The sequence below is a fragment of the Orcinus orca genome, chromosome X (genome assembly GCF_937001465.1).
Source record: "Orcinus orca chromosome X, mOrcOrc1.1, whole genome shotgun sequence".
Classification (NCBI taxonomy): Eukaryota; Metazoa; Chordata; class Mammalia; order Artiodactyla; family Delphinidae; genus Orcinus; species Orcinus orca.
The window spans coordinates 126,460,120-126,521,067 of record NC_064580.1 but is presented as its reverse complement, the minus strand read 5'-3'; the positions used below and the strand labels follow the sequence as shown (position 1 = coordinate 126,521,067).

General features: G+C 39.0%; 1 protein-coding gene across 13 annotated transcripts; it reads right to left on the bottom strand.

Annotated features, from left to right (window-relative positions):
• Positions 1 to 666: 666 nt before the first annotated feature.
• Positions 667 to 37,199, bottom strand: FMR1 (fragile X messenger ribonucleoprotein 1). 13 transcript variants are annotated; one of them, XM_033418044.2, is made up of 17 exons: positions 36,883 to 37,197; positions 28,397 to 28,449; positions 24,812 to 24,905; positions 22,149 to 22,220; positions 21,727 to 21,875; positions 20,556 to 20,649; positions 20,353 to 20,469; positions 17,887 to 18,057; positions 17,711 to 17,789; positions 14,219 to 14,328; positions 13,380 to 13,514; positions 12,811 to 12,873; positions 10,173 to 10,259; positions 7,462 to 7,657; positions 5,737 to 5,919; positions 5,158 to 5,240; positions 667 to 3,235 (listed from the first exon to the last, which is right to left on the bottom strand). In XM_033418044.2, the coding sequence occupies exons 1-17, from the start codon at positions 36,931 to 36,933 to the stop codon at positions 3,125 to 3,127; spliced, it is 1,848 nt and encodes a 615-aa protein (XP_033273935.1). In that variant the 5' UTR covers positions 36,934 to 37,197; the 3' UTR covers positions 667 to 3,124. The 13 variants fall into 13 exon arrangements, with proteins under 13 accessions (XP_033273935.1, XP_033273938.1, XP_033273940.1 ...); XM_033418047.2 differs by having other exon boundaries at positions 5,737 to 5,883; XM_033418049.2 differs by having other exon boundaries at positions 5,737 to 5,844.
• Positions 37,200 to 60,948: the final 23,749 nt, after the last annotated feature.

Here is a 60,948-nt window from a genome sequence, read left to right as displayed (position 1 = left end):
GACTAGCATCTGGTAATGGCTATTTCAGAATAACTGCTTATCAGAGGCATCAGAGGGTCATGAGGGAAAGATGCTATTTATGGCCATGAACCAAACTGGCTCAAAAGTGATCAAATCGGTATATTGACTCTAAAAGGCACTATATTCCTAACCACCAGGAACGGGAAGATCATGGTCAGATGGGAGAAATGCCTCCGAGTGAGCCAAGTTGAGTCTCAAGCCTGCCGCCACCAATAGGTTGTTCACGTGTAGCGAGCACTGAAATGCGAGACCAGGAAAACCCAACAAAGTTACTTGAGGATGGCTGCTATTTTTCAACATAGACATATTTAATATTTTCCAAATGGCAAGGTAAGTTTATGTGTGCTCAGACAAGAGTATGTGTTTAACACGGTTTAGTAGCATCCTATGTAATTAATGTGTTCAAATTCTCTAACTGGGGATATGCAGAATTAGTTTCAAATATCTACTTTTCTGCTTTTTAAGGGCACATAAAAGATTATTTGCAAGGCATAATGTATGCTTTGCATGATTAATACCTCCCCCCATCGTTAATTTTTGTTATATTTAGAAATTTAAGACCAGGAGCAAACATCTGTCAGACTAATTTTTTGCTTTTTCATAAGTGCAACTTTTTAATAAAAATTTACATCTAGATAAACAATCTTCAGATTTTTGAAACTTTAATAAGATTTTAAAAACATGACTTTGAACTGAAAAACATACACGTTTAGCACACAAATATTGTAATATGAATAAACTCCAACTCCGTTTGAAAACATGTGACTCAAATTACAGTTTTAGAAGTTAGTAATTCACATTTAAGCAAGTTAGCGCCTTGCTGAATTCAGCCTTTGTAAAAAAGAGACTTAGTGCATATTGTAATGGCACAATGTGCTTTTGTACCATTTTGTTGACTTTTTTCACCTTATTAAACAAGATCAAGTTCTTGAAAGTTGGTAGATAACGGCTAACTTCCTATGACATGTGAAATTTCCAATGGTAATACAGTTACATTTTGTAACAGAACGTTTTATAGATTTCTTTTCCTATCTTAAAATTTTAAAAGCAATCATTTGTAAGGATTGCATCAACGTCAATTTAGCAGAGGAAGATCAAACTTTATTGAAACTGCTTGCATACAAAATATATTGCACTATAACCAAACAAATGTCAACATAAAATCCAATCTGTTGTTGCTAATATGTACAGAGAATATTGCCCAAGAGCAGTTACATTACAAGGTCATTCTACCTTGGTTAATTATCTACAGTATTTTAAACCAAACAGCTTACAGATGATGTGTGCAAGGTACCAATTTCTGTTTTCAAATACTATACATTCCCAGAATAAATAACTAGAAATCAACATTAATGTTTGGCAATACTTTTAAAAGACTTTTTAATATTCTTGAAATCATGTGCAGTTTGTTGCCATTTTTATATGCTTATTTGTATGCAAGGAAAAGTAACCGTCAAATGAAAATTCAAAGAAACAAACCCACAAAATACATCAGAGGCAGAACTTCGGTTTGTACGGCTCTGTACAGATTCAGTGGTACCCCTACTTGGAGTTATTTTTTAAGAAAAATATAACATCTTAGAGTGAAGGTCCTTCACATATTTTTCCTCTGTAAATCTTGTTCATAAGAAAAAAAAAAAAAAAGAGAGACTCAAACCCAAAATCCAACACATCAAAAAACTAAAGAAAAAAAGTATCATTTGTTAACCAATCCTAGTCTGCTTTCCAATTCTGCTTATACATTTGGACCTAATATTTCAAAGTCTACAAAACATTTAACCTGCTTCCATTGTTTCTTAGACAAAGTACCTGTACTTCACAGGATTATTATGCACACGTGGAAATGACCTTCCTATCTCCCCCAAATAAGCTTGAAATTAAAGTATGAAAAACTTCACAAAACATGGGGAGGACAAAATAAAAACAGCTCTAATTTAAAACTGGTCATCAGGCCAAAGAGAAGGCATATCCTACTAACTTTTGACCAGGAAGATTTGCTCCTAGCTGAAAATGTTTTAGCCTCTCTCAAATGAAAAGACAGTTATTTCTTCTCCTGTCTATATAGAAAAATTACACATCCCTCTCAATAACACTATTTGTCAAACTTCAGTGCAACAAAACAAAAACAAAAACAAGTCTTATTCTTTATACTGCCTAACCTGATGTTTATGTAAGAAAAAAAAATATGGAAAGCATGCATTCTTCTATAAAGTACTAATGTTTGACAGGGTTTGCTACATCTTTTAACATTTAGTGTTTCCAACTTATCTTCCCTGAACTCTGCATCCAAATATAATATTCCTACCTGCCAAGATATAAAAAAGGCACAGATCATACAACTTTTTTTTTGCTAATGAAAATGACAAACGTCACATCACACACATCTCAGGGTCCACTAAAATACTGGAAAAGTGGACCAAAACATAAACTGACACAGGACATGAAATGTCATTGGCCTTCCGTATGAGACTGAAAACAGAAGTGTAATATGATTACCATAAATGCTATTTATTCAGAAAAACTGAAATGTACCAGTGAGTTATCACCCAACGCAGGGTAACGGTCCAAATTAAGAAAGAATACCACTGCTTGGTATTTAAAAAATAAACCAAACGAAAATCCTGTCCTGAAGTGCTAAGTATACTTAATTACTTAAAAGTAATGTTTCAGGGGCTTCTCTGGTGGCGCAGTGGTTGAGAGTCCGCCTGCCGATGCAGGGGACGTGGGTTCGTGCCCCGGTCCGGGAAGATCTCACTATGCCAGGGAGCGGCTGGGCCCGTGAGCCATGGCCGCTGAGCCTGCGCATCCGGAGCCTGTGCTCCGCAACTGGAAAGGCCACAACAGTGAGAGGCCCGCGTACCGCCAAAAAAAAAAAAAAAAAAAAAAGTAATGTTTCAAAATTTTAAGATCTGTTTCTTTGTGCAAATCTGAAAACTGTTGCTTATGGCCAATATGACAAAAAATAAAATTCTTAACAGAACTGGTGTTCATTTCATGCCCTGTGCCACCTTGCCTACTATTTGTCTTTGGCCTAACAAAGTTTCTAATATGGAATAAGAATTATGGAAATGGTATAGGGAATATAACTCCAGAATTATGCCGTTTAGGGTACTCCATTCACAAGTGGTTGCTGACCATCCGCGCTGTCTGGCTTTTCCTTCTTCTGGTTACGATCTTTACCCGTACGCAGCCGGTTACCTTCACCGGAGGTATTCTGTAATGTTTTAGTGTGGACACTCCTTTCATTATTGCAGTCAACTCTGATCTAAAACAAGTTACAGTTGTTATATACACAGACCATATCCTACTGTAATCTGTAATTGGCCTGATGAGAAATTTAAGCCCGAAGGGTAAATTCCACATCTTAAAAGGGGGATATGGGGGTGAGAATAGAAGAAGTGCAAGAAATTATGGTCAGGTAGGATCTTTATTTGGTTTCTGATTTTAAAACACTCTTCTTTAACTGGAACACACTGGTCATCTCACTGTGTCCAAAGTTAGATAAAAACTCACAATCCTGCCATGTCTTCTTCTAAGCTTTAGTTGACATCTTTCTGTCTATCATGAGTATAATTAAGTTTCCTTACACTGAGGGCTCTCACTGTCTTACAATAAAAAAAAATACGAGCGTTGGTTTCTAGTAGCTTCAGTAAGGCTACTTACTTGCCTTCAGTAAGGCAAGTCAGATGATCATACAACTTGAACTCTGAAGAATAAGAATGGTACAGGGAAATTTGAAGACACTAATGTGTGGAAGAACTGGAATCCCAGGAAGAGTGTAGAGATGAATACAATTTAAAAAATAATATTCTGAGATTTATGCAATATTTTAAGTGCCAACACTGAACACTTAAACACTGCTAAATAGACTTCTAAATGCTGTACAAAAGGAAGATAATATTGACAAATGGGCCTAAAACAATTACAAATATTGATCTGCTTCAAGTACAAATGTGACATATAATCCCAAAATGGTTTGCTGTAATTTCAAAGTGTGTTTAAGTGTTGGTCCTGGGTGACTGTTTTAACTGTTGGGTTGTGAAGAGCGGAATTATAAAACTGGTACATAAATGCCTTACATCTCTGTAAGGCACATGTGTGTGCATTATTTCATCGATCTCTATCTACGTCTAAGGTCTTTTCTATGCTGGTCCTTAAGAACCAGCCAATGGTTAACACCTACTTACAACCGCTATGAATTCTAAGAAATACTCCATCATGGAGTTTCTGCCCTTAAAAATCATCTCTCACTAATCTTGGGTATTGGTCCCAAACCAATCCATAGGCATGAAGGAACCCTAACTACTTGGATTAAGTCTTCAGAATTAAAGAAGCAGCAGAAGAGAACATGGGTTCTGGGAATCGGATACCAGTATTCAAATATCACTCTACCGTATGCCATCTATGTGATTCAATCTTTCTAAACATCAGTTTACTCACCTATAAAACAGAATAATAAAACTTTTTACACTTCAGGGGGGTGCTGAAAGATTAAGTAAGATAAAACACACACAGAGCACTCAGCAAAGGTGTCTGTCTGGACACGCTCAGGGGTAATTTTCAAATTACTTAACAATGGGTTCGGCACAGGTGATTACCACTTGAGATGGGGTTCTCAGAATAGAGGCTGGCTGTATATAAGCAGCTGACTGATTCAGCAAGTACCAGCTGAGTGTCAACAGCCCTGTGTATCATGATTATTACCCTTGAGCCAGACACCTTTTTTCCCTTACTTTCCACTCAAAGAGGACACTCTATCCATGTAACTCAGGGGAGGAGGGACCCACAGGGCTGACGCAAGTCTCTCTTGGTTCATTCCTGGATGTTTCTTTTCTTGGGCAGTTGGTGGGGGGGGGGGGTGGGGGGGGCGGTTGGACCACCAATGTGGTATTGAAGTCACACTGAGGCTGCAAAGTCTTCAGAAATACTGAGACTGCATATTCTCTCGAGAAATCTTCTTTGTATACTTGTCGCAAAGGACTAAGACTGCCCACAAATGTAGTGTTGAAAGGAAAATATTTCAATGTACCAAATTCACAACCTTTGAACATGCTTAAAAATCAAGTAAAATAAACTCATACATCTCAAAGTACTGTAACTCAAACAATTGAGATGGAAAGAGGCACACAGGTTTACCTGGAGGGATCCATCTGCGGCTCTTCCTTTAGCCTCTCTTGGATTACGTGGACGATTATCTGTTCGGGAGTGATCATCGTTTCCTATAGGGACGTTTTTAAAAGGTTCGATGGTCACTGATTCTGACATGCTTATTGGAAGTTCTTTGTTCCCCCATCCTCAATTTATTTAGATCCACCACAGAATCTAACATAGGATCAACAACCTAGTGATTCCAGTTACACACTGGCTAATAACCTAGCATGCTACCAAGGAACAGAAAATATTTCTAAGGCATCACAATTCTGCATCAGCTGTTACAGGTCAACCTGAGCTAATGATCAGACTGTGATGTTTAGAATACCAGAAGAGGTGAAACTAGTTATCAGTGTTAATTCATGTATTTATTCTATGTGAACCAGAGGGAAAGGAAGGCTGTCTAATATTGCCAATTGCATGAGCCTTTCCCATGGTGACCAGTACAAAACCAGAGAAATGGGGGTCTTGGTAATACATCACTGAATCAGCAAGGTTCTTCACAGAACTTCAGACAGCTGTTACAACTGACCTTCATTTCTCGACTAATGAAAACCTCTGTACCTTTGAAGCCACCTCCGCGTCCTCTTCCTCCCTGTCCTCTTCCTCCACCTCCACGCCGTCGCCCGTCTCCTCTGCGCAGGAAGTTCTCCCTCTCTTCCTCTGTTGGAGCTAATGACCAATCACTGAGTTCATCTCTGTGGTCAGATTCTGTTTCAGAAGCATTTGATGCTTCAGAATTAGTTCCTATCGAGAGTTAAAAGTTATATACCGTTGTCCGACTTAAAAAAAAAGTTAGGTTAACAGAAGCTTCCAGAGACGTTTCAGGGGTAATCCATTACTCTTCCCAATTTATAAGCCCACCAAAGAGTATTATCACCTTCCATTTTGTAAAACAAATTATCTTAAATTCAAAATGAAGGTCTCCACAATATTTGAGGTAATTTTTGTTTTAAACATTTTTGGTTCTCATTAAAAAAAATAAAAGATTTTATTAGCCATCTAAGTTCAAACCTGAGTATGCCACATCATTAAACAGCTGTGCTCCTTTAAACATCTGTGCTCTCTGGAGGAAAAGTTGTCTACAACAGTTAAATGCAATACCTTGATCAACAAAACCTCTATAAAGAGGGTTCCTTTTAACAAGGTTTGGCCCAGGCACAGAGGGGAATGCATACATTTTGGTCACCTCAGAGAGGGTAGCAAAGGTGGCCACCATGGCTACTATCTCAGGGAAGGGTCTCTTGTGCGATAAGGGATTGGACCTAGCTGAATGGGGATATGCTTGCCTGATGCTTGGTCCACAACCTTCCCTCCCACTCCCACTGGGATAATTGATCATTATAAAGGATTTATTGTAATAAACTTGTTATGCCTGAGGGTCTGGGTTAATGACATAAGGGATGGGAGTGGGGAAAAGAGCTCCACGGTGACGGGGGACTTCAACAGCATAAAGAACAGACTGCTGGGAGAGGGATTAGGGGTTAGGTTCAAGGTTGGCCTTAGGAGTAGGTGTCTCTCTCCCCGACTCCAGAATATCAGCTCTACTACCTCTCTCTCTTCCTCTGTTGGAGCTAATGACCAATTATAGCTTCACCATTATAGCTTCATTCCTGTGGATCTTGAAGGCTTTTCCATCTTAAAGAGTTCCTTTTTGAAATGCAAATATTTGTGAGATGGATTATACCTTATACCATCATAAGCAAGTTACATAGTAGATACACAGTTGAGCAAGAAAGACAGTAGGCACTGGCAGTGGGACAGCGTTCAATGAAAGGTACTGGGAGAGAAGAAAGAAGCACTGAAAGAAGAGCTGAGAAGGCAAAGAGAAGCTTCGCCTACTTCTTGACTGTGCCTAGGGCTGACTTTGGCCATGCCACTCAAAATCACCTGACGAGCCACAGGATGCAGACCCCTGATTTACACAGTCCATCCAGCAAGTATGACCAGCACATGCCTGACAAAAAATGAGCCACAGTACACAAATGAAAAAAGTTTTGGCTATACAGTAATAAAATCAGGAAAGGCCTTAGGAAAGTCATCAACGTACAAGGGCTTAAGCAGATTTATCCCCAGTCAGAATGTGGACAGACTCACACCTGCCCTGTGAACTCTATGTGTTATTATCAGGTTTTTACTCTATGTCTCTTGCAACACAATTTGACGCACTGTGAATTGGAAACCATGTAGTGAGAAACTGTTATAATGGGGTTCTAATGAGTATTAGAGATTAGCAGCTATTAAGTCTAGGAACAGATAAAGTTACTGAGTAAAATGCTTAGTTTGTACCTGAAGTATATCCAGGACCGCGTCTGCCGTGCCCCCTATTTCTGTAAGGTCTACTACCTCGACCCATTCCTTGACCATCATCAGTCACATAGCCTTTTTCCTTATCTGTACGATTTGGTGGTGGTCTAGAACTAGCTCCAATCTGTCGCAACTGCTCATCAATTTGTAATCTCTCCAAACGCAACTGGTCTACTTCCTATTTAAAATATACAAGATAACAGTAAAAATAGTTTGACATTTTACTTAAAAATACCTTTCTCCTTTTCATCAGATAAAAAGTATACTGGAAATATTTCAATTTCAGTTCTAAATTTATAGTAAACACTGTTACACAGAATTATCAGGAAATTGAATGGTCTCCTTAAAAATAAATTTACTATAGATAACATATTATTGATGTCCAGAATTAGAGATATAACAAAAATACTAAGCATTAAAATTATACTGATAGAATTTAAAGTTATTTAATTTGGCACTATTATCCGATAGATCTGCTAAGGCACAAATATGCTAGTTTTTGGACCTCTTGATAATAGGATATTGAATAAAACAACTCTAAAACGTATGAATACAGATAAATGACATTTAAGGTTTAACCAGCTAACCTTAAAAATCACACATTGTAAATAATCTTAATTGAAATAGATTTGCCACTTAATATCTTAATTAACAAAACATTGAGTCTGGGCCATCTTCTGCTTTCAAAGAACATATACTATGGCAGGTCTTTGGACGTGACTATACAATTAAGAAACAATTATCTTCGATGAACTGAAAATGTTTATATTCCTTATATAGGGGAACTATTTAATAGTTGACAAAAACAAGTTGGATATCTTATATCATGCCTTTAAAACCTCTTAAAGACTACAACTCTGCTAGAACAAGTATGACGAACAGTATAGTCAGTTGATCAAAATATACACCTGGGGTCCATTAACAGACCCTCACACACAATGCTTCCAATATGTTGGGTTCTGTCAAATCCAGATGAAGTCTCAATTCTAACCCTTCTTCCAATCTACCCATAAGCATCTATTTACTAGCTATAGGGAACTGGATCCACAACTAGAGTAGCACTGGGTGTCTCAGTCAAGCAGACGCCGTCATAGGGACCGTCCACATGAACAGTCACTGGGGAAGCCTCTGTAAAGCTAGGTTCCTAAAATCTTGGTTATGGCAGCCTCAGGAAAAGGGCAGGTAAGAATCTAGATGAGCTTCATCTGTGCTCTGAACCAGAATTTGTTTTACAGAGGACTTGAACAAAGAAGAGACTGCAGCTGAGTGAGTGGCTTACTCCAAAAGTACAGTTAGAGCTCATGGAATGGGTGTATCTTGCAAAACAGAATGGTAGTCCAGGTTATCCCACTGGGGCAAAGCAGTCACCTTTTGGTGAGAGATGCCAAGCCCACTCGAGGGAAGATCTGGTGATGGAAAGAATGGCAACAACAGGACAGCTGCTGATAACCAAAAAAGATACTCAATTGTGAAGAATAAATCAAAAGATCTAAGGAAGAACATTAGTCAAAAGAACAAGGGACTGATACAATGCAACCCTAACTCTCCAGGTCTTCAAAATTATTTAAGCTAAGAATATGAAGAAAAACACATACAACAGATTACACATAAAACACACTTTAAAACAAAAGTGAATAAGCAAATCAATGGGGTATCCTATCCATGCAAACCTTGCTGGATGAAACCTCCCCACTTGCAATTATTAACTGACCACCATAAGAATGATAAGAAGTGCCTAGCTATTGTATTTTCCTTCCTTGTTTACATATAACTATAAATTATTTAATTTTATTTCTTTAAGAAATCAGCAAAAAAATTCTTATTAAGATAGCATCATAAATAAAATAGAAACTTGGATTGCTTTAAAAATACTATTTAGTACCAGTTACAATGTATTTTTGATACATATGGATACAAAGAAGAAATTATAAAAGTGACATGGGTGAAATTCTATTTTATCGAATTACAGAACATTTGGCCAAAAGAAATTTTAAAAAGCACCTAGTCTAGGGAGGTGATTTGCCTATAGACACAGAGCTAGTTCATGGAAGAAGAGAGACCCCAAGCAAATCACTGGATTGCCAATCCAGTGCTCTTTCTGCTATGCCTTGCAGCCTCCTCGTTCCTGCTTTCCAGTTTGTAAGCTAGAGGAGGCATAACTGTACAAATACTAACTAAAATGTGCATTTATAAAACAACACAAATTGTTTCTATTTTGTAATAACAGAGTATAGAGAAAATTACGAAGGGTAAACATTTAAACAGAGGACTTCATGAAACCCTGGGATTTCCTTGATAAATGACATAAAAGGGACAACAAAGGCAAGTGTTACAGACACGAAATTTGTCCTGGAAAAAACTCACAAGGGCTAGAAAGGATCAATGGGATGAAATGTATTTTTGACAGGATTGTCTAAAGTGAGTATAAGGGTTTAACAGAAGAATAATGGGAAATAGGGGAGTTTCTTGAGAACTGGGATACTGGTCCTTAAATTTATAATGATGGAAAACTGACGTGTTTTCAGAAGGAATATAATAAGCTAAACGAAATGAACATTTTTTTCTATTATCTTTTACAGGTCTTTGATTATCATGTACAGGCTAGTATGAAACTTAATTGCTTTAAGACTTACTATGGAGTTTTTATATTTTAGTGCAAAAGGTTTCAACGTTAAAGTTCTTCCTGTCCTCACCTTTAAATAGTTCAGGTGATAATCCAGAAGAACAGTGGCATTAGCGATGCTGTCTTTTGTTCCCACAAAAACAAATGGTACCATACCCTGAAAAAGAGATGGCAACAATAATCCTATAAAATTAATGGTGAATTAATCTGAAAAATGCAAATAATGACTAAATCCCTAGCACAGGGTCTGACAAACAGTAAGTACATGAAAGTTTGTTGAAAATATAAACCAATACCTAAAAACAAAAGTAGTTGGTATATTTTACCCACCTACTGTGTATAAGGACAGATCAGTATAGCAACCCTTAAATCCATCAGGTTACTATGATATAAACACTACTAATAAATGTTGGTAAACTCATAAATTATGTAACTCAAAATTATATAAGCTTTAACATGAGAAGCATAAACAAAACGAATACTTTAAAATACTCTAAATCATTTACTACAGATTTTATCTAGATCAAATTCTTTAAAAAATAATTCAAAATTAGATACCAGGGTACAAAAGTAGAAACTAAATCAACTTTGCTAGCCGAGTCAACAGAGTACAAACAAAACACAAACAAGAAGAATAAGAAATTAAAATGCACTTAGTAATTATTCTGTGGGGGGAAAAAAAACTAGGCACATCCATGAGCATAAAATTTAGCATTTCAATATACTTCCATAATGCGCTCTGAACATAGTAAAGGACTGAATCATCAGGAAAGTTTGATCTCTCTATGGTACTACTTTAATATAAGGATAGATTTTAAAAAAGGAGTAGACTAAAAATGTATATTTCTAGCCCATCAGTACAAATGAGAAAAAAACTATTTCTTGTCACAGTTATAGGGAAGCCTAGGCCAGTTGTGCAAACTAATAGCTGGCAATTATGACATTCAAAGTTAAGAATAATTCAATATTCGGCTACTGATGAAATTCACATGGTTACTGATATTCACAAGTGACTAAAGAAAAGCACACAGGAGCTTTGATGTAGATACATTAGAATTCTCTAGGTGAAGTTTCTAGGTGTGAGAAGCCAAGAAGCTTACAAGTATCACCCTTTTAAAAAGAGCATTCAGGGCTTCCCTGGTGGCCCGGTGGTTGAGAGTCCGCCTGCCGATGCAGGGGACGCGGGTTCGTGCCCCGGTCCGGGAGGGTCCCGCATGCCACGGAGCGGCTGGGCCCGTGAGCCGTGGCTGCTGCGCCTGAGCTTCCAGAGCCTGGGTTCCGCGACGGGAGAGGTCGCGGCGGTGAGAGGCCCGCGTACCGCATTTAAAAAAAAAAAAAAAAAAAAAAAAAAAAGAGCATTCATTTGATAGGTGTGGGTACCGCTGGGCTGCTTTTGTTTGCTTGCGCTCAGTACAGAGTCTTACATGCATGTGGGGTTGAAATAGGTTTTTTCTTTTTCCTTCCACATGAACATGGCTGTTGATAGGGTACAAAACTAAACAATTAGGAAATACTGCTTGCAGACTGACATCCATCTGGTAAGCAAGGCACTGCTTCCTAGTAACAACAACCACCTAATGAATCAGGTGCCATTGAAAACCCATGAGCTTCACATGGATTTTTTTTTGATTGAATAATATATGAACTATGGAAACAATCAGGCCTATGACTCAGATCTTTTTTTCTCAAAAACATTTCTGACGGTTGAGTTTTTTCCCCAGCTTTGTTACAAAGCAGTTAACCATATTATTTTCCAAAATGCCCTATGATGAAATGCTACGCCCTTCCCCCTGGATCACATATGACCAAAATAAGCTTGAAAATCCTATGTCACAGATTTAGTTGATCAACTGTGGAGCAAATAATGAAAAAAAATTCTCTTTCAACATTTCCAAACTGCTGATGTACCCAAGTGCCACTCTAATTTAAGCACATTACTAGTGGACCAGAATGGTTAAATTACGACAAAGAAAGGCAAGAGCAGACACCAGGAAAAAGTGATTTCCTGTTCTGGGATGAGAACTGGCCTGCCCAGCAGAGAGGAATATCCAATCTACTTGCGGTTATATTTCTTTTTACAAAATGGCATTTTTGCTTTTAATCTCTTGTGAGTCATAATATTCTCCCCATAAACAGTTCTCACAGGCCAGGTTGAGGGCGGGTGTTTGCCCTCAAGGAACTAACAATGTGACGAGATAACTAGTAAATATCTATGTAGTAAGCGCTACGATAGGGGCGAACACATCGGAGCATGAAAGGGGGAAAGGCTCTTGAGCCCGTCAGGGGGAGGGGACCTATGGAAAGTATACAAGGAAAGCTGCACAAGGAGTACGGTCAAAGCAAGGTGGCAGGTTGGAGGAAAAAGAGTGCGCCAGGCAGAGGAAACATGTGCATACGTCTAGAAGCAACAGAGAGCAGAGAGTAGTGTTTCAAGAACTCTAGGTACTTCAGGTATGGCTCAAGCCTCTCTCAAGTACAAGGGAGAGGAGTGGTAAGAGATGATATTGGTCAGGGGACTGTGAAAGAAAGGCCCTTATTATAAGCAACAGGAAGGAATATGAGCTTTTTCCCAGGGCAATGGGTCCACGAACCCACAGACACTCCTCCACATCCCCCAACTCTGACGATCATTTGTAGTCTTTCTTAACCAGGGGAATAAACATTAAAATATAAAATTAAAATGTATTTTTCAAGGAATGTTTTCCTACCTGCCAAGCCTTGAGTTCAGGTTTCTGGGATTCCCCTGCTACAATTGATGAAACCACTAACACCTAAAGCAGTATAAGGAATGCAAGTGATGTCATTAACTATAACAAACGATACACAGAAGCCTGAACGCAGGACTTTCACTGCAGGACTTCTAAATCCATTTCTAAACAATTAGGTTAGTTCAAATATTGAAAGTCAGTTTTAAAAATATGGTTTTAAGTAGTAACTTATGCATCTAACAGAGGGTACATTTTGAGCTACTACAACCTGTAAAATTTCAAGAGCTACAGCATGAAAAAATAAAAGTCCACCCTCAAAAGAAAAATGTGACCACTGAATGCAACCCTGTATTTTATGTTTACAGCGTAAGATTTGTCACTGTGAATAAACTGAAGAGTAGTTATCACTTTGGTTTGTAATATCTCATAAGCTGGCAATCAGATTTGAAACAAATATAGCATGAGTAGCCTTATGAGCCTAACCACAGAAAATACCCAAAACACCAACTGTAACATTTGGGCTGAAGAAATGACTTTTAGTATAATTCAAAGTGACCATTATTTCTTACCCTCTGGACTTTTGTGCTGTTAGGCTGAGAAAAATGAGTGCTGTTTTCCTTTACATCTATATGCTTTTTTTCTTCTGAAGGAGTAGGTCCAACCCTTGAGTTACTGGAAGGTAGGGAATTTGGTGGCATAATTTCCTTGGTGAAAAACACAAAACACAAAAGAGAAAAAAAAAGGACCAATTTCTAAGACTTTATTTAGCTCCATTATTGTACCAATGATCATATTTTTAAGAACAGAAGCTATTATAAACAGTCTTGGTAAACAAACTTACAGAATGCAAACATTATGCAGTAAAAGCGCACAAAGATTTAACTTCAGCTAAAAGAACCTTGACAAAAGACTATGAAATACATGAAAATTATGGCAATTTGAAAGGATTTTATTTTAAACAGTACCATTGTACAGAAGAGCACGCCCTTACCCCCCCACCCCAAATACTTTAAAAAATGTAAAGCACACAAAATAAGCAGACACACAAAGTAAAAAAGCCAAAGGATGAAAGCCAGAAGACCTAACTAGTGTCCCAATTTTGCCTCTGTCAGGAACATTAAGTAATATGTGAAGAGTGCTTCAGACTTTTTTTTTTACATTTGTGATTACTCATGTTGAAGATCAAGAAATAAGGCTTAAAGGGGTTAAAATTACTAATCCACAATCACAGCATTAGAGAATAAACAGAGGCCGTTATCTACAACTGCAATTAACTGGAATGCCTGATAGACTTTTTACATTCACATTATGTGCATATTGGAGGCCTCTAAGTTCCTATCTCAAATAAGACAATAAAAGACTTTTACTTTTATTAGAGAAACCAGAAACATACGCACTAGAAACATACCTCTTCTTGTGGAACATTTTTCTCATTTTCAGCTTCAATTCTCACCCTCACAACTCCTGACTTGTCCACAATCTCCTGAATCAGTTTTCCATTTTTTCCTATTACTTTGCCTAAGGTAAGAAATGAATAATTCATGTTTGGTTTTAAAAACACATACCTCAAACCAGTAAGCACACCCCACCATAAACGATCACATTTTATATATACGTATAAAATTTCATATAATTTCAGTTCTTTCTTTCTTTCTTCCTCCGTATCTGTCTGTCTGTCTATCTATCTCAAAACCAAAACAGAGACTCTTTTCAAAAAGACAGAGTCAAACTGGCTTTCCATTTTATGAGGTCATCATTGTTCAAACTCCTCTGGTCAGGTATTAGAGTTGATTAATACTTGTGAACTGATAATACTTGTGAACTGATACGGGCAATTTTGAATTTTTAAGGCAGTTCAAAGATAGGCTCTTATTTGGCATAAAAGGGCATATTTTAAATGTTCAGGTATAGTGGCGTGTATCATTCTTTCTGCAAAGTTCTATAAAAGGAATTAAGGAAAAGGACAGATAGTAGAAAATACATTGGCTTCGTTCTTTGACAATTTCAATTCTATCTGTACCTGATTGAAATCTGCTTCTTTGCCCATGGCAAAGATTTTTAGAATTTTATATGGCATATTTATAAAAGGTACTCTAAGTTTAAAAGTGGCTTAAGCAGCTATAAGTACATCTAAAAGTACACATTCTTCAGGCCAATGTGTTAGTGGACTACTACTCTTGTGCATTACTCACAAATTATATTAGTATGTTAGAAGGTAAAGGGATTAGTCAGAGTAAAAGATTAAGAAATCACACTTTTAACTTAAAACCACAATGGAAAAGCTTAAAACCAATTCAAGATTAAGTTTTATCAGTATCATCTGTTCAAACTCCAAAGACTTCAAATACCAGTAATGAATGGGCACTCGATTCTCTCTCATTTTATAAAATTTAATCATATACTTAACTGGGAAATGACTGCTTTCACAGCCATCATCATGCATTAGTGTAAAGCAAGACATTACAAATATTAAGAACAAGGGATTCTAGAAATCTACATGTGAATTACATCTGATTCCAAGGGCTCTCCCAAGGTTCTTAAAGCACCCAGCACTGGCCACGCCCATCATGTGCTTGCCCCACCATTTCACCTGAGGTAGGGATGGGGAAAAAACTGGAATCGAAAATTTGCTGAGCCAATCCTAAATAAGAATGCAGGGAAAGCCCTGTCAAAGCACAACCTTGTGGTTCTTCTAATCAGCATAGCCTTGGCACTCTTGCTTTGCGTGCCAGCCTCACTCACCCCCATAACCTCTTCTGACTGGTCATAACCTGCATGACTGGTCAGTGGTCAGGGAAAAGAACTGACACCACTAAATCAGGACTCCTGATTTAGGTCTTTCTGTCAATTATTTCAGCTCTTCTTCCCTTCAAATGAAAAGGGGTGGAGGAAGGAGAGAGTCTTCCCATGGTTTTTTTCTTTATGTCTATAACACTTATTAGACCAATTCACTGTCAAAGTGGGTGAAAAACAAGCAAATTTTTAGAAAAGAAAGATAAATCAGTGTACGTATCAAAGAGAGTTTGTGGGAAATAAGAGAGATCATAAGTCATATTGTGGGACTTGAAAACTCATACAATACTTATTAGACATCTCCCTATAGATCTGCCTTGCCAAATTTTATACAAAAACGCTTTCTGAAAACTCCCAACATTCCCAGTGCTGGAAGAGACAGCCTCTAAAACAGAACTGTCTTATTTTTCTAGGTAGGAACAAAATGAAAATCAGGCTTTCTGGTGAAAGGTCACTGCTGGGATCCTCTTCTGTTTAGGTAAGACCACAGGTAGAATCTACTTTTAATAGCAAATAATCCAATTCTACGTTACATAGTTATTTCCAATTCCCAACTGACAGCTTACTATAATTCTGCTCTACCGAACTGGAATTGTTTTGAATAGGGGAAGGAAAGAGAACTACATTTACAGAGTGCCCTACTATATCCAGAGCTTATGTAATTATATCTTTATCTATAACTATCTATCTATATCTTCCTATTTAATTATCACAATCCTATACGGTAGACACTATGATCACATTTGTTTTAGAGGTGAGGAAAGTAGACTCAAGGAGGCTAAGTCAGTTGCCCAAGGCCAAATAGCGACCAAAAAGTGAAGTAGAGCTGAAATCTGGATCCAGTGCCTACACCCAAGACCTTTCCCTACCATCAAGCCATCTCCAAAATGAACTTTCGTGAATCTGACACATAAGTTTTTATTCAGTAATTTTTGAAAAAACTGTCTAATGGTTATATTTTCTAAGAATTTCTAAATTTAAAATAACTTTTCTAACTATAAAATGTAGGCAATTGCTTGACAAACTGCAAATAAGAGGAAAATAAATATCATTCACAACCCCACTTATCCTGAGGTAACCAGGATGGTGCTAATCACACATTTCCCATACACACAACTGGTGTGTAAGTTACCTCAGTAACATTACATAGTCATGCTCTTCGGTTGTCTGTAGTATATAGTTGAGAAAATAATTCTGCATTATTTCACTAGTATTTTATACTTCATCTTCAAACTAATTGTCTTTGGGAGAAAAATACTATTCCAAGTGTTTTTTAATGGCATAGGAAGATGTTTATAATTCTATGCTGATAAAAAGAGCAGGCTAAGTAGAACTGAAAGTAGGTGAAAAAAATGCATAGAAAGTCCTTATCTTCTCCTTTAAACATTCCAAAGGGCATGCATTACTTTTTATAATCAGTCATGATATCAAGTTAAAAATTTTTTTAAATGTATAGGCAGTGTGTCCCAATTTTATTTATAAATTTAAAACATATGTAGTATTCTTGATAAAACTGCACTTTGTTGATATGTTCTACTAAAGATAAAGAGTTCCCATGTGTTTGCTGGTACTCGTGATTGGTGATGATCATGAAACAAGTCAAAATGAAGAATTACAGTTGACGTTGCAGAAAGCCCTAGAGACATTCGGAATTACTTCTAGCTTTGGAACTTATTAGATTTAAGTAACCTATATTCAGATCTTCAACTCTGAGATAATGAAGAGTGCTATCATTTTATAGCCCCATTAGAGAGATCAAATACCAGTCTATTCCAAATTATAAAAAGCCCCCAAATGTCATTAATTTTGAAAAAAACATATTTAAGATATAAATACATATAGTGAAGAGGCTGTGCAAAATTTATCCTTCCAGGAACCAGTAGGTTTGAACTAGCAAAGCAGTATCTTTTGCACACCTTCTGAAAATGTAATCTTTGACTGTATTTACCAAATATTTTTTGTACACTGTAGCAACAGACTATTTCAAAGACTAAGCTTCAGCTAAGTGACTCCCCAAGTGAGTGAAAATGGAATTCTATCGGTATAAATAAACTGTTTACCTAACTTTTGCTTTTGTAGTGTGTGTCAAAAGCAATTGACGACTCACCTACTAAGTTCCTTGGAACTTGTATGACATCTTCAGCAAATTCCAGAAAGCTTCGAGCCTTTTTCACTGCATCCTGATCCTAATACAAATGGGGAAAAGATTTAAATCAACAAAAGATGAGCCAGCTAAAATACTATATTTTATTTTAGAAAAACACTATTTAGTAAAATATTTACCTCCCCATAAATATGAAATGTGCAGGTATCTTCATCTAGATCGATAGCTGTGACCCCAGGTACCTTTCTAGCTTGCTGAATATTAGCACCATGAGTACCAATAGCTAGACCCATCAGATCTTCTCGTACGATAAACTGTTCGTGAAACCTTGAGGCAAGTTGCCTTGAACTCTGAAGAGAAACACACATCTGATTAGTATGCTTTATCAACTATTAAGACAACTGTATTTAGGTCAGCCATGTAAATTATCTTGACCCTGTATATCAGGGACCTATAAATCAGTTTCACTTGGAAACTAACAGGTTTAAGAAAATATTTCGCACAGCGTAAGTACTTTTTAGGTCACTAAAGGTCTATGCCATTTGATATATTTTTGTTAACAGGAAAGGGCTTGTTGACAATTTTCCAAGGTAACTTTTGCAAACCTATTTGCAAGGCTGCCTTAGTTAACCAATGACATCAATGTAATACTTAAGAAGCAGATCAAATGTTCCCAAATAAAAACCAGCTCACTGGGTCTGACAGACTCAATATTAATTAAATAAAAAAAAAATTTAAATACCATCTTTACAGAAAATTGTATTCATTTCATTTTTTTAATTCATTTTCATTGGAGTATGGTTGCTTTACAATGTTGTGTTTCATTTCATTTTATTAAAGGATATTGGTGTGTGTGTGTGTGCATATATTTTTTTTTCTAGAAACAGTGCCATTTACATAACTTATCACTAGATACTGTGGGCCTAGATAGTCCTCTGATGAAGTGATGACATTAGAAAGACACCCTCCCACCCCCATCCCCAACCTGAGTAAAGGAATCATAAAAATTTTGGTATAGTAATTAAATTGAATGATCACAGAGTATCAAAGATTTACAGCTTATCTTACATATGTGCCTGCAACCTAAAATGAGATCAGAGTCTGTAAGACCTTGTGATCTGGATCCACAAGTAAGATGAATTCTTTCAAATATTCAGTGATGACTGAACTAGGTTATACTGACACCTCAAACTTGTGGATAATCACTCTCTTTAGATAGTATTATCAAAATTTAATGTTTAGTTCTAGCATGCCATTAATGAAAACCAAACATATTAGTGGCTCATGTTGAAAAATGGAAATTTCGTATCTGAATATGTGGATCTCTTTAATATTAGTAGTGAGAAAAGATAGGCATGCACGCTAGTTTCTCATTATTCAACATACCTGATAATTTGAATGAATGAGTGTAACTACTATAAACAATTTAAAAAGTATAAAATCCTTTTTTGTAGATTAGAGCAACAAAATGTATCAAATATTCCTAGGACTTTTCAAGAGGTCATGTTTTTTGAGTCCTGGTTCATTCACCTGGTTCATTCTTTTCAATTGATAATTCACTGATAAATGATAAGCCAAAGGTATGATAACAGACCATTTAAGAAGAATTAGATATTTAAGAAGAGGTAAATGAGTATATTTCCACAATACTCACAATGAAAGTAAGGAGGCTGTTCTGGCCTAAAAGCTATGAGAGAATCACTAAAGAAACCACAAACTTGTGAACACAGGGACATCAAGAAAGAATGAGAGTAAAAAACCAATTAAATAGACCTCCATATGGCCGTAAGGAAAACAAAGTAGCAAAAGGAGATATGAATGTCTCCTCTCCTGCTGAGAGTTCAGCGATCACATAGTAAGTTGGAAGGTGGCACGTTTCACAGGGTTTTACAAGAATACAGCCTTTAGTAGTAGTCACCTTCTCTCTTAAAATGCAGTTTGGAACTCCTTTTTTTCTTTACTATTTCAACTGCATGGTGTTTTCCCTCTAACGAAATGAATAATGATGAGGAACTCTGGAATCTGACAATAATATACTTCAGTTGGCACATTAAACTAAGATCCATTTAGTTTCTATGGTAATGGATGGAAGTACTAAATAGTTATCAATGAAAATAAATGTATGGTGATGGAAATTATTGGAGGATTAATAAAAGTAGATAAAATGCACCTTAAGAGACGAAATAGTAAGTTAGGGAAATAGCCTCTGGCAGGAATCTGAAGACAGGAGTTTTAAAGAGTGACAACCAATTAGAATGAAGAAGTTCTATACCCTTTTAAACAGAGATAAACATACATAATGAAAGGAATATGATTAGATATTTAAATACTCTCTAGTACTTTAATGATAACATGTTATATGGAAGAAGCATTGCTTCATTTTATTAGCAGCTTTGATGAACTTCTAGTAAAAAGTGAGTTGGCCAGAAGTTCCTTAGCATACATAAACTGCTGCTTAATTCTGAAACCTCAGGCATAAAAATTTTAGTACGATTATGCACTGTACAATTTAATTTTTCAAAATATAGAATATAAGGAATTGCTAAGAAACAATAAATAAAGGACAAGCTGCCCATATTCAAGTTTTGTAAACACACAGTTATTTCTAGATAATCTTACAACCATCCCTAGGGAAAGCCACATACCTCTAGCTGCTTACTGGCTTCCTCATTTCTCAGTATCAGAGACAGCTTAGTGCGCAGACTCCGAAAGTGCATGTCAATCAGCATGTGTGCACGCTTTGAGGTGACTTCATTGATAGACTAAAGGATATAAATCGACATCATTATTATCAAAGCAAATGCCCTAAATGAAATACACCAAAAATAGACAACTCAAACACACTCACCAAAATGACAAGCTGATAGTTTTCTGCATCATAAGTTACAGAAAAGGCACCAACTGCCTTTTTAAAGTCCTTATGTGCCGATTCTTTGGCACACCTAGAAATAAAAACAATATCCACTGTGAAGTTCAGATGACTGATTACCAACTACTGGTACAAATATATACAGAGACATTTGCACTTAGTAGAACTGCAGATTCATCTTAAACTTGATTTATGCAAAATATGCTGTATCCATTTAACAGTTTAGTTCCTTTGCTGTACATTTCTGATATACTCAGGCCAATCAAGCATATGAGATTACAGAGAAAGGAAAAAACCAGTTATGTTCTTAGGGGATTACTGGTGGTCTTAGATGACCAGAGGTGACATCTTTAGGGGAACTACTCTCCCCTGCAGGCTTCCTGATTTCAGTTACATATGGTAGGTCACTAATTTTCTTGAGTCAACTGTTGAACACTTTTGGGGATAGCTACAGGATACCCAATTTTGTTTTGCTGTTTCTTTTCTAAAGAAAAAGTACTGACCAACTTAAGGGAGAGAAGGAAATGTATAAGAATCAGAAGGCACAAACATACATACGCAATCTCTATAATCAAGAAGCAGGATTTCTGTGTATTGTGAAATACAAGTTACTGTTTATCTAAGGTGTGACATGTCCAAATCAAACTTAATATACGCCCTTGATGAAATCTTTAAAAAGGAATTTCTTCTCTAAAAGGTCTTTAAGCATTACTTCAGATCAAGGATTATAAGAGAGATGACCTTTCGAAGCTTCTTTAAGCTCTACTTGTTACATATTTATCTGAAAATACTAGCTAAAAGGGAAAAAACCTGGACAAATCTCCAATGCCTAGAAATTGATCTGTGACTTAGGACAGAATATCTGTATTAACCAGTTTCAAAATCTTAAAATTCTATGAACAATGTGTATTTTAGAAAACAAATGTACATTAGCCATGTATGTAACCAAGTAAGTTTAAACAAGTGGAATGTTGGCTTGATTATATAACTGGAAAAAGCTAAATATGTTTTTTTCACTACTTTTGCAAACCATTTTTGCCAAAGTTCACTGAATTTAAAAATTGATTTCTATTATTTGAAAACTTATATTCTTTTAAATTAATTGCATAGCACCTCTAAGTTCTCAGCCTTTTCTTGCATACCAACTTACATTTGTCGTAAGTCTTCTGGCACGTCCAGTTTGATTTTATGGAAAGTATCTTTTGTGGCAGGTTTGTTGGGATTAACTGATCGTAAACGTTCAATTGTGACAATTTCATTGTATGTAGCATCACATGCTGCATATTCTATCACATAAAACTGTGAGAAATAAATGAAAGTCATTCCTGGTCACAGCGTTTAAAGTAAGAACAAGAAGCTATACCTATTCAGTTGTTTTTCAATTCTCTAGAGGAAAAAAAACTATTTGATCAACTAACAAACACACGAAATATACTGAACATGTAAACATTTAAATAAAATGCTCAAGTTAGATATTACTTTCAAATAGAAATCCAGACTGAAATGTAGTATACCTGGCTTTAGAAAAGGGAAATCACGTAAGAAAAAAAATTTAAATAGGCATTTTCCTACCTCACCCTTTATCATCCTCACTTTAGCTAACCACCAACAGCAAGGCTCTTTTTCATTTGCTCTGGAATAAACCTACACAAAAATTACAACATAGAATATTTCATGATTAACATCATTCAGAAATCTATAAATTATCAGACATCAAGGAAAATTTCTTAAAATGACCTTAGGTGTCTTTCAAGCCCATAAGCTGTAGACTTTAAGCCAGATTGCACCCCTACTTCTAGACATAGACACACACTCAGAAACTACCTGATTACCTGGGAGAGTCCTGTAAAAAGTGCTTTCCTATTTCTCTATGCTGCCTCAGTAATAATCAGTAATCTGAATATGAATGCTCAAGAAAAGATGACCATTCATAAACCTGGGCATACTTTCCTTGGGTACTTTGAGAGCTAAGAAAATGTATCTAAAAAATGTAAAGATAGATTTGTTTTTGTTTTACTCTAATAAGCAAATTGGAAGTTACTGACCCTGGCCTACTTCCTGGCTACATGGTCACTAAATGGGTAAGGCCGCTGACTACTCAGCTCACTAAGGATACCACCTGGCATTCACGTATCCTGGGAACTAAACGGACAGATCCTTGGTCACTCTCTGGTCTCCTGTCCCCTCTCCACTAAAATGGACAACTCCACGCTGGCAATCCTCTGGATACCACGTTCCTGCTCTCACACACTGTGGATCAGTTCTTCTAAACTGATCTCTCTGGCGACCACTTCACAGTTCACTTATGATGTGCAGCACGGAACCTTTTGTGAAGACACTAGCAAATCAAGGTTAATAGGAAAAGAGACACATGGAGAGAGAGAAAGAAATACTCAGAAGCAGAAAGACAACACAGGGAGGACGAGGAGGATGGGGAGGAGAGGACAGGAGAGAAGACCGGCAACTCAAGGCTCTGACTCTCGTCTCCCTTTTACTACTGAAGTTAATAGTTACACAACACAGAGATGAAATACAACTGAACTCAACCTCCTTTCCCTCTTGCCCCCAACACTTCCTCTCACCTCTGCTCTAGCCAGAGAAATAACCTCAGTTATTTGTTAATTGTTATGTAACACAATGAGGTCATCCTGGCAACTGTGGTTCATTGGTTCCCATCTGTTGTGTGAATAGGTTGGGAAAAAAGTCCCCTCTATTCATCACTATTATGAGCATTCGTGGTACAGACAGACCAAAAGACCTAAGTTAATGGTTATACAATACAGTGACTCAGTACAACTTGATTTAACCTACATTTCTCTCTTGTGACCATCAATTCCTTTCAGCTCTGCGCTAGCTAGAGCAACAACCTCAGTTAGTGAGGTCACTGTAGCAACAGCATCTCACTGGTTACCACCTGTCATGTGACTCAGTTGAGAGGGAAAAAAAGAAAAAACAGTCCCCTTTATCCATCCAAACACTATTATGAGGCCTTCTGATATAGACAAACCAAAAGTCCTGGTCCTTGACTTCAGGAAGCTCGTAGTCTCCTGGGGAAAGTGAACAGCTAAAGGTCCTCAAGTACAGACACTGTTTGTGCTCCCTACTGGGATCCGTCACAAAACCAAGCCCAGTTCCTTTCACCTAGTAAGTACTGAGTACATTTTTGGTAAATAAATAGCACTTTATTCTATTTCCACTATAAAGCTGTAGAGAAAAGAACACAGGCCTGGACATCCAGAGACCTTCTCTGAGCACTCTCTAAAATAGCACTCCTGCCCCTACATCACCTTTCATCCTCTTTTTCTCTTCCTAGGACTTACAACTGCCATAATATTAGCTATCCTCACTAGAATGTGACCTTGTCAAGGCTGGGGCCTCTTCTGTTTCACTGACCATCTGTACCTAGCATAGGAAATAAGAATTCAAGGACCTAGTACACCTTACCTGACCTGTACAAATGGATTCTTAGCTGCTTCCATCATACCACAAATGCTCATGAAATTCAACTGTTAACAAGGCATTGTGGAGAAGAGAAGAAGCTTAAAATGGAGTACATGAACAGGGAGGAAGAAAAGGATACTATATAGACCAACTACAACATAAAGCAGACTCCAAGTGCCTTAAGTGTCACAACAATCTTCAGCGGCTAGAGAAATCACAAATATAATGTTTTTGTCAATGTGCTACATCTCCATAGCACTTTTTGGTCAGACATCAATGGCACATAACCAGTTGGTTCATAGCATCTCCTGTGAAAAGATGTTTTACCTGTATGTGTATATACTAAAACTCGCAGATGAGTTCTTACAAATATCCCAGGAGGATTTTCTGCTACTTAAAGCAAGCCTAGGATGCTGCTCTATCGTTAAGGAATGATTTTTTCCTAACCCATTTTACTTAGAACGGGGACACAGTTGTAAACTAACAATATATTATTCAAACAAAAGATTCAGAGAATGAGGGAAGGGGGAAAAGAAATACTAGTGGGCAAAGGAAATCAGTGGTGACTTTCAAAGCTGCACCCTGAGTGCTGCTCGGGCAGCCACACTTAAGCATCCATAATGTATTATTTCCAATCATTATTAAGATGGAGCAGTCAAAAGCACACATACATCAGAGCTATAATTCTCAATGCAGATTGAAAAGTGTTAAAGACAAGGGATACAAAAGGCACAGGCAAATTAAATGCTCCCCCTTCTTCAGTGCTTAATAACTTGATGGCAGGGGAAACTTACCTCAACTTCATCGCTTTCATTTATATCTTTATTATAACCTACAGGTGGTGGGAATCTCACATCATGGAATGGAATCTGCCTCTCTGGCTGCCAGCTGCAAATAAGCAAATGCAATTATTTAACATGTTTTTTGGTTTAATGGAAACAATGACCATGCTGCCATCAACTTTTGGTTAAGTGTGACCCTTTGGTTTTCTAGTTTAAAGAAGCAAATGCTTTAAAACTGTCAGTGTTCTGCTGAGTGGGGCATAATGGCAATATAGACACATTTCAACAAACTCTGCATGCAGCACAGCAGCCTTGTAGTTCTAGTTGGAATATTTCTCTAAACACAATAGATCAACATTACAATTTTCCAAACAAGTCTTTCTTCCAATAATTTCAACCTCTAAGAGTTCTAAACTTAGGGCCACAACAGCAATTTCCTTTGATGCTTAAATACGTTAGTATCAGTAAGTGTTAGTAACGTCATCACCATACTTCCACTTGCAAAGGAATTGTAACCACATTCCGATGACCACAGAAACTGGTCCTAAGTGCCCTCTAATTCCCAAGCAAAATGGGGCAGTCAGCACATTAGCAATTCACAACTCACTTTTCCCCCTTTAAATTTTAGATCCCGCGAGGTGGTCAGTTCTTGCCATGGATAGCTGGCTGCTGATCAGTATGGCGTACCAGCAATGCACTGGCCTGGTGGGGTCTCCTAAACCACAGAAACCCGATGGAGACAGCCTACAGGAGTTCAGTAAGTTGCCTATGTTTTTTAATTTAAAGTTATGTGGAACAATTTTGAAAAACACCAAATTATTCTTTTATATCTACAATGATATAGAGTATTAAAAGATAAACTTTGCAGAAACACTGGAGGATTCAACTGCTAGAGCAGTCATTTCTGGGTTTTCTGCTAAAGGGCTCTCTAAGTAAAATCCTATTGAGAAAAGTGCTTTTTTTTTTTTTTTTTTAAGAAGAGCTATTATATAAGATAGCACAGTAGGTAAGTCAGAATCTGTGGAAATATGATTAGGGCCTATATTACACTGAACCCCTTTTCTGTATTATTATACACCCTTGAAAACTCTGAAACTTAAAAAAAATTGTCTTTAGGGAATTCCCTGGTGGTCCAGTGGTTAGGACTCGGTGCTCTCACTGCCAGGGCCCCGAGTTCAATCCCTGGTCAGGGAACTAAGATCCCACAAGCTGTGCAACGTGGCCAAACAAACAAAAAAAAGTCTTTACTTCAGAAAAACTTTTTAATATACTTACTGAATTCAATGACTTAACATGTTAAAGATTCACTGCTAAATTTGATTTGTAAAGCATATAATAATAAAGTTTCTTCATTCCAAAGAATTATTTTGTCTTAAGTATAGAGATAAAAATCAAATTTTTTATTCAAAAAATATGAAATATGGAAGGCAAAAAGAAAGCATCTAAAATAATGTGGTATTATAGGAGTTTCTTTATGATTGAAAGGAAAGAAAGGGTAAATATAGTCTGAAGTTTTACAAAACATCAGGTTTGTTTTTTGTTTGTTTTAAAAAACCCAGAAAAACAAAAAGGAAACGCAAGGAAAGTACTACTTTGGTAGGGACCTATCAAATCCTGGTGACATGCTCAAACCCAGTGTTGAATCTCATACATACTACACAAACACAAGGAAAAAGTTGATCTATTTCAAATTCCCAGGATGACAGCTAGAAGAGAAACTTGTACACAGCTACGGTACGGCAGACAATTAGGAGGTCCATAGAAAGAATAATTTTAAGTTTACAGTAGAAATCTGGTTGAAAACAAATGAGAACTGATCTATCACTGTATAAACAAATACAGATACATTCTTGAATGCACAGAGGAAATAAGTGTTTGCTTAATACCTTAGATTAAGGACTATAGGAGAAACTAAAAGAGTAGCAAATAAAGATAACTCTCCCTTTATGGGAAACAGTGTTTACCTAGTGATGGAAACAAGCAGATAAGAGTATAAGTACAAGAAAAAAAATTACTCTCCAAGTTATCAAAGATTCCTCTGTTAGAGGTGTGATGCTGTTATCTAGTATATAATGCATGGATAATCACGCAGAGGCACATTCTGGAACTTTTGGCTCTATGTATTCAGAGAAAGGTATTCTATTATCCAAACTTGTATTTGGGACCAAGACTATTTGTCTGGAGCTGAGAATTGGGCTGGATACTCTAAATCCTTTTATCTGTCTCCCTAAATGCGTTTTAGGCATCCGAGAAAACTACAGTTGACCCTTGAATAACTCGGAGGTTAGGGATGCTGACCCTCTGTGCAGTCAAAAATGCACGGATAACTTATAGTCAGCTCTCTGTAGCCACAGTTCCTCCATATCTGTGGTTTGCATCACGGATTTAACCAACCCTGGATCGTGCACTACTGTAGTATTTACTACTGAAAAAAATCCACATATAAGTGGTCCTACACAGTTCAAACTCATGTTGTTCAAGGGTCAACTGTACTTTGCCCTGTTGGCAGCTACAAGATTCTGCTAACATTCTAATTATAGCACGTCTGGGTCAGATACTGTATTTTAACAGATTTATTGAGATATAATTCACATAACCATATAAGCATCCACTGAAGTGTATGTACAAGTCAATGGGTTTAAGTATATTCCCAGATATGTGCAACCATTACCAGTCAATTTTAGAAAATTTTCATCACTTCAAAAAGAAATCCCATACTCTTTAGCTATGGTTCTCCATCCCCCACCAGCCACTAAGCAACCACTAATTTATTTCTTCTCTCTGTAGACTTGCAATCTGCTTTTGATACACTATTAATTTCTCTTGGTAAATAAAAGCCAAACATTATAATTGTTGGCCAGACTTCAGAGTTCAGTAAAATCCTAAGATCATGACCACATCTATACTCCGGTTAAGGAGGTTATATGTACTTTATATTCTTGAATGGCTACTCTGAAAATAGCCGTTATTAGCATTAAAAAAATTTAGTCAAGAGACCTGTCTCCCCCAATAAAATGCTAACATCTATACTATTGATGCCTTTGTATAGCTAATGTTCCTAGGCCTCTAGGTATTTTTATTTACTCACCTAGCAGAAGAAAGCAGAAACGATCAGTTACTGCTATTAATGATTATAAACATATGAAACAGATAAAAATGTTAATGGGCAAACAATTATTTCCAATAAAATATACCAGATGACTAAAACCATCAATTTTAGATTTAACATTACAAAACTCACATCAACTTTCCCAGTACCCATGAATCCATTCATTTTCATCTTTTAACATTTACAAATATTCCTATTCAAACCCTCAGTTACTAATACAGAAGAATCTGGTTTCTTTCTTCACATTCAAGGGGACTGAGATGTAAGGATCAAGATTATACAAAAGGGATCTCTGAGGTCATTAGCAGGAACAGTCATTCCATTGGTTTAATATTGAGTTGTTCACGAACTTCCTGGTCAGTAACATGAAGATCCATTCCTGAAAAACACTCAAACTACACTTGAATTTTTTAAAATGAGGAGTAAAAGGAAAAATTAACATAAAATATTAAAGAACCTAAATATTAAAATTATATCAAGACACTTACTTGTTTTCAAATGCCACTGTTATTGAATCTTCATGAACATCTTTTACAAATGCCTATAAGAAAAAAAACACCAGTTAAATTAACTTCTAAGCTTAAACATCATTTTTGTTTTCAGTTACACTTTACAGATACCAAACATTTTATGTTTAACAGAATGAAGCTTCAAGTGAAAGTTTGTCAGTTTGTGAGGATCACTCATTCATGAGTCACATCTATATTTAGATACCTACTATGTGCTAGGCCCTAGGAATACTCATTAGTTAAAATAAAACACAAAGAATTGCTCCAGAGTTCAGCATCTCATAGGACAAAGACAGACAAGTAAATTGAAAATTACAATGCAAAGCTGAAGGTATACTTCAGGCTAGAAGTACTGGAAACTAAGAAACTTGTTCCAGAGCTATATACCAGTCAGTGTAGATCTGTTGTAACCTATCTTTTTCTCCTTAATACAATTTTAGGAGAATACAATAGTAAATAACTAAATATAATCTCAAATCTATATATGCACAAGTACACTAAGTTCTCTTTAAAAGCAATGTGCTGCTAATACCACTAAAAGTCCAATTACCAGAGTTTAATTAAATTCTCAATCTCGCAGGCACTTGGCAAAAAAGAAATAGTAATATAAAGTACAGAGGTTTAAATCTTTTAAATCTGATGACGCAATTGCTAATAATCTGCAGAAGGACATAACAAAAGTAATAGCTAACTAATTATCAAGAATTCTTTAATCAGCATGCTGTCCGTAATTCTACAAAATTAAGTTTTTAATAGGTGCAGGAAAGGAGGTTTTGTTTTTGTTTTGACAATTAGAGGAGTAGGATAAAGCATAAAGAAACCCAAGGGGCTTTATATCTTAATTCATTTTAAAATGGCTTTAGAGATTTAAGCTTCTTACTCCAGTGTGTTCTGTACATGTTTCTGTCCTTTCGTGGTTTCTCCCTGTCTGCAGGATTATGGTTAAACTCCTCTGCCTGAAAAAGGCCCTTTGTGACCTGGCCCCACTGCTCACCACTCCAAGCTTCATCTTTCACATCCTTGTAGGCTGTGATCCAGCAGTGCTAAACTACTTGGGCCTCTCTGTACATGCTGCTGTTCCTTCTTTCCTATTGTCCTTCCCCTCTTTTCACCTAGCTATCTCCTACTGGTCTTTTACAATTCAGTTCAGATGTCAGCTGCTATGGGAAAACCCAGAAGACTAAGTTAAATTCTATCCTCTACATACTTATAGCATCTTCTGAGTATCCTCACCATAAACTTATCCCACTATAGTCTTTTGCCCATTTTCCTACCAACAGTAAGTTTCCTGAGGGTGGGTGATATAGGCCTTTTATTTACTGTTGAACTTCAGAGTACCTATTAAGGGTTCAATGAATAGTTGTTATCATGGATCATTGCCTAAGGGGTTCCTATCCTAGCCTTGGAGGAAAGGTATGCGGGTGGTGGGGTGGTAGTATGTTGGTCAGGAAAGACAAACAGAAGAGGACGAGGTTCCTATCCAACTTAGGGAGTGGAGGATGGGGAGGCCCAGCAGGCCTAATGGGCAGCAGGAGCAAAGGCTTAGACCTGGAGCAACAGCTTGGGGTGCGGTAGAAGTAAATCCTTTGTGGACAAGGAAGCCAAGACAATTCAATGGGGAAAAAAGAACACTGTTTTCAACAAATGGAGCTGGGACAACTGGATATCCACATGCAAAAGAATAAATGCAAAGCTATGCTAGAAGACAGTTTCCTTGTATGATCAAGGTGGACTATAATGGAATCTAGGTGTTCTGCGATACTCAAAATGGCTAAATTATTATTTCTAAATTAAGCATGTATGTGTATCTTTATAGTTGCTGGTTTAAAGTGGGGGGGGGAATCCACATTTTCTTCCTATCATTTTGATCTTGCTTACTTTTCCTTAGCCATATTTAAATCACACCCATTCTCTTCAGAGTATTTCAAGAACTCTAGTTTAATACTGACCATGATATTTTAGAATATACTAGATTTTATAAGGGCGCATGCCCCCAGTGCTCTCAGGGGTTTGCCTATTACTTCAGCAACAGAAAGGCTTGATTTTGAGTTAAAGTTGGAGGAATTCGACGTTTAGTTTTATAAAGTAAGTCCCACAAATTACGGAGAAAGGAAAAACAGACCCCCACCCCACCCCAACTTCTCCCTTGTGTTTACATGATGGCGAATACCAAATTAACAATCTGCTTTTTGAGGGTGGGACTCCTATTAGGAGCTAATCCCTTATTTACCCAAAAATGTCTTTGCTCTGTCTCCATCCTCGCCTAAAATTTTATGTTTGCATGCCTTGGCAGTAACTAGTATTAGTTCTTTACTGTATATTATATGCTGAAAATGTTAAGTCCTTTAGTCAGCTAAGAGAACCTTGTTACAGCTGGGTGAAGAACTGTTCTCACTAAATCAGGTACCTTTCCAATACTACTGCCCTTGTCTAAAACCGCGCTGTTGCTCACCATAGAAGCTGCTGGTCATATGTACATATTTTGATTTAATTAGGTACAATTAAATAAAATTAAAAATCAGTCTGAGTCACACTTGCCACACTTCAAGTGCTCAAAAGCCACACAGGGCTCAGTACCTACTGTAGAGGACAGCGCAGGTAGAGACCACTTCCATCATCACAGAAAGTTCCACTGGATAGCACTGATTTAAAACATTTACAAATGTTGGGGACTTTTCAAATCCATCTTGAAAGCACTCTAAAAGTTAGTCTCATTACTTCATTGCTCTATTTTAATTTATTTCTATTTGCCAAAGAGTTATTGTATAGTTTAATCACACTCATTCACCACATTTGCCTATTTCCTAAAATTAAACGTCCCTTCAAAGGAGGAAGATCTGCAACTGTGTGACTACTAAAAACCAAAAAAACAAAAAACAAAAAAAAAGCTTCCAAGTTTTCAAAGACACTAAAAGCAATTCCGGATGTAGAGTGTCAAAAATGGTTTGAGTAATCATCACAGCTTACGGCGGCCACCGCCTCGAGTTAATGAGGCTTACCTGTATATGGATGTTGGCGTGACTGTTCCCAAACCAGTCATTTTTAGCCACTGTTTGCATATTACGTGAATACAGAAGGCATGGAATACCTTCTTGTTGCTGCTGTAATAAGGGGAATAAAAGAAACTCAGAGGTTGCAAAGGTCTCCTCTGACTCCTGAGGCCTTTTGCTAAAATTCCAACAAAGGTCCCGTCTTTCTGCTTCTCATCATACTTTCTCCAATAACCCTCCTTTTCGGCCCTGCCCCTGCCTTACCCCAACACTCATACCCTTCCCTTCCCTGGCCACCCCAGAGCATTATCACCTCACCCACCAACAACTATGGAAAACTATGTTTTGTTGTGCTCTCTACCTATCTACATCAAGCAAAGTTGATGAGAAGATAGGTTCAGCGGATTCCTGAGGGGTTGGTTACCAAAGAAGGCAACTGAATAGGTTTGAATGAATACAAGAAGGGAGCTGCATGGGACTGGATGAGAGCTAGGGCTCTTACAAGGGTCAGTAAACTTAGTGGTTAAGAGTTTTGCTGTGAATGAGAGATAGGTTCAAAACCTTGGATCTAAGACATAACAGCTGCGGGACTCTCCAAGAAATGGTCTCTGGTCCTCAGATGCCTTGTCTGTGTAAGTAAGGAATGGATACAGGGGAACTGGACTTGCCTCCTAAAGCTGTTGTGAATAATGAAATCACACATGTCTAGTGCCTAGCATGATGGCTGGCACATAGTTGGCACTAAATAAATGAGAGGTAAAGCAGAGAGGGGCATATTTTATAAAAGATGCAGAACCATAAACACTCCTGCATCTGAGAAAGTTACATCTCAACAAAAGCACACTTAAAAAAAGATTTAAAAATTAGGATAGAAAGAGAAAAGGCTGTTTTCTCAAAGATACTAAATACTAATAGGTTATTTAGACTTTCAGAAGAAAAAGTGATGAAAATCTTTGGGGTTTGAGAAAGGTGCTAAAAGTGCAGTTAAAGACAGACACAGTGGGACTTCCCTGGTGGGGCAGTGGTTAAGAATCTGCCTGCCAATGCAGGGGACACAGGTTCAATCCCTGGTCCGGGAAGATCCCACATGCCGCGGAGCAACTAAGCCTGTGCACCCCAACTACTGAGCCTGCACTCTAGAGCCCACGAACCACAACTGCTGAGCCTATGTGCCACAACTACTGAAGCCCACATGCCTAGAGCCCGTGCTCCCCAACAAGAGAAGCCACCGCAATGAGAAGCCCACACACAGCAATGAAGAGTAGAGAAAGCCCGTGTGCAGCAATAAAGACCCAACACACCAAAAATAAATAAATAAATGAAAAAAAGAAAGGAAAAAAAAAGACAGACACAGGCTCCTTATCAGGGGGAATAAACAGAAAATCAAAAAATCATTATGGGATCCCCCACCTGGCAACTGGGCCAAAGAGGCAATCATAAAATCATACTAACCAAAGTGTGTAATGACTAGAGATATCTAAGTCAAACATTACATCACCGGGATTGCTGAAACTAAAAGAAAGTCTGTCCCTATTTGGGTGAAGTCTTACTCTCCCACTATACCTCACACCTTAGATTGTACAGAGAAATTTCAGTGTAAGCCCCTGACCACCAATGAACACAACTACTACATTATCACTGAAGACAGCACATGTAGTGCATTGATAATTCTCATTAGAGAAAACTTAAAAGCATTGCAAAATATCCCTCCTAAAGAAAATCTGTAGGAGATAGACAATAAGGACATATGAAATGTGATAAAATACGATTCAAACCCAAGGCTTCACATATAAAGCAAGTTATTGCTTCGCCGCCCTTTGAATGTGGGAACTAACAATGTATGAGAATGAACAATGGGAAGGGAAAAGTACAATAAACCTCATCAACAATTCTTCCAACCACAGTGCATGACTAGGAATACTCGCCTTCACTTGGGCATTTACCACAAATTCTGAGAAAAATGCATCCTTTCTGGTTCACCTTGACGCAAAGACAACACACAGGTATAGAGAGAATAGTATTAAATGAGTTATTAATTTTCCTGTGTGTAGGTATTCTAACTTTTGAATGCTTCAGTTCTTATGTGTTCCCAATGTAACAAAAGCAAACTTCATAGGAGCATTAAAGATTTCTAACTTTATCTTTCATTAATAGGCATTCATATGAAGAATTACAGTGTAATGTGTCAAGGTGCAAGAGTTAATAAAAAGGAAGCTAATACATAAGCTCAATATTTTGTGATGTCTTTGTGTCAGTGGTAATATCCTTGCAACTGTACTTACAAAATAATGCTAAGGCATTATTACAGTAAAAAATACAAAGTTACAATGAAATTTACAAAAATGGGTGGGAAATCCAATCCAATTCATTTCTTTAAGCTAAATTTCATCATTTCAGGAAGGCAGATTACCTGATCTCAAAGCCCAGATCTGACCCTTACTAGCTCTGACACTTAGTAGTAACTCACTTACCTCATCTCTCTGTACATCTACGTCCGCATCTATAAACTGGAAATAACAATGGTAACTCAGGGTTGTGGGAGGTGATTAAACAAATTAAGAGAGGTAAAGCACCTAGAACCCTGCCTGGCACCTCAAGAGCTCTCAGCACCTGTTAACAGTTAAAAGCACGATTGTAGTCATCTCAGGAAGCACATTCCCATAGTGGGCAGGAATCAGAAAGCCAGTTCTTATACCACTGAATTTTACATTTAATGAATAATTTGGAGGTTTTCAGAGTGTGTGAGTATGAAGTTGGAAAATGCTCAACTCAAAAGGGGAGTACTGATGCTTCCATAAAGATACTAAACACTAAAAAGGTTATTTAGACTGGGAAGAAAAAAACATGTGGTTGACCTGAACAATTTACTTCCTTGAAGTACAGAAGACTTCAGAGAAAATGTGAAGAAAATTTTCATTACATGACTTTTTCTAAGTCAAAGAAATACCTAAGCACAAAAGTAGTGGCTCTGACAGTTACTAAATCCAACTTTCGAGTTTTTAAGAAAAAACACCAGAGGGAAAAATAGAAATGAGCTGTTACAATCTTAGGGTTTAGGTTTCATGGTTCTGGTAATTCTGAATCCTAAGTCTGAGTTAATTTTTTAGAGGAAAAAACCCAACTGTTTCCAGCATATACTCTACCCAGTTTATACTGCAAATTTGGACCATGTGCTCAGAAGATGGAGAACTCTACCTTACAATATGGTGGTTCTGTTAGGCAAATCAAAGTCTGAATTCAATTATACTGAAGCTGTTTGAGTTGTTTAGTTCTTTAAGCCTTTTCAATCAAGCCGATGAACCCAGGTTCCCATTTTTTTCATAAATGTAACATTTCTCCATAATAGTTCATTTTTTATTCATCTTTATTTCCCATCTTTTCTGCCCATCCCACTGAACAAGTAACTCAGTTTACTTTTGCTTTACTTTTATAACTCACATCAATATTGAGCCTTATAAGAATTTAAACCTTTGTCATTATAGAAACTATTTTTCTACCAATACAGACCATTTGAGGTTTTCTTAAAAACAAAACCTTAACTAAATAAACATAACAGCAATTTCTCTGCACACGTTTGTTCATGTTTAATATTTCCCCTCAAGGAACTAAGGGACAACCCATTCCTTTTATTCACCTTCAAATTAAGCAACTTCGTTAAAAACAAAAATAGGGGGAGATTAAGAGCAGAGATAGAGGGTCTTTCTTATATTCCAATCAGTTTGCAAGCAAAATCACAGAAGCAAATCACAGGTTGCTCGAACAGAACAATATATCCTTCAAGACCACGATGTACTACTTGCCCTCTGTAGCAAGCAAACTCCACTAAAAGACAGTAAGAGTGGCATCTCATCTAAGCTAATATCACAGATCTATTAGAATACCGCTCAACCATTAGCCCCTGCTCATATTTATTACAGCTAGTGCCCCAAATCTAGTGAGTAAAACTACCAATCTAGGAAGCAGAACGATTCTACACAAACTAACCAGCAGAATTATGGATCACTGAAAAAAATGCAACCAGAATTTTGACTGCATCATTTTGCTAAAAGTATGGAACAGTTTACATACTTTACTCATTCATTAAATATATTGATCTCCAAAATCTCCATAAAATTGGTAAACACATATATAGTTAAGTCAATGTTTATTTTCCTATATACCTCGTTTGAAACGTTTATGTAATCCTATATAGATTTAAGAATTGCATTTGGACAATGGCAATATTTAATTCCCATGCTTCCTTCTATATGCACCTTCTGTCGCCAAGATACTGTAGTAAGGTGGGACATTACTTACAGAAGTTATAGAGAGACATTCAAGAGGAAATGAGAACTTATAGACTGCTAGATCTACAGCAAGTATGGACCAAGAGACGCACTACCGACATAGGAAAATATTTTTAAGCCTCCTTTTGAAAATGTAAGATATTAGTAAGGTCTGCAATGGTGTAACTTAAAAAAAGAAAAGCCCGCAGCAAAACCATGCATGCCTATTTAAAACCTCAACAATACAGTTCACTGCAACATTACACAGAGGAGATAGTCAAGCCCTTGGAGCACAGAACAATTATTTCCACTCACTTAAAAAAATTCCCCAATAATGATAATTTCCTGAAGTTTCATGGCATATATCCAGGCCTTTGGAGGGTTAATTTTTTTTCTTAAGTAGCAGAGCTGCCAATGTTTTTAGACGCTGAAGCATCTGTATTCCTGAATTTGCCCACATTTATAACAAGGGAGGAGGGGCCACGAATATTCAAGATTACCAACTTCTTTAAACCATTACTCGGATATGTCTGGGTCTTCCTGAAACTTTTGACTCTAAAATCTTTTCTGAAATCCACAAAGAAAGGTCACTAATAATCAGTTGCCATTGTGATTTGGTACCGACTACAGCTTCTTACTACTCTTTCTTCACACCGCTCGCCCAGAACAGTGGAGCTCTCCGAAGTCCCAATGCTGGACAGGAAAAGAGAAGCCAAAGGAGATGGCAAACCCTCTTTGCAAGGCAGGAGGCGGCTTGACGGAAGCGCCCCCTGCTCCTCGGCAACTACCCACACGTCAGGCCCGGATCCCACTGGGAGAGGATATTTAAGAAAACAGAAATAAGCCGTCACCGTCACTTCGCGCGGATACCGGCCCTTCCCGCCCGGATCTCCTACCTGCCGTCGGCCCTCGCCCATCCCCAGCTCTCCCTGCCGGGGCTCGGTCCCCGAAAGGGCACCCTCTTTTCCTTGCCCGCTTCTCATTCCGACAGGCGCCGGGGCCTCATACAGGAGAGGCAGCGGGGCTCAAGGGGCTTCCTACAGGCCCGAAGTCCGGTCCTTCCTTCCCTCCCAAACAACATCCCGCCGAGCGCGCCCTGGCCCCGGGCGCGGCGTTTGGGAAGAGGGCCCCAGGCCTGCCTCCGGCCGAGGCTAAGAAGAAAAGGGAGGGAAAGAAGGGCGAAGATGGGGCCTGCCCTGGAGTCAAGTACCTTGTAGAAAGCGCCATTGGAGCCCCGCACTTCCACCACCAGCTCCTCCATCTTCTCGTCCGCCCTGCTCGCTCCGGGAGCCCGCCCCTGAGAGGTGGGCTGCGGGCGCTCGAGGCCCAGCCGCCGCTGCCGCCGCGCTGCTGCACGCCCCCCGGCAGCGGCGCCGCAGTCACCGCCGCCGCCTGCGCTCGCCGTCGGCTAACCACCCGCTCTGAGGCGGCCCCTCACCGGAAGTGAAACCGAAACGGAGCCGAGCGCCTGACTGAGGCCGAAAGCTCCGGCCGCTCCGCGTGTAAACAGTGAAACCGCATCACATGACCGACGCCGCCTCTTCCCCCAGGGTTCGGCCCCTCGGCCCCGCCCTCCTTCCCCTCGCGGGCCCAGAAGCGCGCGCCTGCGCGCTGCTGGGGAAGGACCGGGGGCCGGGCCTAACGTAAGGCGCGCGGGCTCGGCGTGCGCGGGCTCGGCGGCGGGCGGGAAGGCGGGAAGGGCGGAGACAGGTCGCACCGCTTCGCGTCGCCTGGCGAGGACCAGAGCGCCCGTTCCTTTAGCGGGGGCAAGCCGAGGCGTGGGAAAGGGCCTCCCGTAGCAAACTAGAGTGTTCACTTATCCAAGTCCGGGCTGGCTTAGGTTGGAGGTGTTTTTGTTTTTGTTTTTTTTAAAGTGGGGCAGAGCCTAATTGAGCTGGAGGTGGAGTGGGGGACAAGAATGAAGTTGAAGAATTAGATTGAAGAAGACTTTGAACTAGTGACAGTGGCAACCGCGGTGACTCAGGCTTGTGTGACCCTTAGAGGCTGAAGGTGAGAGTAACGCCCTCCCTTCCCCAAGAGATTTTGGGCCGTCCTGTGGATGCATTCTGTGTCCTCGGAGGGGCAGTGGAGTGTGTCAGGACCTCTGGAAGTGTTAGTCCTTACACAGACCCAGCACTGACCCACATACTTCCCTTTTCTCGATTCAGTTTCATACTTTTACTTGACATACGTAAAAAAGAAAATGTGTTAAACACTTGTTAATTTCTTTACAGTTTATTTCCCTACTATTTCATGCCTACTGTATGCCCACCGTGCCCCAGAGGCGACCTGTCTACAAGGGCCTGTGCACCTGTTTTCTTGCAGCTCTTTCCCTTTACCCTCCATAGTACAGCAAACCCCAGTTCTTTCTCATTCCTGCTTCTGCATCCTGCTTGTATCCACCTTGACCTAGGTTTCCTTTGGAAGGCTTGTATTCAACTGAGAAGTTTATTGAGCCCCTACTATATGCCAGACACCGTGCTGAGTGCTAGTGAGACATAGGTCAGAGCTGGGAAATGACTCCAGCTGGAATGTGACCAGTGAGAGTTAACTGGCAGCACAGAGTTGGTGGAGGCGGGTTGAACCGCCCCAGGCAGGTGCCCCAGAATGCGAGGCATCCTTGGGCCTCCAGTTCCCTTCCCACCCCACTCCTAGCCAGAGCAGCAGCATTGCTGCTGGTGGAACTCCAGCATGAAAGCCTCAGATCAAGGGCCACATTCCTTGAGGCCATGGTAAACAGGGATGATCTATTGAACTAGGGTTTCTGGAGTAGTCACAAGATGCAAAGATTCCAAGGAGGCTGAAAGAGAATCTCACCAGTTGGCTGCATGGAAGCAGAGCAGAGCATGAGCTTTAACCCCAGTGTAGTAAAGGGGGACAGATTGATTAGAATGGTTATACCTTCCATGTGTAGGGTGTTGTTCAAATATTCAAATAGTACCAGCTCTTCATAACCACTACAAGCTGCACTAAACCTGGTGGTGTTCCCTGAACCGCTGATGCACTTTCATGCCTTCATGTCTCCCCATGCTTCTTGGCCCCCTGAAATATTCTTCTCATTAGGGTTATTGGCTGGATTCCCATTAGCTTGTTATTTGTATCTCAGGTGCAGAGAGTTAACTTTGCTCCTCAATTCTCAGCACATTGTCATCATCAGTCCCTGCAAGGCCCCTCTCTTATTTATATTATTTTACATTGTTTAAATTATTTGTCCTTGTCTTTCTCAATACCCACTCTCATTCTTCTTCTAGACACAAGCTGCAATATGTTTGATATAGATCCTTGATCATTTAAGACATGCGGTGTTTTGTGTACGCCTTTTACATTTACAAAGATGGTGCTGGGCTGTAAATCTCTATTTCCCACTGTTTTCACTCAACACTGTGTTCTTGAGCTATATCCACATTGCTGTGATTTCCCTAGTGATGGGCGTCTAGGTTACTGCCAACTCCCTGATGTCACACTGTGGTGAAAATCCTTGTGAATGTCTTTACAAACCTTTGCAAGAATTTCTTTTGTGCTCTTAAAGAACTTTGTACACACCTCCTGCTTCCTCACCATACTGCTTGGCATATAGCAGGGACTTGGTAAATGTTGAATACGTCACCCATGATGCTTAATATACTAGCATCACTTATTTATATTTCTGTTTTCCTCGTTGGACTGTTAGTTCCTTACGGGCAGGAAAGACGTCTTATTTATCTTTGTGTCCCTGGCACATTCAAAGTGGTTGATTTTAGGAAATGTTGGATGAATGAATGCATGCCTATCCTCACTACCTGTATGTGCTATGATTTCGTCTTTGCCCACTTAACTCTGAGTCTCAGCTCAGCTGAATTCAGACACAGGCTCAGCCCCGCTCATCAGCTTGTTCCTCCCACATTCTTCTCTCTCTCTCTCTCTCACTGGCAACCCCTTCTTCAGGGTGGTTGCTTAGGCCTAAAACTCGGTCATTTTGACCTTCTCTTTCTCTCACACGTTGAATCCATCAACAAATCCTTTCAGAGTCCACAATCTATTTCTCACCACTTGTGCTGCTAAAACCATGGTCCAAGTCCCTATCCTCTTTTACCTGGATTATTGTAACAATTTCACTGGTTTCCCTGCAGCCACTCTTATCCTCTGTCTATTCTCAACACAGAGACAGACCCTATTCAGGTGTCAATCAAGTCACTCTGCTATTCAAAACCTTCCAATTGTACCCTAAATGCCTCAGGGTAAAGGCCAAAGTCCTTATTAATTCTGGCCTCAGTGCCCTTCACCCACTGGCCTCTGTTATCTCCTTGATCTCACCTTCTACCTCCCCCCTTCACTCCATTCCAGCCATACTGGCTTCTTTGCTGTTTCTTGAAAACATCAGGTAAGTTCTGTCTCCTATCACTAGAATATAAGCTCAGTGAGAACAGAGATTTTTGTTTCTTTTATCCACTGCTTGTCCCCAGTGCCTACCACAGTGTTTGGAACATAGCAGGTGCCTACTGATTTATGAAATGAATGAATAAATGAATGAATATGTGTTGAGGATGCAGCTTGGGTCAAATCTGTTCCCGTGCTTATATTTATCCGATATTGGAATGATGCTTCAGCACCTCTAGACTTGCCTTGGCCCCTAGCTTCCATTAAATTGTTGCCTGTTGTCTTTGCATTGATTTATTCTGTGTTATTTCCTGCTCCTTCGAAATTTGAGCCCTTTGAATCTTTTTCATGCCTCAATCCCAGCTAAAATGCCCTTTGCCCTTTCCAACTCTAGAAATCCTATGGGCCCGCTTGGAGCCAGCTAAAACCTCACTTCTTTCATGACACGTTCTCTGACAATCTCACTTCACTTTGACGTCTCCTTTGAACTAGATATTAGAAAAAAAATTAAATAATAGTCTTTATGTTTTAGAACAGTTTTAGACTCACAGGAATATCAAGCAGATAGTAGACAGTTCGCACATCAGTTCCCTGGTATCTCCCTCCCAGTTTCCTCTATTGTTCACATCTTGCATTACTGTGTTTTATTTGCTATCATTGATGAGCCAAATTGATATATTTTATTAGCCAAAGTCCATACATTAGTTTACATTAAGGTTCACTCTTTGTGTTGTATAGTGTATGGGTTTTGACAAATGCATAATGTCATGCACCCCCCCCATTATAGTATCATATAGAATAGTTCCACCACCCTAAAAATTCCCTGGGCTCCACCTATTTATTCATCAGCTCGACCCCCTAACCCTAGGCAACCACTGATCTTTTTACTATCTCCATAGATTTGCCTTTTCCAGAATGTCATAGAATTGGAATCATCCAGTATGGGGCCTTTTCACATTGGTTTCTTTCACTTAGCAATAGCATTTAAGGTTCCTCCATGTCTTTTCATGGTTTGATAGCTCATTTCTTGTCAGGGAAGAATGATATTCTATTGTCTGGATGTATCACAGCTTATTTATCCATTCGCCTACAGAAAGACATCTTGATTGCTTCCAAGTTTGGGCAATTACGAATGGAGCTGCTATAAGCATCCATGTGCAGGTTTTTGTATGGACGTAAGTGTTCACCTCATATGGGTAAATACCTAGGAGTGTGATCTCTGGATCCCATGGTAAGAGTATGTTTAGTTTTCTAAGAAACCGCCAAACTGTCTTCCACAGTGGCTGGACCATTTTGCACTCCCACCAGCGATGAATGAGAGTTCCTGTTGCTCCACAGCCTCGCCAGCCCAACCCAACTTTTGGTGCTGTCAGTGTTCTGGATGTTGGCCATTCTAACAGGTGTGCAGTGGCATCTCGTTGTTTTAATTCGCAATTCCCTAATGACTTATGATGCTGAACATCTTTTCATATGCTTATTGCCATCTGTATATATTCTTTGAGAAGGTCTCTGTTCAGATCTTTTGCCCATTTTGAAACTGGGTTGTTTTCTTATTGGTGAGTATTGATAGTCCTTTGTATATTTTGGATACCAGCTCTTTATCAGATTGTGTTTTGCAAATATTTTCTCCCAGTCTGTGGCTTGTCTTTTCATTCACCTAACAGTCTTTCACAGAGTAGAGGTTTTTAATTAAAAAGTCCAACTTAATCAGTTTTTTTCTTTCATGGATCATGCTTTTGGTATTGTACCCCAAAAGTCATCACCAAACCTAAGTTCACCTAGATCTTCTCCCTTGTCATCTTCTAGAAGTTTATAGTTTTGTGTTTTACATTTATGTCTGTGATCCATTTTGAGTTAATTTTTGTGAAATGTATAAGGTCTGTGTCTAGACTTTTTATTTTATTTTTTATATGCATAAAATAAAATGCATATGGATGTCTAATCATTCTTAGGTCTTCTTTGATTTCTGTCTTCAAGGTTTTGTAGTGTTCCTCATATAGATACTGTACATATTTTATAAGATTTATGCCTAAGTATCTCATTTTTTTTGGTGCTCCTGTAAGTGGTGTTGTATTTTTAATTTCAAATTCCAATTGTTCATTGCTGGTATATAAATCTCCCTCTAACCACTGCTTTTGCTGTATCCCATAAATTTTGATAAATTGTATTTTTTTAATTTAGTTCAAAATTTCTCTTGAAACTTCTCCTTTTACCCATGTGTTATTTAGAGGTGTGTTGTTTAATCTCCAAATATTTGGGGATTTCACAATTATCTTTCAGTTGTTGATTTCTAGTTTAATTCCATTGTGGTCTGAGAGAAGACATTGTATGATTTCTACTATTTCAAATTTGTTATGGTATGTTTTATGGACCATTCTTGGTGAATGTTCCATGTGAACTTGAGAAGAATGTGTATCCTACTGTTGGCTGAAATAGTCTATAGCTGTCAATTAGATCAAATAGATTGATGGATCTGTTCAGTTCAACTATATCCTTACTGATTTTCTGCCTGCTCAATCTATCAGTTACTGACAGAAGGGTGTTGAAATCTCCAAATATAACAATGGATCTATTTCTCCTTGTAGAGCTGTCAGCTTTTGCCTCACATATGTTGACACTCTTGTTGGCTGCGTATACATTAAGAAATTTTATGTCTTCTTGGAGAATTGACTTCTTTATCATTATGTAATGCTCTTCTTTATCTCTGATAATGTTCCTTGCTCTGAAGCCTGCTTTATCTGAAATTAACATAGATAATCCAGCTTTCCTTTGATTCGTGTTAGCATGGTATATATCTCTTCACCCCTTTACTTTTAATCTAGTTGTGTCTTTTATTTATTTATTTATTTATTTATTTTTGGCTGTGTTGGGTGTTAGTTGCAGCATGCGGGATCTTTTCGTTGTGGCGCATGGGCTCTCTGTTGCGATGCACGGGCTTCTCTCTAGTTGTGGCGCGTGGGCTCCAGAGCACATGGGCTCAGTAGTTGTGGCTCATGGGCTCTCTACTTGTGGCATGCAGGCTCAGTAGTTGCGGCGCATGGGCTTAATTGCCCCATGGCATGTGGGATCTTAGTTCCCCAACCAGGGCTCAAACCCGTGTCCCCTGCATTGGAAGATGGATTCTTAACCACTGGACCACCAGGGAAGTCCCCCTAGCTGTGTCATTATATTTAAAGTGAGGTTTTTTTTAAACAATGTATAGTTGTATCTTCTTTTTAAATCCACTTTGTTAGTCTCCATCTTTTAATTCATGTATTTAGACCATTCACATTTAAAGTGATTATTCATATAGTTGCATTAATATACCATTTTGTAACTCTTCTATTCATTGCACTTGTTCTTTTTTTTTTTTGCGGTATGTGGGCCTCTCACCGTTGTGGCGTCTCCTGTTGCAGAGCACAGACTCTGGACGCGCAGGCCCAGCAGCCATGGCTCACGGACCCAGCCACTCCGCGGCACGTGGGATCTTCCCGGATCGGGGCACAAACCTGTGTGCCCTGCATTGGCAGGCGGATTCTCAACCACTGTGCCACCAGGGAAGCCCTGCACTTGTTCTTTTTTAATCTTCCTCTCTTTTTCTGTCTTCTCTGGCTTTAACTGAGCAATTTATATGATGTGTATGTTTTCTTCTCTCTTAGGATATCAGTTTACTTCTTTTAAAAAATTTTCGTGGTTTCCCTAGAATTTGCAATATATATCTACAGCTAATTTAACTTTATTTATGTATGTATTTATTTTTTAATTTTTATTTTCTTTTACATCTTTATTGGGGTATAATTGCTTTACAATGGTGTGTTAGTTTCTGCTTTATAACAAAGTGATTCAGTTATACATATACATATGTTCCCATATCTCTTCCCTCTTGCATCTCCCACCCTCCCACCCTCCCTATCCCACCCCTCCAGGCGGTCACAAAGCACTGAGCTGATCTCCCTGTGCTATGCGGCTGCTTCCCACTAGATATCTACCTTACGTTTGGTAGTGTATATATGTCCATGCCTCTCTCTTGCTTTGTCACAGCTTACCCTTCCCCCTCCCCATATCCTCAAGTCCATTCTCTAGTAGGTCTGTGTCTTTATTCCTGTCTTACCCTAGGTTCTTCATGACATTTTTTTTCTTAAATTCCATATATATGTGTTAGCATACGGTATTTGTCTTTCTCTTTCTGACTTACTTCACTCTGTATGACAGACTCTAGGTCTATCCACCTCATTACAAATAGCTCAATTTCGTTTCTTTTTATGGCTGAGTAATATTCCATTGTATATATGTGCCACATCTTCTCTATCCATTCATCCGATGATGGACACTTAGGTTGTTTCCATCTCCGGGCTATTGTAAATAGAGCTGCAATGAACATTTTGGTACATGACTCTTTTTGAATTATGGTTTTCTCAGGGTATATGCCCAGTAGTGGGATTGCTGGGTTATATGGTAGTTCTATTTGTAGTTTTTTAGGGAACCTCCATACTGTTCTCCACAGTGGCTGTATCAATTTACATTCCCACCAGCAGTGCAAGAGGGTTCCCTTTTCTCCACACCCTCTCCAGCATTTATTGTTTCTAGATTTTTTGATGATGGCCATTCTGACTGGTGTGAGATGATATCTCATTGTAAGTTTATTTTCAAATAACACTATACTGCTTTATGTGTAGTGCAGGTACTTTATTAAAGAGTATTCCCATTCACTTGTCTCTCCTGCCATTTAATTTCACTTATCCATATACCATAATCACCAATGCATTGTTGCTATTAGTGATTTGAAAAGATAGGTCTATTAGATCAATTAAGATTAAGAGAAAATAAAAGTTTATTTTATCTTCATTTATCCCTTCCCAAAACCCTTCCTTTTTTTAATGGAGATTTGAGTTTCTGACCTGTGTCATTTTCCTTCTCTCTGAAGAACTTTTAACTATTTTTTAAAACATTTCTCTCAATCTTTGGCTGAAAAGGTCTTTATTTCTTCATCACCTTTGAAGGATAATCTCACTGGATACAGGATACTAGTTTTTTCCCCTCTCTTTCAACACTTTAAATATTTCGCTTCATTCTTCTTGCTTGCGTGGTTTCTCATGAGTCCCTGGGCTATGATCTTCAGAAGCACTTCTTAGCTTTTTTTTCTCCCTTTAGGTGACACAGAAAGGTTAGAGGGGACTACACTGGCTCAGCTTCTCCCCCGTGTTAGGAAGGGCTCTGGGAAGGTAATTTCCCTTGGAGGGCAGGCCTTTGTTACGGAGAACACTGGGTGTATTTCAAAATGGTTGTGCTTTCCATCCTCCTGCACACAACAGGGAATTTTTCTCTGAACTTCACTCTGAGAACCTGGAGGGGGGGTGGTACCTGGAGGCAAAACCCTTGAAAATGTAGGCCTTCCCCCAAGATTCGTCCCCCAGGAGTTTTCAACTCTTCAGCTAGTCCACACTCAGCCTCAAGCAATTCATCAAAACCAGCATTTAAGTATTCCTACCAATAATTGGCTCCAGTGGCTTCTGCCTCAGGTAATTAGATCTCTGTTGTGATTATCTATGTTCACCTCTCTCCACATTTGGGGCTGACAGTTTGCCCTGTGACCTCCATTCTCTGGGTCTAAGAAAAGTCATTGCTTTTCTGTTGGCTCAATGTTTTTCTGGTTGTAAGGTTGGGAGTGATAACTTCTAAGCTCTCTACACTTCAGAGCTTGATGTTAAACGTTTGGGTTGGAATTTCTCTTGTAGCTTGGGGTTCAGTGTCAGGACTCGTGTTCATAGCTGAAACATCACCAATAAGCCTGCACAAGTGGAAGTACTAATGCTCAAGGTCAGTTCAAGTATCTACTTCATTAGGAGATAATCGCATTATTTTCTCTTTATCCTTTAAGAACAATAAGCATGCGATCTGTGGCAGACTCTGGGTTGGTTAACTCTACTTCCATTCCCAGCCTCATTCTCCCCTGCCTGCCTTTACCCTAGAGGCTGGAAAACCGAAATATGCACGTTTGCAGCCCCCCTGCAGCTAGAGTGGCCACATGACATATTTCTTTGCAAATAAGATGTAAACGTAAGTTTTTTGGGAAGTTCCTGGGGAAGCTTTTGCTTTTTTGAGAAAGGGGGACAAAGTTGGCTGATGCTGCCTCCTCCTCTGTGATGCCTGCCTTGATTGTGGATGTGATGCCTAGGGAAACCTAGGGAAACCATGAGGGGCTAGCCAAGAGAATCACAGTGGTATCAGTGAACCACTGCCGGCAGCCACCTACCACCAGACTTCTTGTGTGGGAAAAAGAAACCTCTATTTGATTAAGCTTTCCTAAGGTGGGTTTTCTATAACGTGCAACCATATGCACTTCTAACTGATGGACCACCTAACCTATATGGAATCTGAGGTACAAAACCAAGAAATCAGTCTAATAGGTAACCGCTAGGAAAAGCAGGAATAAGTTTGGCTCCAGTGAAAGAGTGATGCTGACACCTACACTGTTCAAAGAATGAAAGGAAGGATTAGTCTTAATGTTGAAATACTGAGGACTAGAGCTTTGCTGATTGCCATTTGTCATATACATAGGTTACATGAGATGTGGGGGGAAGGTTGATTCTGTGTGAGTTCAGTGCCAGTGACCAGTAGCAGAAGAAGGCAATCTTCATGGCGGAGTGGGGGGGGGGTTGTAGCAGTGTCCCAGTGCTGCACACAGGGAAACAATCAAAGGACAGATTGCTCAAGTTTTCTGAATTCCAGAGAAGAGGCTCTTTGTTAGCCAGTCTTCTTGGGCAAGTTACTTGATCTCTGTTCAGTTTCCTTTTGTAAAATGGGGATAATAAATAGAATGCAGCTCATTGGGGCATTGTGAGCATCAAACGAGATAATCTGTGTAAAGAGCTTAACCAGACAATGTGTTGTATCAACGATGTTAAGACTGGATTGTTGGTCTCTGCTTGCTTTTGCCATCGCCAGCCACAGACTCACAAACTCCGCCTCGCTCTGCAGGGCAGCATACGCGACTGGCTTATCCTCCTGACATCAACAGAGCACTCCAAGAAGGGCTTTTAATACCAGGGCAGAGAAATGTTTCTAAGCTACAGTGGACCTTGGTTTGATCATTCATTTGGGCTCAACGAGCTGCCAAAGTCAAGTGAACTTTCACCTGAAAGGCAGTAAGCAAAGTCCTTCAGAAGTGTGAATTTGTTTAGTAAGAGTCGTGTTTAGAGTCCTGCCAGGAACTGACTAAGTTTGGAGGTTCATATGTCCTTTCTGAAATGTGGAATATTGTCTATCTCAAATCTCCTGGCATTTTTCTCATTCTCTTGATTTCTCAGAGATGATTTAAAGTGGTGACTGAGGGTCACTGTCTACTGCAGTACTGGGTCAGTGCGTGTTGCAAGCGTGGCTTTTTTTTATCAGTATGATTACATTAGATTACATATCACTTAAACCTGACAAATATTGACCTAATTAAAGGGTTTTATTTTTATTTTATTTATTATCACATGTAATAAAAAGTCTGGAGACAGGCCGTGTGGAACTGATACAGGAGCTCTTTATGCTTCCCCCTTACCGTCCTTGATGTCCCCATGCTTGCAAGTTGACTGCGCCTCCTCCAGGCCTTGAGATCACATTTTATGCAGGGAAAAGAGAGAAGAATAGAGGGCACGAGGCATATGCCAGCTGCTCGTTTTTTTCCTTTTTTTTTAAATAAGAAAAAGAATAGCTTTCTCAGAAGCCCCATCTAGTACACTTCTGCTTACATCTCATTGGCCAGCATGATGTTGCTTGGCCACACAGAGCTGCAAGGAAGCCTGAAGCTTGCCATTTTTTAGCCAGACACATTGCTGCGGTAAACAAAACTGGGTTTCTTTTGGAAGAGGAAGATGTGAGTGGTGTTGGGTATGTAGCTAGCAGTGAGTGCCGCACTTGGCGTCCACAGTGTTGACGGTGGAACAGTAATAGCTGGGGAAACCCTGGCTCACAGTTGCAAACTAGTCAACCAAGCAGAGGGTGTGTGTAAAGTGTAGAGATTTTTGTTCCTGGCCTCCATGAAAAGGTTGCCTGTTTTGAAGGAGTAGAGGAAAGCCCAACCTCAGAAATATAATCTGTGATTGTTATATTATAAAGCAACACTCTAGAGCTTTCTTGTTCCTTTCTTTTTGACAAACCTGCCTTTTCAGAATTAATGGGAAGAAATATTTTCCATAACCTTTAGTATCTAGGCAGGGCGGGGCTCAGACTCTTTGTAGAACTGACATGAAAATATTTCAACCATTTAAAAATTAAAGGGACAAGGAAAGACTGAGGGATGTTAACAGACATGATGACAAAATGCCATGTGGTATTCTGGATTGGCTCCTGGGAGAGAAAAAGGGAGGTAGAGTGGGAAAACTAGTGGAATCTGAATAAAGTTTGTAGTTTAGTTAATAGTAACGTGCAGAAGTTTGTTTGTTACTTGTGGCAAATGTAACAAGGTACTGTGACACCCTAGGGGAACTTGGCACCCTAGGGTATATGAGAACTCTGTATTAGCTTGGTAACTTTTCTGTGATTTGAAAATTACGCCAACGTTAAAAACTCATTGAAAAATTAAGGGAATGTTGGAGGAAAAAATTGTTACATGACAAACAAAGTATTTACATTTCATTAGTTGCAGCAGTAATTATTCAATGAGTGGGATCCAGATGCACTGGTATGAGTCTAAGGTATTTTCACAGCTGGAATTGAGTCACGTCCAGAAAACTGATGGGAGGAAGGCCCACCGTTAATCTGTTTTTCATGAGAGATGCGAAGCCTATTAGGAAAAACTTAAGAGTTGGAGTAGAGAGATCAAGCAAATGTGGTCCGAGGACTGAGGCCACCATGGGACAGGACTGATTCTTAGTGCGGTATTAGTAATTCAGCTTGTTTCCTGGCTCTAGCACCCTGGGCATCATGCCAGAATTCTAGATATAAGAGAAGCAGTAAAAGAGCTCATAAAGCTGGACTACTGAGGATGAAAGCTGTCAACTGCATTGAGCCCAAGATCTTTTCAAGGAATGGACATAACACTGGCTGTTTTAGCAGTGCATAGTTTTAGTGATAGGATATATAAGTACAGGAGAAGGAAATATAAAATGCCTCAGGATCCAAGAAGGCTAGTTCTAAGAGAACACAGGAGGCACAGCCAGGGTGCTCACCAGAAGTATTTTTGAGAAGCTGAAGAGGCCACCATTTTCTCATAATTGTACAGGAGCGTGGTAAGAGAAACGCTAATATGCAACTGCCATTGTGATTCTCTTTTTACACCTAGGTTGGTGTGACCTGAGAATCACAGTTTATATGAGAATGCATTTTGTAAGGCCTTCCTGCAGAACCGATTGCTATTTGCTGGGTTCTTTTAGTACGTGAAATCTGATTTATGGATGCTGACCAAAATACAATATGATAAAAAAGGAAATGAAAATCAGTTTGGCTTGAAAGATGTGTATTTGAAAATGCTACTTTCTCCAAGTAAATGGTGATCTTGTCTTGTAAGAAAGAAAATAACAAGCTACATTTTAAGCACACTGTTATTATTTGTGGAAACTGACCAATTAATTATTCAGGAGAAATTAATTCTTCAGCACTAGGGTTTGGGGCTGGTGTAAATCTGATCACTGACAGGACTTGTGATAAGACTATGTGAAGAGCACCAAAAATGTTACAAATCTTGTAGTTTTTAAAATCAGAGGCTTCTTTACCATAATGAATTTCTGAAAATGCTTGCACTAAACCTAGCAGAAAATTGGGCAGAGTTTTCAAATTGAAAGTCAATTTATAGCTTGAAATAACAATTCCCTAATATTAGTGGAGTTACAAAGTCCTGGGAGTGGAGAGGGAGACTTTGGAATATAGGTCCGAATTCCAATCTCTCTACTTCTCTCTTTTTTCTTTTAATTTAATTTTCATTTTATATTGGAGTATAGTTGATTTACAATGTTGTGTTAGTTTCAGGTGTACAGCAAAGTGAATCAGTTATACATATACATATATCCATTCTTTTTCAGTTTCTTTCCCCATGTAGGTTATTACAGAGTGTTTTTAGAGTTCCCTGTGCTATGTAGTAGGTCCTTGTTGATTATCTATTTTATATATAGTAGTGTGTATCTGCTAATTCCAAACTCCTAATTTATCCCTCCCCCTACCTTTCCCCTTTGGTAATCATAAGTTTGTCTTCTAAGTCTGTGAGTCTGTTTCTGTTTTGTAAATAAGTTTATTTGTATCATTTTTTTAGACTCCACATATAAGTGACATCATATGATATTTGTCTTTGTCTGACTTACTTCACTTAAAATGATAATCCCTAGGTCCACTCATGTTGCTGCAAATGGCATTATTTCATTTTTTTTAATGGCTGAGTAATATTCCATTGTATATATGTACCCCATCTTCTTTATCCATTCCTCTTCCATGGACATTTAGGTTGCTTCCATGTCTTGGCTATTGTAAATAGTGCTGCAGTGAACATTGGGGTGCATGCATCTTTTTGAATTATGGTTTTCTCCAGATATATGCCCAGGAGTGAGATTGCTGGATCATATGTCTCTCTACTTCTCTTGAGGTAAACATATGCTGAGACCACCAGCTCTTGGGTGCAAGTGAAGATTTGGGCTCTGTGGGAGCTCCAGAGGACAGAACTGGTATAGGACTTTCTCCTCCATGGGCTGCAGAAATGCCTAGAGACCAGCGTCCAGGAGCCATGGGCTGAGGGGGAGGACACTGTGCATCCTGGGAGAAGCTTGGTGGTCAGAGCCAAAGGCAGAAATCTCCAGTGGCTGCTTGCAGGGCACTGGCAATCTATCTGCTTCCGAATTCTTGACCTGGGAGGCTGCGTCTTTCTCACCTGCCTCCACCCAGAGGACTGCTTCAATTTAAGGCTCTCTAGAATCTAGAACTGAGCCCCGGAGAGGGTACAACAACAATAAAATAACTACCAGCCCAGGGGCGTAGCAGCCAGAGAGGAAGATCCATCAGGACACATCCCAGTAAAAGAACTGCTGGAGGAAACAGGACAACTTGAATAGAAAATAGCAAGAGCATTTGAGGAGATTCAAGAGCAGAACATAGGAGAAGTCTGAAGCTATACAAGTTGATTTCCCAACTAAACAGTACAGTCAGTGAATTAAAGGAGAGAACAGTCCCTGTTGAGATCCAAATTTGTGGCCTGGAACATCAACTCAAAACACACAAAAATAGAGAGAGATGGAAATCATGAGAGAAAAGAAAGACACATTTGGAGGACAGATATAGGAGTTTAATTAAATTAATTAATTAATTAATTTTTGGCTGTGTTGGGTCTTCGTTGCTGCGCAAGGACTTTCTCTAGTTGCGGTGAGCGGGGGCTTCTCATTGCGGTGGCTTCTCTTGTTGCAGAGCACGGCCTCTAGAGTGCAGGCTCAGTAGTTGTGGCACACGGGCTTAGGTGCTCCGTGGCATGTGGGATCTTCCCGGACCAGTACTCGAACCCGTGTCTCCTGCGTTGGCAGGTGGATTCTTAACCACTGCGCCACCAGGGAAGCCCGAAACAGGAGATATAATGTGCAAATTATTAGAAGTTCTAGGAGGAGAAAAAGGAACAGGTGGAGGAGAGTCCACAGTAAAGAAATGAGAGAGTGACCAGAATCCATAGATTGAAGGAGGTCACCAAGCTTCCAACTGGGTGATTGGAAGAGTCACCAAGGGGAGATTGTCTTTCCAGGACACCAGAAAGCTGGGGGATGAAGTATTGCCCAGGGACACCGGGGCACTGACTGTGCTCCTGAAAGGTGCCAAGTTCCAGTCAAGAACCACGAGAGCTCATCGTTTGTAAACATTGCCTTAAAGGAAAGCACCAGATTATACAAATTGTCCAGAAGGCGATGTGAGCTTGAGAATAGAAGGGCAGTGGTGTAGCAGCTATACAGCTGCTTTCCCTGATCTGGGGACCCTTCCTGCAGGGAAAGTGCCGCCAGCAGCTGCGCCCGCAGCTGGAACTTAGAAGCAAGGGAAGAGCCATGGCAGTTTAGGCTGCATCTGCTCCCATGCTGCAGTAGCCATTAGTGCTGTTTACCATATATTTCTAGTTCTTTCCTGTTCTGGGAACATAGCAGTAAACAACGCTTCTGCCCTCTTTTTTTTGTTTTAGTCGATTTTCTGTCTTATTTCTCTTTTTTAACAGCAAAAGAGAGTTGGAACCCTGAAGGAAAGGAAAGCCTTGATATTCAGGCAGAGGCCTGAATAGGTGTCTCAACTGGATACCCCAAGTTCTGATAGGGAACTAGGGATGTCTTGAGGACCACCTTGAGACCCTAACAAATGAACAGTTGCTGACTTTTCAGGCAGGGATTTGATAGCAACCAGGGCTTTTAGAAGTGGGAAGTGGTGACAGCAGAAAAGAAAAAGCTTTAACTTTCATGGAGCTAACTCTCCTTGTAGAAATGCTGTGAAATACAGAGATTACAAAACAAGGGGATTTCAATCAATATCTGAATTTTAAATGCAGGAGGGGATAATAGTAATATCAATAGAGTTTTTTGTTTAACATCTTTTTTTTTAACATTGGAGTATAATTGCTTTACAATGGTGTGTTAGTTTCTGCTGTATAACAAAGTGAATCAGCTATACATATACGTACATCCCCGTATCTCCTCCCTCTTGTGTCTCCCTCCCACCCTCCCTATCCCACCCCTCTAGTTGGACACTGAATAGAGTTTTAAAATTTTTGTTTTTATTAACTTTCCCTGCAAAAGTGGCTAAGGAGGAAATGGACTTCAAGTTAAAAATTTTTTTGTTAGAAGTAATTCTTTTAAAGAATGCTTTAAAGGCAGTTGGAATCTTTGAGCTCTGTGATTTATGTAAGTGAATTCTTTTGTTTTTAAGTGATGGTCAGAGGACAAGAATTCAGAAATGATTTTCTTCATGGAATGTGACCCTCCACCCCAAAAAAGTACATGTAAATAAGACATAAAACTTTCATTGGTTAATAGTACAAAAGACAATTTGTGACATTTTCCTTCAAAAACAAATGAGTGTATGCCTTAGTCTTGGGTGGGAAGATCAGACAATGTTTGGGCTTTTAATAGGTGTAAGCAATTGATCTCTGTTTCAGCATTTCCATGATTGTGCTGTCCAAGTGTACTGAACAGAAATGGCCTTGAGACAATTTACCTAAAGGATTAAAATAAGTATAACTTTTTAATTTTTATTTATTTATTTATTTTTAATTTTATTTTTTATTATTATTTTTTAAATTTATTTATTTATTTTTGGCTGTGTTGGGTCTTCGTGTCTGTGCGAGGGCTTTCTCTAGTTGCGGCAAGTGGGGGCCACTCTTCATCACGGTGCGCGGGCGTCTCACTATCGCAGCCTCTCTTGTTGCGGAGCATAGGCTCCAGACGCGCCGGCTCAGTAGTTGTGGCTCATGGGCCTAGTTGCTCCGCGGCATGTGGGATCTTCCCAGACCAGGGCTTGAACCCGTGTCCCCTGCATTGGCAGGCAGATTCTCAACCACTGCGCCACCAGGGAAGCCCAAGTATAACTTTTTTAAATGAAGCACTTTATTTTACTTCAGACATGACTTTATTTAAGGGAGAAGAGGATCCTGCTTTAGTGGGATGCAACCGAGACTGGGGTGTCTTGGGAAAGGAATAGTTTGTTTGCTTTTCTTTCGCTTTCTTCCTCTTAGAAATGTTTTAAAATCTTGGCTTGAGGCTGAGGTATCTGAGCTGGTGAGTAGAGAATTTGGACTATCCCTTTAATAGAAGGTGGGGAAGTGAAGCTTGGAAAAGATCGGAGGGGTATTAAGTGGACAGTATTGGGTGGGATGGGAATCTGTTGTGTTCGTGGTGCAATAGTAGTTCTAGCACTGGGCACACGGGAGAGGAGAGGAGGGGGAGGAAATCCAGCAAGACATCTGAGACCCCCCACCTTCCCATCCTGCCATGAGGTGAAAGGTGTCATGAGTCAGAAGGGCAAAGGAAGTCAGATAAGACCCGATGGAAGGGAAGCTGCTCCTGAGCTCCAGAGCTCGGAGAAGAGTCTGAGCATGGGCCCAGGGAAGATGTAGAATTAGGAAAAACAAAACTGTTCCGAAAACTGAACTCTGGGGAGACAAGCTTGACTGAGCCCTGCCCCCAAGTTAGATTGCTGCTGACAGCAGGTGCTGATTGGACATGCAAAATGAGAACTGCTGGTATTACCGGCCACTAGAAAAGGGTTAATCTCAAGCAGTTAAATTCCTGAAGAATGCATTACTGGCCCTGGTCCCACCCAAGTCTGAGTAGGAATTTCAATCCCTAGTTGGCTTGTTATGGTTCTGGCAGAACCACATCCCATACTTGAGTCTCTTATGGGTTGTATTCATTAGATTACTTGGATGGAATGAACTTTGTGCTTTATCACTGTGTTGATTATGAATTAGCCACAGAGTGCAAAATTGGGTTATTTTGTTTCTTTGGGTTTTTATTACTGAATTTACTTTACATAAAATACAATTTCCCCCTTTTTTTTTTTTGCGGTACGCGGGCCTCTCACTGCTGTGGCCTCTCCCATTGCGGAGCACAGGCTCCGGACGCACAGGCTCAGCGGCCATGGCTCACGGGCCCAGCCGCTCCGCGGCACATGGGATCCTCCCGGACCGGGGCACGAACCCGTGTCTCCTGCATCGGCAGGCGGACTCTCAACCACTGCGCCACCAGGGAAGCCCCAATTTACTCTTTTTAATGTATGGTTCTTTCTATGAGTTTTGACAAACGGTTACAGTCCTGTAACTATAATCTCTGCCTGTCACACCCAGCCTCTGGCAAGCACTCTGACATGTTTTCTTTCCCTATAGTTTTACCCTTTCCAGAATGTCATATTAATGGAATCATACAATATGTATGCAGCCTTTTGAGTCTGAATTTTTGCACTTAGCAAAATGCATTTGATATTGCATGTATTAGTACTAGTTCCTTACTTTGTATTGATGAAGTATTACATTATGTGCATAAGCACGTGTACCACAGTTTGTTTACCCATTCGCTATTTGGAGGCCATTTAGTTTTCCATTTACATTGTTTCCTGTTTGGGGAGATTATGAGTAAACATGGATAAACATTTGCATGGAGATATTAATATGAATATAGTTTTTTATTTCTCTCCAGTAAATACTCAGGAGTGGGATTGCTGGGTCATATGGTAAGTATGTACTTAACTTTATAAGAAATTGCCAACCTATTTTCAAAAATGGCTGTTGTACTATTTTGCATTTCTATCAGCAATGCCTGTTGCTCAGCATTTTTGCCAGCACTTGGTATTGTTATTTTAAAAAATAGCCATTCTAATAGGTGTGTAGTGATATCACATTTGGGTTTTAATTTGTATTTCTCTGATAAGCAGTTACATTGAGTTCACGTGTTTATTATCCACTTGTGTATCTTTTTGGTAAAATGCTCCAAAATCTTTTCCCTATCTTAAAAATATGTTGCTTATTTCTCTTATTATTCTGGATACATGTTCTTTGCTAGATATGTGTTTTGGAAATATTTTCTCCCAGTCTGTAGCTTATCTTTTCACTATTTTAATATGTCTTTTGAAGAGCAGTGGTTTTTAATTTTGATGAAGTCCAATTTATTTATTTATTTATACTTTATAGATTATGCTTTGTGTTTCCTCCCTAAAAAAATCTTTACTTACACCAAGGTGGCGAAACCTTTTTTCCTGTGTTATCTTCTAGAATTTTTATATTTTTAGCTTTTAGGTTTACCTCTAGCATCCACTTCAATTTAACTGTTGTATAAGGTGGGAGATATGGGTTGAGCTTCAATTTTTTTAAAATGTATATTGAATTGTTCCAGCATAAAATGTAGGGGTTAGGTTGAAAGATATGAGGTGAGACGAAATGAAGGCCTTTCAGAGGATAGGCAGAAGAGGGTAGAGTAGAGTGAAAGTATTCTTACTGTTTCATCTTACTGGGATGGGGAAAAATGGGGGAGGAAATGGAGCATTTTGATGGAGACAACATTTGATGTCTTATTTTAAATAGATAGTAAAGAAATATGTGTATTAGAAGAAAGGAAAAATACCAAGCAGCAATACAAAATAAATAGTAAATATAAAGCTACATGCAAAACACAGAATCAAGCACATCAAACTTAATGTTATATTTGAATGGACTGACTTATCCCATTAAAATATAGAGACTGTCCAGTAGATTAAAAATACACTTAAAATGATAAAGATTGAAATTAAGGATATGAGCAAAAAAATCATGCAAATACAAAGAATACAAGAGGAATTTAAAATTAAAAGAACCAAAGAGGACAAAGAAGGACATTATGTAATTATAAGGGGCAAGGCTATAATAAATGTAAACACAAACCTATATGCAGTAAACAATATAGCAGCTAAATACATAAAGTAGGGGTGGTCACTGACCTATAAACAGAAATCATTGGGTGGGGGTTCTAGGAAAGCTCTTTAAAGAAGGCTGACTTAACTCTAAGATCTTTTTTGCCCCTTCCCTCCCTCCTTCTTCTGCCTGGAATGTTGGATGTTATGGTTGAAACTGTAACAGCCACCTTTTGGCCATGAAGCAACTTTGAGGATGGATGGTGGCACTAAAAATTGCAAAGCAGAAAGATAAAAGGAACCCAGAGCATTAATAAATTCATAGAGATGCCATATCAGTCCTGGGCTATCTCTTGTCAAATTTGCTCTGTGTGTGTGTGTGTGTGTGTGTGTGTGGTGTGTGTGTGTGAGTGTGTGAGAGAGAGAGAGAGAGAGACAGAGACAGAGAGAGAGACAGACAGAGAGAGAGACAGAGAGGGAGAGAGAGAGAAGATAAACCATTATCTTGTTGAAGCTACTGTTGTATTGATTCTCTTTCTAGCAGCTGAACATTATTTCTGTCTGATACATAGAGGACTTGAATAACATAATAAACAAGTTAATAGCTATATGTGTATTGGTAAGTATACTATTTCGTGAGGGTAAAGACAGGGGAGTAAGGAAACATTTACACTGTCAGTCATGAGTTGGTCCAAAAAGAAATTCGAAGCAGAATTTTATAAGTAGTTCCTTTATTGATTATACTCATTGATAAAACTTAAATAAAATTTGAAATAAATAATATAAAGATGACTCATCTACTTTGATATCAAATAAACCCCACATTTCTAAGTAATCTTTGGATCAAAGAAAAAAAGAAAATTGAAAACTTAGAAAGCAAGGTGTAGTTCATACAAAAATATATATTCTCAGAGGAAAATTCATGGCCTTAAATGTCTTCATTTTAAAAAGGACCATGAAAAATAAAGAAACTAAGTACTTATCTAAAAATATTAGAAAAAGACAATGGAAGAAAGCAGAAGAACTAGGAAAAAGCAATTAAGAAAAATAAAAGCTAACATTAATAAATTGGGAAACAAAAACGGTGGTAGATAGGGTAAAAATCCAAAAGCTTATTCCTTGAAAATAATTATAAATTAGATAAACCCTTTACTAGACTAAAGGAAAAAAAGTAGAAAACAACAAAAATTGGTAAAATTCATAAGCAGAAATGAGACAAACTTGTGTGTAACGTATAGTGAAAAAATTATAAGTCAATACATACATGTGTTTGGCAGCAGATCTGAAAACAAAGAGGGATCGCTGATTTCTTTTTAGTATATGATAACAAAAATTGAGCAAAGTAGAAATGGAAAACTGCAGAAGATCAGTTTCAGAGAAGAGATTGGAAAAGTGACTTAACATGTACCATGGCAAAATCCACCAGAGAATGTTGGATAACCTCTCACAAACATCCTATCCAAAGCATATCTGAGCCCAAAAGAAAGTAAGGGCAATTCCCAGCAAATAAACCAAGTGGAGCTGAAAACCAGAGGGGTAAGCTGGAGCTGAAGTTGAACCTATACTGTCATCTCAGTAACAAAGGGTCTAGAAAGATTGACTGTGGCAGGACAGGAGATAAGCCCATGGGACTGCATAACATGGAGAGTAGAACTGAGATCCTCAAATAAAGCTGAGGCACTCTAACTGGAAAATGAACTGGAAACATTTCATCTTCCAGTAAATGGGGAGAACAAGGAAAGTTGTCTGCTTTAGCCAGGGCTCTGCGTGGTCCGTCCACCTGTGTGCTCCTTCCCTCTCCCATCCTCAAGCTTTCCGTAGCTATTATTCTGAATTTTGTGTTTGTGTTTACACAAATACCTGCTTGTTTTTGAGCTTTATGAAAATGAAATACTGAAGTAGTCTTGTGACTTTTTAAAATGCAACATTGTATTTATAAGATTTATTCATGTTGCATGTAGTTATAGTGAATTTATTTTCTCTGCTACGTAATATTTCATTGTCTATATTTACTACCATTTGTCTTTATTCACCTGTTGCTGGATGTTTTTTGTTTTTCCATTTTTATTTTTTGCTGTTATGAACTGTGTAGATATAGTCATGGTGCACATATGCAAGAAGCTACATGCATATATATATGTAGGCTATATTCCTAGGAGTAGAATTGCTGCTTTAAAGAATATGTGAATGTTAAACTTTATAACATAATGCAAATTGTTTTTCAAAATGTTTATACCTGTCTGTACTTCCACCAGATGTTCCTAGTGATCTGCATCCTGACAAATATTTGGTGTTACCAGACTTCTTAATTTTTGGCAACCTAGTGGATATTAAATGATATCTAATTATGGCATAATTTGTATTTCTCAGATTATTAATGAGGTTGAACATCTTTTTACATGGCTATGTGCCATTCATTTTTCTTTTCTATAAAATGTCAGTTCAAGTCCTTTGCCCAGTTTTCTTTCTTCTTTTTTTCAAAGTAATTAATTAATTTATGGCTGTGTTGGGTCTTTGTTGCTGCTCACGGGCTTTCTCTAGTTGTGGAGGGTGGGGGCTACTCTTCATTGCAGTGCACGGGCTTCTCATTGCAGTGGCTTCTCTGGTTGCGGAGCATGGGCTCTAGGCGTGCAAGCTTTGGTAGTTGTGGCCCACGGGCTCTAGAGCGCAGGGTCAGTAGTTGTGGTGCATGGGCTTAGTTGCTCTGCGGCATGTGGGATCTTCCCGGACCAGGGATTGAACCCATGTCCCCTGCACTGGCAGGCGGATTCTCAACCACTGCACCACCAGGGAAGTCCCTGCCCAGTTTTCTATTTGGTCATTTGTCCTTTCTTTTTTTAATTAATTAATTAATTTATGGCTGTGTTGGGTCTTCATTGCTGTGTGTGGGCTTTCTCTAGTTGTGGCAAGCGGGAGCTACTCTTCGTCGCGGTGCGCGGGCTTCTCATTGCGGTGGCTTCTCTTGTTGTGGAGCACGGGCTCTAGGCACACGGGCTTCAGTAGTTGTGGCATGTGGGTTCAGTAGTTGTGGTGCACGGGCTTAGTTGCTCCGCCGCACGTGGGATCTTCCTGGACCAGGGCTCGAACCCATGTCCCCTGCATTGGCAGGAGGATTCTTAACCACTGTGCCAGCAGGGAAGTCCCTGTCCTTTCTTATTGATTTGTAAGAATTCTTTATGTATTCTAGATATTAACATTTTGTTAGGCATATTTGTTGCAAATATATTCTCCCAGTTTATCACTTTTTTACTTTCTTTTTTGATGAACAAAAATTAATAATTTTCATGGAGTCAAATTCATCAGTATTTTCTTTAATTGTCATTGTTTTATGTGTCTTATTTAAGAAATGCTTCCTTACTTTGAGTTTATAAAAACATCCTCCTATAGTGTATTAAATTTTTTAAAGTTTTGTTTTTTCATATTAAATTTTTAATCCACCAGCAACTGATTTTCGAGTGTGGCATATGGTAGGATATCCAACTGTTGCAGCACCATTTGTTGAATAATATATCTTATCTCTGTAATACCATTCCTGGCATATATCATTTTTATATATTCATGGGCCTATTTCTCCACACCCTATTCTGTTTCATTTTCAGTTCTTTAGCCCTATACAAATATCACATTAATGTTGCTTTATAATAACTTTTGATATCTGATATAGCAAAGGCAAACCTTGGATATTCTTAAGCATATACATTTTAGAATGCACCCATTGAGCTCCTTTAAAAAGATCTGTTGGGGGCTTCCCTGGTGGCACAGTTGTTGAGGGTCTGCCTGCCAATGCAGGGGACATGGGTTCGAGCCCTGGTCTGGGAAGGTCCCACATGCCGCGGAGCAACTGGGCCCGTGAGCCACAACTACTGAGCCTGCGTGTCTGGAGCTTGTGCTCCGCAACAAGAGAGGCCGCGACAGTGAGAGGCCCGCGCACCGCGATGAGGGGTGGCCCCCGCTCGCCTCAACTAGAGAAGGCCCACACACAGAAACGAAGACCCAACACAGCCAAAAATAAATAAAATTAAAAAGAGAAAAGATCTGTTGGGATTTTAGTTGGAATTACATTGAATTATGTATCACTTGACCATGAACAAGGCATCTTTTTCCATTTTTAAGATTTTCGTTAATAACTTAAGAATTTCAAGACAATGACAGCAGAGTAGTAAACCATGTACTTAGCGCTTCTTGGTGTGAGGCTCTGTGTGATTGCATAGGTCGCATGCCAAGGAGGCTGGCCCTGTCCACATTCCACCTCCCATATTGTCAATATTGCTTATATTTGCATTCTGTCCAAGAGATACTATCAAAAGTTGATGGAACTACAAATAGAGCTTTAAGTACAATATTTAAAGTTACCAAGGTAACCAGAGAGAACTAAAAATAACAAAGATCAACAGTCAGGAAGATGAGAGAGGGCCAGAAGGATGTTGTAAATTAAGTGCTTCTTTCATATCAGGGCTATCAGGGCGTCAACAGATACAAATCAAGAAATAGGTGTCTAAGCATAGCATTCATACTTCCAGAGAGCTAAAGAGAGAAACAGCAAAAACTGATTGCTTTTGAGAAGTGGGTTTACTGTTGGGGAAGGGTGAGATGGGAGAGAGTCTGCAGCCTTTTGTCTGCGGAATTTTTGTTGGCT

Excerpts from the sequence above, each read along its gene's own strand:
- FMR1 (XM_012539446.3), bottom strand. The coding sequence starts at position 36,933 with ATGGAGGAGCTGGTGGTGGAAGTGCGGGGCTCCAATGGCGCTTTCTAC. Across the intron at positions 24,906-28,396 it reads ACAGTGGCATTTGAAAACAA|CTGGCAGCCAGAGAGGCAGA; the intron begins GTAAGTGTCTTG and ends GCTTATTTGCAG. Across the intron at positions 20,650-21,726 it reads CCAGAAGACTTACGACAAAT|GTGTGCCAAAGAATCGGCAC; the intron begins GTAAGTTGGTAT and ends TTTTATTTCTAG.